Here is a 72,089-nt window from a genome sequence, read left to right as displayed (position 1 = left end):
GTCCACACCCCAGGCACTTCACTCCAGCAAGGCATGACCAGAAAGTGAATTCTGGAAAATGGCTCCAAAGGTAGGAAAGAAATGCAATCAAGCACAGTGAGGATAGACACAGACTGCCAATAACACATTTAATGCTTATAATTCATATTTGCTTATTTTATCTCAGCATCATCATTTAGGTGTCTCTTCTGCAAAACAGCAGAAAGAACAAAGAAAACCTTGCCTCGGGTGGCATTATTTCTCATAGCCAGAGGTAGGCACAAGCCATTTTCACAACCAAACAGTAATTTCACTGGGGGAAAAAAAAAAAAAAACAACTGATGAAAAGATTAAGAGGTTTTGAAGTTAAAAGCTCTGAAATGAAATATTCTGTGTCACCATTTCAATAAACATAAACTTCCAGCAACTAGTCAGGCTTCATACCTGCAGTACAGTGTGATATTACACTATCTTGCACATCTTTTCACTTTGATGAAAATTAGTGTTTATAAAAGAAGCAAACAAAATATTTCTTTGGTCAGACTTGTGTTCCAGCAGGGTGGTGTGCTGGAAACACTAGCAAAAGGTGATGCTGTTTATTAAACAAGAGAAACAAAACTCCAACCACAGATTTAGATAAATTACAGTTCCTTGGTTTAAGATTAATTGTTTCCAGGAAGAAAAACAGAGTTTTTCCCAGGCTTGTTTTTACTACTGACACTGCATTCTTTCACACTATCTTTGGAGAAATTTCTCCCTTTCACTCTTTGGGATGCATGGGAGTTATACCAAGCACCATCTTCTGCTGAGTAGCTGGATCTCACTTACAATGCGGTCCTGTTCCTTTCCTGAAGGAAAATCTGCTCTCCTACAGCCCCACACCAAGCCTCAGAGATGTGAAAACAGATCTCTGCTCACCCAGCTGTAGCAAACATCCCCCACACACTGAAAGGAAGCAGCTCTCTAGTAGAAATAGAGGAGCAGAGGCAACAAATGTCATATAGCCTCATCTAGCTAGCTGGAATAGAAATCTCCCTGCGTAGCAGAGAAGCAACATTTCTGCCATGAGCACCTTACTATACTGAAAACAGAATTTTAACTGCAGCATTCTTTAATTCTCTGTCCTGCACAAACAGCAGTCCCATATCAAGTTAGCTATGCAGACAAGGCTTGCTATGAAATCCCAAGGGCCATCAAGCAGGGTATCTCTTACCAAGGTAAGGGTGGAAAGCTGGTTTCTAAGCTGAAGAATTCTTGCAGAGAACAGACATACAGACTCCCTCTTTAGCCTAGAGTATTTGTTGCTGTTGAAAAACGCTAGTAAACTCTTCTAATAGAGGTATAGCAATACAGACTACCTGTAAGAAGAACAGGGATAACCATCAAGAAACCTCAAGTACATAATCACCCTCTGAATCCCTCCCATTTCACCCTCCTATTATGAAACCTATGACAATGTCCTCTCTTTTATAAGTGAGCACAATTAGCTCCGTAAATAGTTCAGCTGGCACAGCTCAGCTGTGTTGTAGTGGAGAGCTGCTGATTTACCCCAGCTGAAAAAAGCTGGTACCCAGAGTTACTAGTTCTGCAGCTGATTAAGTTGTATTTCAGGGAGTAGATGTGGGGTAGGATTTTTTTTCCTCCCCCCTCCCCCCCCCCTTTTTTTTTCCTAGTAGGGTTGGGAAATTCATTTTTAGAACAAACGAATCATTCTGCTTTCATTAGAAGTCAATTGCTCTGCAGAAATTTTTATGACTCTCTTTATCTTTTGCTAGGTGGAGAGCAGAAGCACTACTATCTATTTTTATTCCTTACAAATAATCTTGTGTAAAGGAATTTTTATCTATAAGGAAACAATTAAAGGATCAGGAATGCTCAGTTCTTTACATTTTCAGCATGAACTTGCATCTCATTGGTATTTTTTTTTTGGTCTCCTCTGGAATGCTGTGAAGCTGTGTAAGAAAAGTCTGGATGAAGTGAATGTTGTAAGGAAGAGAAGAATTCTTTTACAGCCGGATCCTGCTTCCTCTGTGCTAATTGATGCAGAATAGAAACAAATGTGGATGCTAAAATACAAGAAAAAATAGCTGACCTCACATCCAGACAATACCATGCTAATTATTTCACATAAATCAGAGCATAAGAAAGTTTGGCGTGCTCTGTTCAGTCTATAGGAATAATTTGTTACAGTATAGGAGAGAAAAATTAGCCAAATTGGAACACTAGTTCATACAGAAGTGAACTCATTGCCTAAATGCAATTGTGTCTATGCATGAACTGAATTGGACCACATTGTTCATAATTCCGTGGTCATCACTGCTAAAACAAAGTGCATCCTTCAACACGCAGTCTGTGGGATGCTTTGCTAAGCAGTTGTGCCTCTTGCAAAATTAAAACCTTCGCTCAAGCATAGGCTCGAGACTTGGTGGCATCAGGGTCTCCTCAAATGGGTCCAGCATTTTGTGGCTCTGCTCACCAAGGGAATACTGAGTAAATTGTCTTCTTGGGCACTCTGACTCGTCAGCACTGAGACACCCACAAAGTGCTTAGCAAAGCATGTCATGTAAAATGGCCACCCAAGGTGTAGGATCCCACAGGATGGTACAAGCAGAGAAGAGATCAATTGTGGACCAAGGATCTGTAATATGTTCTTGTTTCCCTCTCCTTTACCTTAAAAGGAGAAGCATATAAATCTTGTGTTAGTGAAGTTTGGTCCACAAAGATGCCACTTCTCTTTGTTCTGTTCCTTGCAGGTACTTGTTGCTTTTGCAGAATGGGGGGAAATGGAAGCAAGAGGCTACAGCAGGGTTTCACAGTTCAAAATCTGGTGTTTGCTTTTTGTGAAAGGAACAAATATTTGCAACCATCAGCATTTTAACCTCAAATGATTTCATTTCAGAATCCAAAATTGCAGAGGGAACATTTCACTCTGGCTTTGCTGATGCACTCCAGTTTGTGTAACTCTTCCCCCGGCTGTGGATTGCTGTTGCTGGTAGCTTTCATCTTCCCCAGTTGATCTTTTTTTCCCAGTGTCATGTTGATTTATTTGTCTTCATTGGGATTCTGATAACATTTCACCAATAAATTAGTTTTAAATTAAACTCTCTGTTGTGACTTTTATGTTGGGTCCAGTGCATGTGCTGGAAAGGAAATTTCATTTCAGAGATACTTTATTCTTGTTTTTATTGCCCTCTTCAGCTACAGACTCACCAGCTGTTACATTTATTTTACTTTGGGTGAAAGTTGTAAAAGCACTCTGTAAATTATGAATAAAAATTGCCACTAGTGAAAATGAGCAATTGAAAAATAAAGACCAACAAAAAAGCCACAAAACAACTATTTCAACTTGTCTCAAAACATAAGCAGTTGTACATAAAACTGAGGATTCAGCTTAGTATGGGAATACGAACCTGTGACTTGTTTATGAGGTAACTACCAAGGGAATAAAGCCATACAGTGCCTGTCCCTCCAGCTCTCCCTATCTCCCTGCTGCTAGACCTGTACAAATGCCAGAAAGCAGCACCAGAGCAGCCTGGGGCAGGCCTTGAACCACACTCTTTTTCCATTTATTGAGGTATGTCACCGTCACCCTGCAGCTCCAGGGTGATGCCAGCAGGGCTGTGCCCCTTGCCCAAAAGCCATGGTCCTGACAGCCTGCCCAGCAAGGACTCCTTGCCCGCAGCCCCATCCCTGCTTCTCCTCCACTTCCATGGCAGCCTCAATGGTTACACTGAGAGTGGTTTTCCACCTGCTGGGGAATCCTGTGGGCAGACATGCAGCAACACAAGAAAAACTGTTTTCCTTCATAGAAGGAGGCCTATGACCCACTTCTGCTCTGTCTGTGCCAGGCGAAGCTGTGTTCCCTTCCCAGCAGCACCGCACTGGCCACCTCTGTGCTTTTGAGCAAGGCAGGAAATTGTTTCTTGTGTGGGTGGCAGAAGGATTCACATGGCCCCATGCACTGTGCGCGTGGCCGCCTAAGCTGGCCTCAGGTCTCTCAGTTTTGGCAGCACTCTCAGGTGCTGAGAGGAGGTGAAAAATGCATGTTTGGTTTAAGTGAATTCCAAAATGCTGGATTTTACGGTATGGAATATAAAAGCGGCAAACACTGCTTCTGCTGTAGTTTATTTTTGTAGCAGATGCCATTCATTCTCCTCTTGCCTCATCTTTTCAGTGTGTTGTGGGTAGTGGTGATGTATAGTCTTCTTGATGAAGCACTTATCTGGGACTTGTTACCGTAATGACAAAGCCCTCCATACTCTTTCAAGGTTTTATTATCAGAACCACTGCTTTGCTGCAAGCTGATATTCATAAATCATCGTTTTCTCATGAAACCAAAGGGAAAAAAAAAAAAAAGATCTGAAAACCTGCCACCTACTTTACTGTGTGATTCCTCACATGGTCCATCTGCCTGACCCAAAGGCAGTCATGTCAGCTGTGCCTGATTTGTATTCCATTAATTCCATTATATTTATATATATAGTGGAATATATTTGGAATATATTTTATACTCCAGGAGATATAAAAGAATCTCCTGGGTTTGAAGGGCGAGCCCAGGTTTCAGGCTGAAGGCTGAAACCTGGCAGTGTTGTGGCTGTTGAGGGAGTTTTATGCAAAGCCAGTGTCGAAAAAAAAAAGGATGGAAATTCAGTCAGAAAGAAATCATGAAGTCTTGTGCTGAGAATAAAGTCTCAAGCTCTCTGGTGGTATCTTCAGAATAGATATTGTTTGATGACCTGTACAATGTCTTGCTCCATAATGACTCTGAGTTCTGTGCTGCCAGAGCCTTGTGCGCAGGGGCTGCCTGCCCGAATCGCACCTTCAGCCTTCAGCTGCAGTTTCCTATTCCCAAGGGACCACCTGAGGAACACCTGCCTTGGCCACCCTGTCCTGCAGAGCAGGAAGGTCAGCCAGGAGGTGTCTGGCCGTGCCCCTTCCCGTCAAGGTGCTGGAGGAAGCCCCAGGAGGAGACGCACCTTGGTGCCTCTTGTGTCAGTCCCTGGCCTCAGAGGAGACAGCTTTCATGTATTTTCCTCTGTAGCCTCTTGCTATTTTTGGAGAGGAAATCCAGAGGAACTCTTAATAGCAGCATGGATGAAAAACAAATCTCTTTGCCTTAGTCCCCAGGATAAACATTTCCAGCACCAGATGAAAATGAGGGCCCCTGAGGTTCCCGTCCCATGTCTGTGTCCCAGCACCCACAAACAGGACATCCTCTCCAGCTCTGCCAGTGGCATTTCCCAGAGCAGATTCCCCCCTTGTGTCCAAACCGCTTCTCACCTTGCCTGCACAAAGCACCTCTCTGCCATCTGGGACTTCTCAAACCCGCATCTTTCTACTCATTGCCCCAGCCCTTGGGCCCCCTGCTGCACTGAAGGGTCACATCCCCCTGGAGCAGGCGGGCCTGGTGTCACCTCCCTGCCACTAACCCCATGCCACAGAGCAGCCTCTGCTGTGCCGCTGTGCCCACCTCCCCCTGCTGTGGGGCAGCAGCTCCCTCCCACATCTTCCGCTGGGCAGTGTTTTCCCAACAGATCATGCAAAGAAATCAGCCCGCATCCCCCGCTGGCTTTGGCCGGCCAGGAGAGTGGCTCTGGGATTTCTCTCTCTGTCATGGGAGTTGTGCAACTCTGCGTTTCCCTCATATTTTATGGCTCCTGGTCTCCTCTCCCAGCTGGCAATCTTAGTGAAGCCTCAACGCTGTGCAGCTCTTTGCTGGTGGGGCTCAATTGGGGTGTCTCTGCTGCAGGATCTGCAGGGATCCCACTTGTTTCAGGGATGCTCTCCTTCCCAGACTAACATTAGGTCAGTCTTATTAGATCTTTGTTAAATCTTTGGATGTAGTTCACTTCCAAGTGACTGTGTTTGGTCTGATATTTTTGGATGTTAGTTATTTTAAGATTTAGGGAGGTTTTTTCTTTTTTTTTTCTTTTTTTTTTCTTTTTTTTTTTTTTTTTCCTTTGGCAAATGAACTTATCCCACTGTACAAACAAGGAGGAATCAGAGCTATTTATGAATTTGGGATAAACACAGAGAACTGTTTTCCTGAAAAAAAGAAACGAGTCTGTTTAAATGTTAAACAATATTTCTTTTCAACTTTTTCTAAACAGAAACATTCTTTTGCATCTGAACTACATTTTCATTTATGAATTGACATCAGTTGTAGAAAATTTTTTCAAAAGCTTGCATAAAACAACCCAAATGAGCCATTTCTAGTTCCAGTCAGAGTCTTTGTCATTTTTACTTTTGGTTCCCTACCAGAACCCAAGACAGCCCTTGGTGCTTGGGTTTGCAAACCACTGTGGTCTGAAGAGTTGTTCCCACTCTTTGCCACAACAGCTTTCCTGGCACTGGCACCCACTGTTTTGTTGACTCTTCCTTGGCAGATGGCAGAGGGACAATATCCATGGCTGCATTGACCAAGAAGGGTCCTCCCCAGGACACCTCTGTCCTCCACTGAGGCTGTTGCTAGCTACAGTGTTCCTGGAAGAGTAATTCATTGATTTTTCATCTCCTGGGCCAGTGCTGCTGTTTTGTTGTGGTTTTGTTGTTGTTGTTGTTGTTTGTTGTGTTTTTGTTTTTCCCTGACATGCCTCTTGAATCTCTATTTTTTTCAACCTCCTTTTTTATTCCTGTAATTTTTGTCTGTCTCTGTGCCAGGATTTCATAGGCAGAGTTACACCAAACAGATGAAGACTACTCCCAAATCAAACCTGATACTGGTTTATTTCATTTTGCTTTTCAATATGTGGACCACTACAAAATTTCTAAATGAACTATATCCCTGCATAGCAGATTTGGGCCTCTTCCAACAGGTTAGTTCTTACTATGTTTCTTGGAGCCCTTGCAAATTGCACTTTTTAAACCTCTCAGGGATTCCTAGTCCCCAGATAGAAACCAATGGTTAGTTTAGTGCATTGATGATGAATTAACTGAGGGTGATATTTGATTGAAGAAGTACAAGGGAAGAAAAAGGGGAGGAGAAAGATTGAACTACCCTGCTGCTCCAGCACCACTAACAGCTCTGCTGCCTCAGGTTCTTCAGCAATGCCTCTTAAATACATGCTGGATCAGATCAAAACACAAAAAAATTAAAGGAACTGGCCAAGTAATTTCTTCTTGATCCATTCAGCCCTCTTCAGATCAATGGGATTAATGACCGCAAATCTTTACAGCCAATGGAATTAACATGTGTGCATTCACTCTAGGGGAAATCTGGTGATTGGATGAGCTTTCCTTGATGTCACACTATTCCCTGTTTGCAATTAGGTAGGAAGATTTTTAACAGCAAACTAATTTATTCAGCTATTGTCTGTGCACAAAGTTTCAATGACTTTTGACTAAATGGAACATTTTAATGGTCTGCATTATTTCATTGTTGAGATGTTTCAAACAAAGGAACTATTGGAACAGATTTCTTAAAGGACCTAGTTTCTAATTAATTGCAAATCACAAACTAACAAATTACCAGACCATTCATCTCATACCCAGAGGGATAAGTGCTGCCAATTTGAGGAGGAGACTATATTTTTCAAACATAACAAAGAGGCTGAATTCCTGTTTTCAGTGCAAAACGGAACTGTGCCTTAACTGTGAGATCCAAACTCGTGCCTGCATTAGAACAGTCCTAATTTAACTATAAAATTGAATTATCCACTGATGATACTTTTCAATCTGATTCCCTTGCAGAGATTTCCATCATTTCCCTAATACTATCTTTGGCCATCACCTGGCTGCATATGTTCTGATGATTGCTGCCATTTCTCCTCTTCATTAGTTTCCTGACGCCCTTAGTTTTTGGCACTGATTTACAGCATTCAAGACAGGAAAACAGTCTGAGTACCTTAACTCAGTGTCACTTGCAGACCAGTGCAGTGATAGGACAAAACACATCATAGCCTCACAGGAAATAGCAGGGCCCCCACAAAACTTTGCTTGTTCGCCAGATGTGCTAGACCCAAGCAGTTAAGAAAACAAAAGGTGGCACTGAAATAAATTAGCAGCAAAATTCCAGCTCTGAAATTTAACAAGAAAAAAAAAAAAAAAGCAAACATGTTAAGTTATAAATTTTAGAGAGATACATGGAGGCATATCAAAAAAAAGGGGGGGGGGGGGGGAGACAGCTTCAATTTATTGATTAAATTTAGCCTGTGGTTTTTGAACATTCCTCTTATGACATGAGAAATAACAAGTGCTAAATAAATTATAATAAATTATGCATGACTGTGTGGAGTAATTGTGGATTGTTGAAGGTGGATGATTTGGGCAGGGTTTTAATTGTCTTTCTTTTTACCACCCCTGGAAGGTGGTATTCATTTCTGGACCCTCCTGTGTGGAATCGGGTGTGAAAGGCACCATCTTGTGAAGTACAGAGGATGGCAGGGAAGTGACAGGGAAGTCGAAGCAGTGAAAGCTGAGCAATTCAGCCCACTAGGAGGGTTAGGATCTCAGGGAATCCCAGCTCCTCTCACAGGACCAAAGGAATAATGGCAACGTGAGATGCTGCAGCAGGGCAAGGGTCTGTCCTGGACCCAACTGTGACCATGGACACACTGCTCCCTGCCACGTGCTGTTTCTCTCCCTGTTCTTGTCCAGACAAGCTCCTCAGAATAAGAATTTGTTTGGCTGGGTTCACCTGTGCTGACCTCCTGGTACTTCACCTGAGTCCCTCAGTGGTCCCAGCAGGGCAGGCTGGTGGCCTGGCAGAGCATGGCAGCAGTCCTGGCCAGTCACAGCACCATCCCTCTTGTTGCAGCTAGGAAAAATAGAGACTGAAACATATCCGGGCTTTCCCCTAGTATGGATTTGGCATGCTGAGTGAACCTAGGTCCATGAAAGTGGACATATACTCTGTGCTTACACAGTAACAAACACTGTTTTTATTGCTTCTAAAACCTCCCTGTGCTAATGGAAGAAAATCAGCAGTTATTCATTTTTCTCATTATAGTTGTCTTACCTCCCCAGCAGTAGAAATCTGATAGCTAGGAATATTGGACAGGGGGAGCAGGGCTGTTTAGGCTGATCATTGTTACGTATAAAATCATCACTATTAGAGCACTAACCAAGTTACTGCTTTATAGTATCACAGATCACACACCCACACCCTCAGCTACTGAACCTCAAGACTGCAGGAACATCAGGCAGGGAAGGATCTCCAAAGAATGAGGTCTCTTTGGGCCAAAACTAGTGTATTTTGCCCCTTCCTAGAATGTGATTGCCTAACCTGAGCCTGAGCCTCTTCAGTGAAGGACAGTTTTCTGCTCTGCTGCACTGATGGATGGAAAGCTTTCCCTAGGTTCCAGCCAAAACAAGTTTTTGATGCAGATTAAGCTGATCTCTTCTTGTCCTTACTTTCATCCAGAACAATTGCTTGTTGTTATGTTTATTAGAGTTTTGTGTGCATTTAGGAACCATTCTTGTCTCCCCTTCGTCTTCTCTAGACTAAACATATGCAATTCTTTCTACCTCACTGGCTATAGTTTCCATATTTCTGATCATCCTTGTGATCTCCTCCAGATTGTTTCCAGTTTATCTACCTCTTTATCAATGTATGGTGCCCAAAACCTTCCAGCTGAGACCTGCACACCAAAGTGCAGAGCAAAATAATTGCCTTCTTAAACAAGATGACTCCACAGATACAACTCAGAGAGGTATATATATTTTTTTTCCAGGGCATTGCACTGTCAACACAAATCCAGCCTGCCATTTGCTGTGCCCCTCAGACCTTCTTCTGCCATCCCACCGCTCACACATTTCTTCCAGCTTTATAGTTGTGAATTTGATTTCTCCCTACTGAAAGTAGCAGTTGTCCTAACACTTACTTAACCAGGTTGGCTGCAGACTGTCTTTCCAGTTTATCCAGATCGTTTCTGCACTTTGATCCTCTGACTGTGATTCTCTTGTAGCCTCTCCAAGTGTAAGGGTAACTGCGGATTTCATCATCTGCATCATTAGTGAAAAGAATGGAAACAGGCCCAGAAATGATCCCAGAGGAATCCCACTTGAACAACTTCCTATTTGATAGGAACAATTGATAAGTATGTTTTTGGAGTGAAGTTCATCCAGTTGTACACCCGTCCTGTTGTGATTACATTTCAGCTCATACCTAAAGCGACCATGTCAGGAGGTTAGGATAAATCACATCCACTTGCTCTTCTTTATTCACTATACCAGTTACTCTGTTAAAAAGGGAAATTAGGCTGGTTTGACATGATCTGTTCTTGACAAACTCAAGTGGACTGCTTTTTATCACCATCCCATCTTCTAGCTATTTAAATACTGATTGTTTAATAATTCATTCCAGACTTTTTGGAAATCAGGGTGAGTGGTTTATAGCTTCCTGGGGTCTCATTACTCCCTTTTAAAGATCAGTACTGTATTCACCTTTCTCCTGTGCTCTAGGGCTAATCCCATTCCATGTGACTCCTTTACAATAACTGATTTACAATAATTGTTAGCAATTCACAGATTACTTCATTTTATTCCTTGAATAAGTTCAGGTGAACTTTATGAGCCCCTGCTGACTTGTGCAAAGTTGGCTCATCCAACTATTATTTAACTTGGTCTTTTCCTGTTTTGGTCTGCAGTCCTACCTCGTTTTAAAAATAAATTTGGTAGTTAGATAATTAGTTGGTCAAAAACAGCTTTTTTTTTTTTTTTTTTTTTAATGAGGGCTGGATCAAGAGATGTGCCAGGCTTCTCTACATCATTTGTTATTTGCTCTCTTTTCCTGTTTAGTACTGGATCAAGACTTTCCTTTTTCTTCCTCTAATTAAAATGTATTTATAGAACTTTTCCTTGTTCCCGTTTATGTCCTTTCCTAGTTGAAGCTCCTTTTGTGCTGTAGCTGCTCTGATTCTATCTCCAATTTTTTCTCTTATTGCCTTGTACTTACCTATGTGCTTGTAGTCTCCTTTTTGTAACATCCACTTTATTAATGTCCCAGAAAATTACTGATGCAACTGTAATTGTTTTTCTGTGTACCTGGTGGTCTTCTGCATAGGGGTAGCTTGCTCTAATGTCTTTGACATGGCCATCTTTTAGGATCTGCTAGCTCTTTTCTTCCTGCTGAAAACCTTGATTATCTAGATTATCTACTTGAAAGACCCTAGCTATCAGGCCCTAACAGCCTTATTTGCAGGGCTTTACTTTACTGGAATAGCAGATAGTGGTTAACTGGCATTTCACAGGCACTGTCCTCCAAATTGCCGTATCGTTAGAATTTAAATACCCTTTTTTTTTTTTTTCTTCCCCCAATCAGACCAAACCAAGAATAGTTCATCTGTCATCCTCCTCTGCTTTTTCAAACAGAAAGTTATGCCAATACACTTCAGGAGCTCTCTGGTTGGTGTCCTTCCCCATTGCTTTTCCTGCCCAGTTTTGAGTATACTAAAATCTTCTGTTGCCACCATAGCTCACTGTTTGGCTATCTTGTACAAGTGCTCAAAAAAGCTTCTTCTTCTTCCTATTACTGATTAGATGGCCTGTAGCAGATTTCTGTCCTGAGCCTCCCCGAGGTCAGTTGTGTCATGGCAGATGAACAAAGGCTTCCAGTTCTTGCTGTTCCCCCGGCTCCCTGTGTTTGCCTACAGTGGTCAGCACATTGCTCCCATATTTACATTTTTGTCTGCTTTATAACTGATGTTTCTGATTCTCAGGCTGCAGCTAAAGACAACACATTTTTCAGTTAGCTGAAGGCTTCTGCAACGTGACCTCTCTGAGTCTGCTTAAGAGGCCATGGTCAGATTGTTTAATGGTTTAGAATAATTCTACCCCAATTTGGTATGATCTGTCAGGCATTCCTCCATAACTTGGTAGGGCTGGTTTGGACCAATGTGCAATTCAGCCTGAATGAACTGATCACAGTTTGACCCAATGACTTCTTGAAACTGTAACAAGAGGTGCAAACTCCAGGAGTGGGATGTAACATGGATGTTGGCAAAATCAAAGAGCAATTCACCAACCCACCCCAACATGTAGCAGTTCCACCATGAAGAAAAATGCCCTGGGACATCATGATAGATGAAGACTAGATACCCTTCATTATATGCTGTCTCACAGTGCTCTGTTGGGACATTAGCTCTTTTTAATCTCAGAGAACTCCATGACTCACTCACCTCGTTCTCAGTCATTTTGGAAAACCACCCCCATCAGCAAGTCATCACCAAGCTCATGGGGACACTGAATTCTCTGTTGGCAGGACTTCAGCGTGACTTCAAAGGTGTGTTTATGCTCCTTGTATTTCAGACTTGGCTGTGCGAAATGGTTCAGTTGTAAATTCTTCTAGGGCTTGAATTTGTTCTTATTGCACTTGGGGACAGAGTGACACAATCAGTGAAGGATCAGGCCAGGGGCAGTAGGGTTAAGCACAAGCAGAAGCCCTTGAAGACCTGGAGCTGAGACTATAGTTCTTGTTTGGCCTGGTGCATTGTTTGTGACCCATCCCATTGTTCTGAGCTTAATGCTTATTCATTTCCTCTTTGCTTCTGTTTTCAAATATTATTTTTTGCTCTAATTGTGCCTTTTTATTTTAAAGAAACAATAAAAATAAACTCCCTTGGGCCAAAGAATATGGATCAACACAATCAAGTCACTGGACTCATTTCAATTTGGGCACTGACACAAACACAAATTTCAAGGTGAAGGATTTGCCTAGAAGCTTTGCAATTTGCCTAGAAGCTTTAGTCCTGTTGTAACTTCTGGGAATGCAAATGCTCCCAATAGGAATTCAGCAAAACCATTTTTAGAGGGAAGAAAGATACTTTTGAGAGGAGACCTAAGATATCCACAGGTCTTCCTCTTTGTGAGGTTAACATTGCACATATCCAAATACCTGTAAATAATTAATTTTACTTCACACTATGAAACTACACCGAATCTCTCAGAAATTGAAGCTCACATGGAAACTGGGGCTCTTCTGTTCTGCCTTATGTCACATCTCGGTAGTGGAAATGAAGTTTATGCTGGGAAGGAACTGGATGTGGTGGAGGAAGAAGGAAAGACTTTTGCTTTCATAATTAAGAGAGAAGCACAGTAATATAAGAAAATTTTGTCAAATTCCTCTTTCCCTCTGAAAGAGGGAACTTAAGGGAAGTGTTATAATGGAACAGACAAGGTGGCTCTGCCAAATGAAACTGTGGTCCAGACATGTGCTCTTCTCCCTTAAGAGGCTGAAATACAGTCTCTTTGTAAAGCAGCTGCAGTTACTTAACAGTAAAGCTGAAAATTAGCAGAATTAATAGGTATTTAAACAATGCCAGGGCACTTTGGTTAAACATTAAAGACTGGAAGGGCCATGCAAATTATGCTTCAGTTATTGCAATTCCATGGAGAGTGTAAAACAATGTGATGTGATCTCCCACTGGGCAGAGGCAAAACATATCTGAATGCTTCTGTTTTGAATTATGATGCCACGTTTATGGAAAACAGACAATGTTGATACCACAAAAATGTGATGGGTACCATTAACATTGAGCATCACACAGCAAACCATAAACTCTTAGTGCCTTCAAAATGTAAAAAAAATCAAGTCAGTGGATTTGTTTATGGAAGGAATTAAAAGCACGTAAAAAAATAATTGTGTTCTTTTACCCCTTATGCAGTGTGCCAAGAGCTCTTTAAATAGAAGCTGAAAAGGCTATTTATGCTTTTCACAATGAATAAAACATATGCCCTTCTGTACCAAATATAATGATAGTAAAATTATACTACAAATAGAGACAGGAGATGCTGTCATAAGACTTTCCTTTAAGTTATTTCCGTAGACATATTAAACAAAGTGGTGCTTGTCCTAACTTTTGAATAAAGTCATATGGAGTCACCTTGATCCTTCAGCCACAGAGTCCTAGGCCAGGCAGGTAAGTAGTAGCTGACTCCATTACTGATGTGGGCAAGCAAAACTTCCATATGCAGAGGCCTAAAAAAGCTGGATCAGTTTATACTCAAGAGATTAAGAGACATGATAAACGTATGAAGAGAGTGGGTGGGACAGATAAGGGAAAGAAGAATTAATATTCTCATTGTCTGTAAAACAAGAGCGCAAAGAGATTTGGAGAAACTCAGCAGCTGAAAATGTAATAGTGATAAGGGGAAGCACTTTTTCATACAATATGGCAACTAGACAAGGGAGTCCCTAGTTACAGGATGTTTTCAAGGTTAGGAGTTTATCGGGATTTATGTAGAGAGCTTGAACATGCCAAGTCATCACTGTGAATGCTAAAGAGAGCCAGGAGCCAGAGCAGCTTCCTGCAGTAGATCAGGAGCATTGTGCCTCCCAGAGGTGGTCCATCGCCCACCTCCTCCTGTCTGCTGCAGGACCTCTGCCCAGAGGCCCTGTGGTGGGACTAGCTTTGGCAGCTCCTCTCTTCTACTTCATCGAGTCTGGTGGTGTCGGACTGGGCCTTGCTGGGTTCCAGCTGCAAAGTGGCTAGTGCTGAAGTGAGCCCCTGACAGGGTCAGGGACTGTGTGGGCCATGGGGAGCACAGTCTCCTTCATTTCCCTAGGAAATTGTAACTTTCTGAAATGAGAAACAAAATGTGGTTCCACTCCTTTCCTAAATGTCGCTGATGCAGGTGCTGATGAAGATCCCTCCAATCTGTACCCTTGACTATCCATACTGACCATAGCCACAGAAGTGGGGCTGCCAGGGGAGCTGTACAGAGCAAGACAGATTCCCCTGCTCCAGGGAAGACACACAAGGATTTTGAATTCTGGGAATCCATGACCCATTTCCATGACATTGCCCTGGAGTTTGGGGTTGGGAAGCAATCCTTCACTCTGAAATCCCTTATCTTGAGGGAGAATGTAATATTTATGAGATTTTCCCTGTTTACTGGACATGCCGATAAGCAGCTCTGGGACCAAGGAGCTGTCAGAGTGTCTCCTTTTTTCTTCCTAAGGGATAACTAATTAAAAAATAAATAAATCATTAGTTGAACTCTCAGTAACTGTTCTGAAAAAATCATGCAGTGTTGGAAAGGTCAATGTCCACAGTAGTTTGGGTTTCAGATCCCAGCGGGTCTGATGGCTGCCCTGTTCCTCCAGGGAAATGCTAAGTGGGACACCTGAGGGGAGGAGGCACTGGCCATTAATCCAGGAGACTGCAGCTGGCCAAGTCTGATGATCTTCAGTAGAAACAAAACACGTGGCATAGCGTGTGGTTCTTTAAAACCCAGGTTTTCTGCCTGGCCTGCCAGCCTGAAGAATTGCTTGCTTTTGCAGGGGGAAGTTTTAATAATAAAATGGATGTTAAGGTCAGGGAATAGGTTGATGCTTTAGCCATCCAGCTGGGAGACCTAAGGATGCCTCACAGGAATTAGCGGGAAAGGAGGATTTTGATGGATTTTGTGTGAAACTGATTAAAAGGAATTGCTTTTGGAGAAAGGTCACATGAAAAACAAATGCAGGCAGTCATCTTCATTACTGATGTGTCTTTTCTGTGTAGAAACATAGGTAGGGAAGGAAAGAGCTCTGATTTTGAGTAATGATCAGTTAGAAGAACTCCATGATGGGGCAACATGTGTTCCTGAACCTAGTGCAACTGCTGTAGGTGAACGTTTACTTTCATTTGATGAAAGAAATGTTGTCACAGTATAAATCGACAACCTCATCCTCCTCTCCTGATTCTCCGTTCATTTCATTTGAATTGCTACTGTTTGTTTCAGAAAAAGCAAGCTAAGTACATCAGAAGAAGAAAAATGTATCATGTACTGGAATTAGATCATTTTATTTATATATATAGTAACATATATATAATTATAATTTAATCCATAATTTAATCATTGGCTGTAACAGCAGTCTGTGGATATGTTCTCCGCCCAGCAAGAATGGAGGGAGTGAGCTTAGTCATCTTTCTTTGGAGCAAAGGTAATTTCAGTTGCTTTGTATTTGCTGTGGGGTTTGAGGTCCTCAACAGTGCTGCACAGGGCACCCCATCTGTACAGGACATGCTGTTCTCCACCAGCCATTGGGGACACCCTGCAGCTCAGGGTTTTCTGTCTCCAAGTGCCAGGCATTCAGCACAACCCACCTGCTCTGCAGCAGACAAGTAGGCACTTATTAAAACAAGTTATTTCCTGACCATGCAAACCGATGCAGCCTGTTGTTCTATGGGATTTCTGTGTTTCATCTGTACAAGGACAACCTACATAACAGTTTCCCATGATCTCATGTTTCCATGCATTGCCTGAAATACCTCACAGACCCTCGTCTCTTCTCCAGCAGTCTCTGAACTGCTGGGGAGCCAAAAGCAGCACATGCCATGGCCCATTTTGAGCCATGTGGTGCTGACTGGCTCTCTGGGAGATGTCTCTGCTTGGCCAGCTGGCAGATCAAACAAGACAGTTAATTACTGCTCTCACCCTGAAGCCCTTCCCTCAGTCAGGACAATAACTGGGGTTTCCTTCCTCTACCCAGGCTCTGATTTTCACTGTTTTATAGGGATGCTTTATTTTTGATGTCTCTCCCACTTTGTCAAATGTGACTGAAAGCGACCAGTGGATTCAGAAAATGTAGGGAAGGGGAAATTGCAGAGAGAGCTGAAAACATATGCAGCATGACTGGCTGCAAAAATTCATGTTCTCAGAAAACTACTACCCAAACACATTGGCTTTGTGCACACAACCTTCCCCAGGGAGAGGATGCAAGGGAAGAAACCCTACGCTGGGTAAATGAGCCACATAGATTCATGGGCAACTGGAAGACTTTCAGGTTTCCTCATGATGAAGACAAGGAGAATGTGTGCTGAACTTTGGGCTTGTCAGTATGATGCTTGTCATCAGCCCTAAATTAAATTCAATGCAAGCACACACATTCAAGAAATGAACCAGATATAACTGTTGTACCTGGCATTTAAGTGAAACATTTTATTTCCTTTTGGAGCTGTTAATGGGCAGATGACTTAGACCTGAAATACTGTTAATTGGTGATTGACAGACACAAAAGGGTAAATGACTACTATTACCATCTGTAAGACAACATGAACAGGAGATGGATAAGGCTTGGATACTGATCAAACCTGTGAGAAAAGACCTAGGGCTCTACGGGAGAACTGTATTTAAAAATAATAATAATTAAAAAAAATAATTAAAAATCTGCTTGCTCTCTTGTTTCTGATTCCTGTTGACTGTGGGCTTCTGGCCATCTCTCACTGAGCAATGAGTATCACAGCCTGGCTCGTGGTATTTCTATGTGAGGGTGACAGAGACATGGCGTTACCACCATAATACCTTCTTGCATTTATGTACAATTCATCTGAGTCATAGGAATTTGCTACAGAAATTCTACAGACAAGAAGAAAGGCTTATTCCAAGGACTTTGGAAGAGAAACACTTATTCTTTCTATATAGAAAAACCTGTGGTATTCAAACCACATGCTCATGAGCATAATACAAATTCCTGGAGGAGTCAATATTGTCCTTCTTCTGCTGGTAAAAGAACTGCTATTTTCTATTTATACATTTTTGTTCAGCACATCCCTTTAAGAACAGCCTTACATGGCTGACTCTTGAAATAATTAGAATTAACAAATGATAGCATTTCTTCTTTTATTTCCATAACTTCTAGGATCCAGGTTCATACAAAAGCCCATTGTGGCTATCTCTTTTCATTAGTCAGGCAGAACGTGGCCAAGTTCTGCTTTCAGTTACAGCCACATAAATCTGAAGTACCTACATATTCCCTGCCAGTAGTGCTTGTGGCGTACACTGGAGTGACCGTTTGATAGTATTAGTTTCCCAGAAAAAGCAAAGCGATAATTCATCCATGTGACTTAGGAGGGCAGGTTCCAAATATGTTGCAAGCACAGCTAAAAAAAAAAGGAACATGAAATTAGTAGGAAAAACAGAAGGAAATATATTTAAAAAATATATAATTTTAAGATTTCCAGTCTTGAACGTAACTATGTGTTTCATGTACACATACTGAAAAGATCTGTTTGCAATCAACTCCTCTGTCACTTACTGCTCAAGTGCCAGATCCAAAGAGTCTGCTGCTCAGAGATGATATGTGGGGAGCAATGCAGAATGAGGAAGTGGATCCGAAAGCATCCAAAACCTAGGAGCCCTGGGGAGAAGACTTGTCAGACAGCTGTTTGGCCTGGGAGGTGCTCGGACACTTTGGTGGGGGAAGCCTGAGAGGGACAGAGAAAGAGAGAGGGAGACAGCAAGAGATAGGGCTAATTTCTCATCTGTTTGGGGTGTTAGGCTGCACCCAAGTGCAGGCAGAGCAGTTGTGGCCTCGGCAATGGGCACACGTTGATGTTGTGTATGGGAGGTGACAGGGGGTTGGGAGCCGGTGTACAGTGGGCCGGTGCCTGCAGGCCTCGAGGCTGCGCCACCTGCCAGCACTGAGGCGGTGGTGGGGCAGGGGACAGGAGGCAGCGCTCGCTCCCACTTCACAGCCACTACCTAAGTGCCAGCACACAGCCCTGAGGTCTTTTGACAAAGCGCAGGTGCTGTGAGGCTGTCCAGGAGCCTGTCCAGGAGCCAGTCCAGGAGTTGTTTTAGATGGAAGCGATCCCTGCAACCCGCAGGGACACCCGCAGGGAAGTCTCCAGGCCCCGTCTGAGCCAGGAGGACACGCGCCAATTTGGCATTTAACACATATAAATACATGTGCGACCCGTGTTTATATTAATTACAAATATTAGAGGGTTGAAAATATGTGGCTTGATACCAAAATGGAGGGTAGCTAAAGCAGCAGCTTTGGAACTATCTGCACACAGAAATGTAAACCAGCCAGCAAGAAAAACTATAGCCGACCAAGAGAGATGTATGAGAAGGAAAGTTTCCCATGGATTTGCAAGAGTTACAGCTGGAAAGACATGATGTTCCCTCTCGTTGCCAATACTTAGCGGTTCTGCAGAGTGTTACACGCCTACAGCACGTGCGCTGTGCTGCGCAGGGGAGCGCAGGCCAGCCTGTCATTTTGTTTGGTAGCGTCAGGTGCATTGCCACCAAGCATGGGAGGCTGGAGGTGACAGCTCAGAGTCTGAAGCTTGGCATCAGTTACAAGTGTGATCGTTTTCTTCTCTGTCCCTTTGTTTGCTGTTTCTGATTTGATCCTGCTTTCTGCTGACACACTGCTCATTCCTTATGGAACTCAGCTGCACTAACTCATAAAGTCTTCCTTGACTGCTCTGAATGGTGGTGTCTGAGTCACATACTGCTCTTCCCATCTTGATTGGAAGGTTGAAACGTTTACAGCTGAAGTATACCAGCCCTCCAGAGGACTATCGATTCCTTTCTGAAAGTGTGAAGGGGAAAAGTCCGTTATATGCAGTCAATGTGTTTGAGAAGGCCACCTGCAACATCTCCTTCAAAAAATATCTAAAAGAAAGCAACAGTAAAAAAAAAAAAAAAAAAAAAAAAAAAAAAAAAAAAAAAAAAAAGCGGGTACTTTGGGTTATATTCTAATGCTTTTGCTCCCCTGGCTCAGACCAGGAATGCATGGGAGCAGGGAGGGGAATGAAGTGATATGTATTGAGCTCATTTTTCCCGTTGTATTCTCCAAGAGGATATATTTTTTTTCCCTGTCTACTGCTGAAAAAAATAACCCAAAGAGGGCCCTCACTCCTGTTGCCCCCTGTAGACTGAGTGGGATAAGTACAGACCCAGCACACAGATCCTGATGGAGGGAAGCCACTTGCGAAGCAGAGGCCAGCACAGGACTTCAGCTCTCTAAAATAGGCTGCTAGGAAAGTGGATAGAGAAGACAGCAGTTTCTTCTGGAAAAGGGATTTTAGGGAAGCTCAACTGGGTGGGAAAGTGTATTAATGTGGCTTAGTGCTTAGTCCTTGCATTGCTGTGGTGCCTGGGGCTGCTAAACAGCTGTACAAGCAGAGAACAAAAGAGTGATTTTTGCTCCACAGAAGCTGGCATCAGAAATGCCAATGCTGTGTACAGGGTGAAGATAAGGAAGGTTGTGCAGTTTCTCCACGCGGAGGACACCAGCAGACCACAAAATCTCACTGTTTTCTTTCAAGTCTTCCAGTGGTGATTGATTACGAAGACCTCCCAAAAAGAAACAATTCAGTCTGATCCACCAGAGAAAGGGAAAGGGGCCAGAAAGCCTGCCTGGTTGGCCCGACATGAGTCAGAGCGTGGCAGGGAAGCCAGGGAGCCGTCATGGAGAAGTCTGGCTCCCCTTCTCCCTCCATAGGGTGGCATCCACATATGCTTTGTGCAGGCAAAACCTCTCAGACGAGACTGTGATACGATGGGAGTCCCTGCTCAGTATAAGAGAAATTAAGTGTTTCAGCAACTTCTGGTTTGCCAGTGTAGGCAAGGACTTCCTGAGAGCACCAAAAGGTGCTTCCTAGTGGCAAGCGGTCAGCCCATTTTCAAGACTTTGCCTCCAAGCAGAAAGATGCTAGCTGACAAAGTGGGCTTCTGATAAGTCATTAGTTTTTAAGTCATAAGTTTTTAAGTCATAAGTTTTTAAGTCATACATTTATTTCCCTGTCCTCATATTTTGTGAACTGGGTGAAAAATTTCAGATCAAAGCCCCCCTTCTTTCTTTTCAGAATAGAAATGCCATCCTTAACTAAAATTTAGCTTCACAACATGGAAAATACCAGCATGGCTGGTTGAAGCACAGGAAAATCATTTCAGTCATATCATGGTCACGTCAAAGAATGCCTCAGGCTTCAGAGCTACGTATAGCATTGTTTGCGTGGTGTACACTACAGGGACTCAGACATATGGAGATGAAGGCTCAATATAGAATAGACCATTAGCATCCTTGGGTGGAGGCCTGTGATTTGTAGCCAAGACTTGTAAAACAAATCTCTGGAGCGGAGGTGTTGGGAAACATACTTGGAAATATATTTTGAAGACTCCCTTGACTATAACAAAAGCAACAGTGGCAAGGATTATATGTTGGTTTATTTTATTCCAAGGTTTGTCGTTTTCACAGCTTGACTGGGGGTCACTGAATTTCTCAAACAGCATTAACACTCATTCGTCATACATGTTTATAGCAAGTGACACAGCAAGGCTGGAGACAAGGAGCAGCTTTTTGATGACCAGGGCATTCCAGTTCCATATGGAAGGAACGTGTGGAAATCTCACACCAGACATATGAGAGTCAGGAGGGAGGGATGACACAAACATGAGGAGATAAAAAGAAGAATCCTTTGCTTTTCCCTCATTTTACACATTCCCTACTCTTTTTCTACCACAGTAGTCTCAGCTCAGAAAAGTGGTAAATAAATAGGTAGATAGTAGGCAGAGATAGGTAAATAAATAAATGTAGATAAATAAATATGGGAGGAGACATGAAAATGGGCATTTTTCTTCCATTTCTCTCCTCTCCATTTCCTTTACCTATGGGAAAAATGAGAGGTATATGAGCTTTTGTCCTTCACCCTCCCTCTCAGAAAGATCAGAGAAGTTTAAAAACAAAGTGAAAATCAAAACCTGGGACTGAAAGTCAACAGAACTATTTGGATTATTTTCCTTCACATATTTTTTGGCAGAAAATTGTATTACTTGGCAGGAGAAAACTTTGCCTTGTTTCATTTATTGGTCAGCGCTATTCATTAGCAACGTGTTAGGAGTTAGGCACTGCTTGTGTAGACCAGATTATGTCCATGTTGGCTAATTAGTCCCATCCCACTAAACCTCTTGGGAATTTTCAGATTTTAACCTAAAACAATGGGTTTTACTATTCAAAGAAGGGAGAAAGAGGAAATGAAAGATCTGGCGCTGCTCTGTGCAGCTCTGCCCAAAGCGCCTCCTCCTGCTCTCTATTCCTCACTGCAGCAAGGGCAGCCCGTGGCCCTGGGTACAGCCAGAGCTGACAAACAGCCAACGTGTTTTCTCAGTGAACACGGGTTTATACCTGTCACATAGCAGGTGACAGACACAACCTCTGGGAAACCTCTTCCTTCAGGAGTCAGCCTCCACACGAGACTCTGGCTTGGGCACCATCATTGCTGGGCACAGGGCAGCCCAGAATTCATGTACCAGAATCTCACGGCAACGTGGGCATTTCCCTCATATGCTGCTCACACAATAAGGGAGAGAATTTGCAGATCCCTGAGGAAGAACTCAAACTGGCTATCCTCACTGCAGCACACCTCTTTTTAAGCAGAAGTACCCAGGTACGTAGGGGAAAGATACCCCGTGCTACTTCATCTTCTGCTGATCCCTCCTGCCCAAGGGCTCCCAGATAAGGAAGATGCCAGTGTGAAGGGAAACTGATGTTCAGAGAAGAGGAGAGATCACATTAAGTCCCATCACTTCTTTACTGCAGATTTCCAGGCCCCAGTGGGGTGTGCCATACCCATGGGACCATATCACCTCTGCTTTGCAACATTCATTGTAGCATCACATCACTCTATGGCCCTGAGCAGCTCACTGAACCTCCCTTTTTCAATTTCTTCCACTGTGAAAGGGTGACAAGGAGGATTGCCAGCCCCATGACTGGCGCAGGATTAAACGTGTGCACAATTTGATGAAAAGATTATGTGTGAATGCTGACTGTTGTCAGCAAATGGAATGGGGGCCAGGTAAAATGCCACCTACAACTTCTGCATTTACTGCAGTAGGGGACAGGGAGCTGGGCTGTTGGTTCATTCTTTTCACTGGCATGCCATAAAGGACTAGAGTCATTTTGAAACACATCAGAGATATAATGCTGGTAGTGATGGACAAAACAAATAGCAAAGTTAATAACTTACTGTTGAGCTAGTAATGTCAAATTCCACCCTGCTTCAGCTAGCTTTCCGGTAAAATAGGTTTCTGGTTTTAAAGATGAGGATTAGCAGCAGCAGATTTAGGGCTTAAAATAAAGTATGTATTTTAGATTTATTTAAGGGCCTTTGACTTCTAAACACTTTGCTTTAATATATCGCTTTCTGGGCTGACATGGCTTTCATTTTTCATCACTACTTTACATTCCAGTGTTCAAATGGTTTACGCAGGGGAAACCTGAGGTTTTAAAAAGCTGAAATTCTTCTGCCACTGCTGTTCAAGCAAAGCTTTCTTTTCTTCTCTGCCTGTAGCAGGTTCTTAGCAGAGAGAACATTAATTCAGAACAATTCAGTTTTCCATCATTTAAGAAGCAAGACACAGTAATGGCTTAATCCTGATTATACACAGCCATTTGTGAGGACTGACTTCCAGATGTTCACGTTCTTTTTTTTTTTTTTTTTTTTTTTTTTTTTTTTGGGGTTGTTTGTTTCCTTTTAAAATGTGAATGTTACTCATTTCTTTGGACTTGGTGCTAGGAAAGAAAAAAAATATCTCTGAAATCCCCAGGATAATAGCACTGATCAACTTCAGTTCAGCTGAAGTCAGAAAGCCACCCCGAAGTCCTAAGTATTTGCTGGACACATCCAATTCAGGCTGTAGCAATGGAAAATTTTTTGTCCTAAATCCTGCCCTGGAGGGAATTCCTATTTGGAGAAGAGCATGTTCAATCTTTACTTTTCCTTGGACTCTCTTTAGAAGTTGCTAGGTATGGTGTGGTCAGAGCTCTTGGATCTGGTTTACATCCAGCTGACTTTGACCCCTCTGAAGGCAGTGGCTATAACACCAGCCAAGGTTTTGTGGTTAAAGGTCAGTTAAGATTACTCCTTAAGTTCCAAAAAAAATTGAGGGGAAAAATGGGGAAGAAGACAATGACAGCATTTAAAAGCCAAATATGAATTTGGTAGCAAATGTTCTTTAAATACCAGATTTTAGACCCCCATATCTTCCAGTCAACTGTCCAAGTCACGCAATCCCCACAACAGTCCTTTTCTGTAAAACACTGCTTTCTGGCCCAGTGATGCAAGTTGGCTTTTGAGATGTGAGTTGCTCTCCTTAGTCTGTTTCCAACAAAAAGTGTCATTTTAATTGAATTTTGGTGCTATCTTTGCACATATTATTCTAATCAGCCTGCTGAGAGGGTTCTCTATGTGGAGCAACCAGGAGGTTCACACTGAGGCTGTGCTATATGGATCCAAAGGATAAATTGGAGTTCATGCAGCTGACTTGCAAGCAAGCTCACTAATAAAATTTAACTCTTAAAGAAGACAGCTTGATCCTGACAACTCTGATTGCCTTGGCACAATGTTGTGGAAATGCAATTATAAGATTGAACTGCTCTCAATTTGTTCCAGATAGACAGAGAAAGAAAAAAGTTGTTTTTTTTTTTTTTAATTAAAAATAAATAAGTGAGCCTGATTTTGAGAGCTTATTGCCAGATTATTGTTTAACTCAGCGTTATCTTTTCATCTGCATCATGTTGTACCCAGATAAACAGTTCAAGAGATTTCCTCCCCTTCAGCAGGTGAAGATGTCCTGTTGTCTGCAGTCATGGGCTGGCCAGACAGGTCCCAGTGAGTGCTGCTTATGAGGATGTCCCACCAACAAAGCTGCCAAAGCCTTCCGAGGGCTGTACAGTTATGCTTGCAGTCACAGTTTTCCACAGTGAAGTTCATCAGAGCGGTATAAGACCTCACTGTTATACAGTAAAAAATACAGGGCTTGTGATTGTAGTGTACATGAAGGTCTCTGCCTGCCCATTTTCACCTGCTGGGCAGCTCTTTGAGCTGCTGGGATAGTATGAAGGGCTGGTGTGCTTCTGGTACACCAAAACACTGTGCAAGGGAGCACCAATGGCAGCATCATATGCCTGAATCCCATCTCTGCTCCAAAGGTCTGCGTAACATCTACATCTCATCTCAGCTCCTGCCAGCAACACTCTCTCGCAGGCTATGTCAAGTATTAATTACTGCTCCTATGCTGCCTGCAAAGATCACTTACCACACTGGGAAAAAAATGCCAAATATTATTACAGCCTCAGTATGGGTGTCTGGGCCGAGCTCCCCAGCAAAGCGGTGACTGCAGGCAGAGTTTGGAATTGTGGTGAGCAAAGCAAAGCAAAGCAAAATAGGAGGTGCTTTCAAGCAGCTGAATAAAGACGCACCACAAACCCACATGACAAAAGCACTGTTGAAGTAATGCAACCTGAGCCCTGTGCTAGCTACAGCAATGCATCATATTCATCACCCAGGAGAAAGGGGCCGGCAGGGAGCCCGGGGGGACGGCATGGGCAGTGTGGATAATCATGGAGGCCTGCTGGTAGATGGAAAACATCTGTTTTGTGTTTGAGTTAAGAAGGGATATTTAACTCTATTACCCAGATTTGTATCTGTCCTTTACTTATTTAGATTTATTAGCATAGGCTCGCAACACCAAGGTTATACAAGGCTGAGGCATCTCAGTGTGTTGGGAGCCACGGACGGTTGCTATTAAAGGCAGCAAAATTGCAACAAACACCTGCGGGTCTCTCAGTGTTATGAGCACTATATGTGCACTCGTGAGTCTGAAGGCCAGTATGTACTGGTGCCCACTGGTGTAAACCCAGGTGATGTGTGCACAGTGTGTGTGCCTGTGTGGGGTGTCCCCATGGAGGCATGAACGTGTTTGTGCCCAGCGGTGGAGGTAGGCAAGGGGATGTGTCCAGGTGAGGCTCACATGTCTGCCTGACAGTAACTGTGGACTATCCTGTCTCTGCCTGCTTGAAAATACTTGGTCTGGGAGTAGGGATACTTCCAGGTTTCTTAGGTGATCATGTGCTCTGTAGAAATAGCGAAGAGTGAAAGCAAATAGGTCACAAACCAACCCTAGGCTGAAAATATTACCCAGCACTGTCCGAGGAATCCCCATGAGGACTGAAGACACAAAACAATGGTGCCACTGATTTGTGAGAAGCTCCTCACTCTGGTTAATCAGCAGTAGTTTCAAAGATTGTCAGTCAGCCAGCTCCTGGCAGGTGTAAGCCTATGTTTAACATTGCTCAACCCTAATTGTTTTTTTAAATGAAGATAGGGACCCTTTTTCCTTTCAATTGCATTTAATTCCTCCAAGATATTACCTATAATTCATCATGTTTATAACTTCTGAAATTAACTTCCCTCCCATAGAGTTCAATAAATAACACTTTTCCTGAATAGCTCATTCACAGTGTAAAAACACCTTCTTCCTTGTATTTTTCACTTCATAGAACAAAACCATATGAGGTGGTTAAGATTTACATGGTCAGCTCTGGCAAACTTTTTATATTTATTTGGGTTGCAAGATATAAATCAGGGCTGGGCCTTTCTCCAAGAACGAGTTATTTGTTATCTTGTGACATGTGTATTTCTGGTCAAAATTTGATAAGGTGTTTTTAGCATTATTGCATCGGGTAGGTAAGGTTTACATTGCTCTGTGCCAGCTTTCATGTTTGACTGCAGAATACTTACATACCTTATACCGCATTTTATCACAACCAATCATTGGAAAATTGAAAATTCTCCCAACTCAGAAATAACACGTGTAACTGTGGATCACATAGTTTTCTTCCAGAACAGTCCCCTTCAACTAAATATGCCATAAATTAAGTGTGATTGGGATTAGATATTTTACTAGGACATTGAACTAGAGCTGACATTTAGTTTTTTCCTTAGTTTCACATTTGTGGACTGGGTGACATGGAAGTCCTCGATCCCCCTTTTCCATCACTTCTGCTCACCTATGAGATCTTCGTAAAATAATCAAATCCAAACTCTGGAAAGTCATATTGACTTTCATAGAGACATAAGTTTGGCCCTTGATCTTGTACCTATTTATATCTATATGAACCTCCTCAGCTAAGTTTTATTCCTCAGATATGTCTCTCATGGGAACGTCATGAAAAATATTCATAGCTCACAGAGGCTTTTTGCTTAGTCCATGACTTGCATCAGAACAATGATAGGGTAACTTGTGCAAAATAACCAGATGTCCTTATTCATTACATGCAGAGCTCTTCAAAATCTTCATTAAAATAACAACAACAACAACAACAACAATAACAATAATAATAATCTAACTTAAACAAGGTCTTGTTCTGGATTTTCCCAGAAGGAATTAATGGCAAAATATTTATTCTAATGTCAATATGATAAATGATGACACATCAAAGCAAAAATGAGCTATATTTTGATCAAAACCTGACATTTATAACCCCACTTTCTCAGAGTTTTTCATTCCAAATCTGACATTTTTACTCTTCATGTTGTCATCAACATATCAGCTTGTTTTGTGGCACATAACTTCTCCACCACATGAAATACCAGAATAATTTCCTGTCAGAAGTTCTTGTCTGAGCTCAAGATCTAGTCTGAGCTCAAGGTCTGCATCTGAAGTGAAGGGAAGCCAAACTCCAGGATAACTTGGGCTTGGTCCTTCAGCTGTGTAAGGGTTTTGTTATCTGATCCTTTTTTCACATAACAAAGAACTTTCCCTCCCTAGCAGAAATATTCTCAGTCCTCTTTCTCACTTTCTTCACCTTCAGTTTCACTTTCTATTAGTTCGGTGATTATCTCTGGGAGAAAACCCTTGAAGTTGTCCTTGTGCTTAAGTATCTTTGATATGCCAATGTCTCCCTTTCTATCCCATATTCCTACTCCTGCTCTGGGCAGCTTAGTTTTTTTGACTCCCTGATAGCAGCCATGAGGGCATATGTCAGTGATCAAAAGTGGTGAGAGGAAAAGAATGCAAATAAAGAAAGAAGAAAAATTCCTAGAAGGAGTTTGGTTTGGCAAACTATTCAAAGGCTTGTATCTGATCAGTCATAACCTCCCCTCTATCACTAACATGTTTCACTACAATTTACATTCAAGTGCTGTTAAACGAAGTCTTTTATCTTGGCTGCCTCCCCACCCCCCCAAGAACATCCTTCCCTGCCACTTTCACCTCATGCTACTTGTACAAAAACACAAGGCGAGATCAAAACCCCAACACTTGATGGCTGTGTTTTACCTCAATGTATAAAAACCCCTCATTTGTAGGCACCATTGTTAAATGATGGGCTGTGTGGGCAAAGCTGACAGGCACAATAAGGGGAAAAATATTACTACAAGGAAAACACAGGTCACTGCAAAGGATTATGCTTTATGGTCCAGAGGCTGAAGCTGTGAAACATTTGTTATACTTTATGGAGAAGAGGCTAGAGTTGAGAGGTATTTATTAACATGTAGTTACAAAAAGCTAGCCCTAACAATAATTCAGAGATTGCCTGATGGGATGTGGGTTTGGGTAGGAAAGGGATTCCTAGGGCCTCATCCTGCTGAGAACCGAGAAGGTCATCATCTCTCCCCTGTACATTAGCCCACTCCTGTGGGTAATTCCTGTGTAAGCCAACAGATTGATGCTGCTGATCCCAGTGGGACCTGAATCAGGCCCTTGCACTGTACAGAAGTCCTACACATTTGACACAGCACCAGAAATCCATCAGCATGTGGTAATTAATGATGTGTACTAATGATGTAAACAAACCAGAATGGGTGGGTGTTTCTAGGAGGGGGGAGGTGTTAATGTGTAAATTAAGTCCTAGCTATTTATGTGTTTTTTCATTGCTTTCACTGGCCCCCAGACCTATGAAGAACTGAACTTTTGTATCTGCTTAAGCTAAGCGGCTCCCCAGGAGACCAAATATAGGAAATTTGGTAAAGTCCTTGTTCTCTGTTGGAGATTTTTCCTTCTTTTGCAATGTTTAGTAATTTCTCAGATCTTAGGAAATGTGATCCCTGTGCGGTACGATCAGACACACTTAGTTATCAGTTGTTTTTTGCTTCTATAGTATTCACCAACTCCGGGTTTTGCAGGATACACAGGAATTTCATTGAAAGGGACCTCTGGGTTCTATGGGTTTGTAGTCCTCTGGTCTTTGTTCCCATGTTGTGATAACAAAATACCCCAGACCAGCAAATATTTAGATGACTGCACTGCTTGGAGGTAGGGGGAAACATTATCCACCCTACACAGATGGGGAATTGAAGCACACGCTAGATGAAGTGATTTAGCCAAAGGAAGGAAGTCTGTGACTGCTCAGTGAGGAATTGAACACAGGTTTTCCTAGTCCCCGTGCGGTGTCCTCTGCCCCAGACAATCCTTCTCATGCCAAGTGCTGCGGCGCTAGCTCTGTCATTAGGCAGCAAGACCCTCAACACTAGTGACTCTTTACTAACCATGTCATAAGGATGGCACAGTGCTACGCTCCTGAATAAAAGCCTGCAAAGACCTCAGGAGAGGAGAAAGGCAAGAGGAAAAAGTAGAGCTGGACTTAACACACATTGATTTCAGCATGAATCAGGCCAGGATCCAGCTCTAGAAATTATCATACAGAATTATTTTGAGCAAAGGTTGTTAATGAGACCACATGTGAGTTGGGGAGGACAGAGCATGTGCACCATAAAGCATACCTAGGGTTGTATAGATATAACATGCTTTTCAGATTATTCTCCATTAGCCAGAGAATTACTATTCTCCTCACTACCCAAATGGAGCACTGAAGTATGAAATAAAAGCCACTATCCGCCCAATCAGTGTCTGGGTCACAACAGTGTTTTGGTGTGGTGGGTAGCTGTGAAATATTTCTAGGTTTTATTGCCAAGAAGAGTTTAAAACCTCACCGGATGCCAAAAATTGCAGTAAGGATAAATGAAACAAAGAAGGGGGTCAAAAGATCCCCAAATGAAAACTGTTAACAGCAGAATGTCAATAACTTAAATGAGAGAGGAGGTAGTGTCCAGCAACACTTTAAAGTTTCCCAGCACTTTTGAGTGGGCTTTGCAGATCAGCCCATTGGCTTGTAGCAATAAATCTGGGATGAGGTTGGACATGTAGGAGGTGGAGGCAAATCTGGATATCATATAGGAGTGCTTGTAAAAGCCAGGTGCAGGGACAAGCATGCTGCTTTCCGAGGACACAGAGATCATGCGATGTGTTGACAGCTCTCTCTGGCAGTGACTTTCCTCTTGTACATCAACTGCAGCACCCGAGCCTGGGAGCCATGCTGGTTGAATGACATACAAATATTAAGCAATAAATCAAAATGCTCATGCCTTTAGTGCAACAAATGATGTTCCAGCTTAAAAATAACAACAATAACAAAAACCTACAGACAATGTATAGGTAATGAACAATTATTATTATTTTTTTTTTTTCTGAAACACTTGTGGTAGACTAAGGTGCTGTAGTGGCTATACTTTGAGGGCTGTAGCAGCTGTTCTAATGTAAGAAGTGTCAGCTTGGAAATACCATATTTCTTTTGCAATGTCCATTTAAGTCTTAGAGGCTATTTAGCTTTCTCACTGGTATCACTCATAAACCTCACAATGGAAAAGTTTTTGGTTAGTTTCTGCCTGAAACAAAATATATATTCTCAGTAGTACCAATATTTCAAGAAAATGTTCACAGAATTGGTCACTCAGAAAAGTCACTCCTAATAAGCCCCATGATTTTTGGTGTTTTCAAAACAAACAAAAAATACTATGAAAGGGTTTTTCATCTTTGAGAAGCTCAATTTCATTAAAAAATACCAAAAGTATACCTTAAAATATCTTGTAATATATATTTTTTCAATTTGTCAAAAAATTTGACACCATTTGATGAAAAATCAAGCCAAACCTGACTTTGCACAACCACCAGGAAATCTAAAGCATGCAAACTTCTAAAACCTCAATTTTCTCCCATGGCTGCTGAAGGCAGCTTGGCAATCATTTACCAGGTGTCCACAGGCAAAATCTCCCTGTTTCCTCTCTGCTGGTTTGGTGGCTGCCTCCTTTCAGCCCAGGGTTGCACTCCTGGTGATGAATTTTTTACATGTTGTGGAAGACAAGTCATTGAGTACTACTGGGGAGCATGAAAGGGTGCTGGATATATATATATATATATATATATATTTATATACATATATATAACCTCTCCAGCATTCCCTTCACCCAACAAAGCAGAATTTTCTTCACTGTTTCTTAGCAGAAAAGCCCTATGACTTAAATGGTCACAAGGAGTCCTGCAAAAGCAGCTGTTACTTCAGTCCTGGGGGACGCAGGAGCTGTCTTTTATACCTTATATGTTCTTGCTGAGGGTTTCACACCTGTGTATTAGATAACCAGCTTAGACATTGTCATTCAAAAGAAAGCCCCTACTTGAAACAAAAGATGTGAAGTCCCCAGAAGGTTTGTCAGGCAGCTCAACCCACCGATGTATTCCCCTGGCTTTCTTTCTCCTTTCCTGTTCTTTGTGTGTATTTATCTGCTTTTCTCCGGCGCCCATGTGGCTGTGCAGCTCTGCACATCTCTGTGGGTGAAATGAAAGGCGGTCCAGCAGGAGGAGCGAGAACTGGAGGTGACCCCCGAGAATACAGACAGCCTCCCTGCTTCTGCAGCAGAGCCACGTGGGATGATCTAATGTAGCTCCAACATGTGTAATATGCATTGTCTGTATTTTTAAGTGTGCTTTATTTAGGTCCAGGCAGCCAGAGAAGGGAAATGAGTTTTGACAAACAATAGGAAAACACAGACATCTAAAAACAGATTATTTCCCACTCCTGGGCTGTACTGTGCCACTCCATGCTCCAGCCAAAGCTGAGGATTTTAATGTGAAGGCAAAATGATGGATGTGGCATCACCACTGCTTATGACCCACCTACTTTTCCTTTGACACATCTGTGATATGAAGGCCCTTCACTCTTCAGAAATGAACTCCAACTTTTTTCCTAACACAGCACTTGATTTTGTGGGGTATCTTTTGTGCAGATTGAATCCCCAGTTGTTCTCAGCACTGCTACAAAATTAAATTCCACCCGTAACAGATGAAAATAATGAGGTGTGGGCAGGACTGGAGTTGGAAGAAGAGAGGAAGAGAATGGGTTAGGGGACAGACTTTCACATGGGATGAGCGAACAGATGGAGGTTCAGAGACTTGGGTAGAAAGGATGGCTGTCTGGGAGATGAAGGAATGTAAATGGGATCAGTTGTTGATCTCAGCTTTCTTGGGTAAAGTGAGGAGAGGACACCAGGAGAAGGTACAGAGAGTAAATAAGTACTAGAGAAACAGGTCAGCAGAGAGCGTGGGGACAGTGCCTATATGAGGCCTACTAGGCTGGTGTATGACAGTTCTGAAATGATTTTTTTTTTTTTCAGTCAAATGATCACCACCCATCCATCCATAACTCACTTTTAAAGATATTTCATATGGCCCGCCAACCACAGGTGACAGAGGGGTCAGTGGAGCAGATGATCCATGATCCCATACCACACACCAAACAGAAGTGTGGTCTGGCCCTATGTCAGACCTATGCCCATGAAGGAGAGGAGCAGCATGAAGAATTCTGGCTGCCAATCCCATAAAGCTTCATGTTAACTTGTCAGACCAACAGTGTTTTAACTTTTGGCCAAACTTATCAACCATTTATCATTAATAAAAAAATTTCCCATGGAATGTCTCTTTTTATTTATTTATTTATTTGGTTGATTTTTTTTTTCTATGAGAAAAACACAGGAATAGTGCGTAAATCAGCACCTCCACCATTAATCTTTGGTCCTTCCTTAACTGCAAACCTCAGTGTGAGTTGAATTCATGGAATTTCCAGAACTGAGATGCTCCCATGGCTTCATAAGAAAATAATTTTTTTTTAGCCTTGAGAACAAAGATCCCCTGCTGAGAACCTAGTCAGCACCCTGCAAAGATGGGCTTGGCAGGGGGAGAGCATGAGTGTGGGGAGAAAGGAGCACAGGGTGTGGTAGATGTTTGGCCAAGCAGCTTTGTATTTGGCAGACTCGGGTGGCTTAAATGAGACCTTTAACCTGGGTCTCTAACTCTTTCCCTGTGTGAAGGGGGAGCTGGACCTGGAATGCTGCACTTGGCTGGCTTCTCTCATCTTCTCCTATCAGCCCTTTGAGAACTTTTATTAAGGAGATTTAGGAAACCTGAGGTTTTATAACAACACAACAAAAGGGAAGCAGTGCAGTTCTAGAGTGCAAGTCCATCTGGATAAGTCAATCCACGACTTTGTAACACAAAGAACATGAAAGGCATCTGAGAACTGGGCCTTGCCGTAATAAAGATTTCTTTAGGAAATGTTTTGGCATGGCGTTTATCTGTTTGCTGCACTACACCATTTTGATCTGAAAGAAGTGCAGTAATTGCATTTAGTCTGCTTTTCTCTGTGGGTAATGAAGCCTCCTGCTTATTTCCAGTGCCTGAAAGTGGCCAAACAAATACGTGGGCATTTGTGTTGCAAAACAGTTCTGTGCTGTTACTAATCTCACCAAAAAGGCACAGGGAGATTTACAGAGAAATATTTCTTGGCTGGTGCAGGCCTGCTTGTGCCTGCTTCTCATTTCTGAGTAAGTCAAAGGAGCGATCACTCACTTGCCTTTTACTCATGCCAGAGTCTACTGGAATCCAACAATCCTGTGTCCCACAGGGAGCCAAGGGCGCAGTTGCCAGGCCTGCGTGGCTAATAGAGGAAAAGCCATGTGGAAAGCCCTGCTGGGGACCCAGGGAGGGGGCTGCTGAGGGAAGGGGTGTCAGGGCCTGCCCTTGGGCTGGCTCTCTGTTACCTTCCTACTTGGTGAGGTCAGTGGCTCTCCTGGGTTCCTGCTCAGTAGCTCTGACACTGACTGCCTGTGTATTCAGTAGGGCTGAAATTAGAGCTATCACATGTGCTCAACAGACCTGTGTACGAGCATTAAAAGTTTCTGGAGAAGGCTGGGGCTTTTTAATCCAAGAATACAGCAAACTTGGAACATCCATATCTTGAGTTTATAGTTGGGAGTCAGAATAGCTCCCTGCCCTCTACAAAAGAAGGTTCACATGGCTCTCTATGCCTTGTCCAGACACAGGACATACCTTCACAGGTGCCATCCATGAACTCCTGGTTCATCTGGACTGGGCTAGGTCTGCCAGGCACAAGGCTGCGGTATTTGGTTATTTGTTGCTATTGTTTGTCAGGTTTCTGGCCTGAAACATAAGCAGTGCAGCCTGAAATTCTGTATGTGGAAAAGCTGTTCTCATACAGTAGGCAAGTACTGCCATTTTGTGTTCCTATTGCTGAGTGTGCAGTTGGGAATCTCTCTCAGTGCTGAGTAGATAGCCCTTCGTCAGCAGAGAAGCAGTGCAGAGTGGGCTCTTTGGAACTGCAGCTGTAGATCCTTGAGCAACTGCTAATTGCCACCAACAGCAAAAGGTTTAAGCCCCGGAGTAGGGACACTGCAGAAAGCTGAGACAGACCCTGTGTACCACAGGGCTGCAGGACAGTGCTGCCTGCAAAGACGAGTGATGGACCATGGCAGAGGGCAGCTGCCCCTTGGACTTTTGTACTAGTGACTGAGTCCTGGGCTCTGATCAGCGCTACTGCAAGGAGAAGGGCTCACTGCTTTTTTCCTACAAGCAATGTATGCTTCTGACCCTTCAACCCCTATCAAAGCTCAGTGCTTGTGAACAGGCAAGTGCTGTCTATTAAAGGCACCCGGAGTAGCTGTGTAATGAACACAAAATGCAGCAGCGGGGGCCCATCTCTGGTGGTTATTAGCTTTAAGAGGGACCTTACCCCTTCTCCCTCTTGTGTTCAATCCCATTCCTTGCTGCCAACAACTCCACACATATAACAAGAGCCTTGTGCTTGCCAAAGAGAGCCCACGCCCAGGGGGAGGAGGAAAACGTGTGGAGAAGGAGTAGCGAAGAGCATTATCATCATTTATACAGCAATGGGAGACTGGCAGCCAAGCGCTGTTGGCAGTAAAGCTTTCAGCTGCTCCAGGAAGATTGAGAGTGTTCTCGTAATGATTCCCAGACATCTGCTTCACAGCAATTTCTCAGACTTGTTCCCCCTTTGCATTGCTTTCGGCCTCTGTTTCATGCCCTCCTGCAGAGCAGGGACTAGCAGAGCAGGCAGAAGGGTGGACTCCCCAAACAAGAACTCGGGGGGGACACGCCATGACCCATGTACGCAGTCTCTGGGGAAACAAGGGCAGGTGTTCACCCCTCGGCCTACCTCCACCCCTGGAGCTGGGACCTTGGGTGATCAATCTGTCCTCCCTGCCCGATGGTCACTCACCTTCCCTGTCCTGGAGGGCTGCCTGTCTGTCTGTCTCTTCATTTCCCATGCAGCACGGGCAGGACAAACAGCAGAGAGGCTGCCCTGCGTTTGCAGCCCTGGGAGGGGTGGAGGAGAGCGGCTGCCTTGCATGTGAGCTGCCCCTTGGTGATGGAAGCGTTGCAGCAGTGATGCCACAGCTACCCATGTGTGTGTGACACAGCAACCCATCACCACGGAGAGCCAGGATGGGGCCCAGTGGGAGCACAAGACTGTGCAGAGTGGGTGAGGAGGAGGTGGCCAAGATAGGTATCACCAGGCCTGCAGCCACAGCCACCCTTCAGTGCTAGCCTTCTGTTTTTAAGGAACTGGGGCAAAGTTGAGAGGACTCACCCCCTCCTCCTGCACTGGGAAACAAACACAGGCATCCCTGTCCAAAAATCTGCAGCTCAGGCTCATCTCTAGCCGAGACAGGAGTGACGTGAGATTCCCTGAGCTGCGGCAGGCTGGACGCAGCAGATGGACTCCAGTTAACGAAGGCGAGGAGGAGGGGGAGGTGTAGGGCCTCCAAAACACAATGGGAAGGGCTCTGGAGAAAACTTTGTGGCTAGGACTCTGAGAGCAGATTTTTATTTTTTATTTTTGGGGGGTTATTTAAATATAATTGTTTAAATGCAGCTTGTATAACAAGCGGATAACAAGCTGAGCTGGATGAGAGAATTTTGCTTTTCATGAGCCACCTGGAAAATGACATTAATTCTCTTGTCTCTTGTTTTTCTGGGTGGGGATGCAAAGCCAGAAACTTCTCTGTGTCAAGGACACAAACACAGGCGTGCAAACCACCTTCCTGGTCACACACAAATGGACTGCAGTGACTTCAGTGTAGTTGTCCTGCATTTTCACCAACACCACTAAGGGCAGACTTCAGCCCAGTCTCGCCTTTGCACTACAAAGTACTAAGTGGCTGACAATGCCTTGGCAAGGACAAGGGCCCTGGGGACCACCTGGCATGTGGCACTATGCAACATGGGCAGTGGGATTCAGGTCCTGCCAACATGCATGGAGAGGATCCCAGAGCATCCTGGAGGGGAGGCTGCCTTGTGGGTGGCTCTGTGCCTTACTCAGCCCCTGACTTGCATCCAGCCAGCACCAGGTGGGAGGACAGTCCTGGGAATCATCCTGAGGCCACCAGGCAATTCAGTAGACAATGGCAGCCCCCCTGTTAGGGGTAGGGAGAGGGCAGCCAGGATCAGGGGTCAGAGGGCTCTTCTGCTGTCTGATCCTACGGCCAGATGTTCTTGACTAGAGATGGCAGCAGGGTGACTGCCAAAAGCCTTCATGGGGGAGGGAATATCATTTGGGAAATAGTCTTCCTTCCAGCTGAGATGTTTGGGCTGGCAGTCAAGAATGTCAGTTGTCCCTAGGGCTCTTTTTAGCAGCTACTGTGGCCAAGAGAGGTGTGAAGACAGAGATGTGTAGTCCTAATAGATCAGAGATCCAGTCAGCTCCAATTAGACCAACCAGATGACATCAGAGATAATGTAAAATAATGTAAGGCCTGTCATCCCAATAGCTCTGTGAGAGGGGATGTGCAGCATTGGCAAGGAGAATAGGCTGGAACATCCTTCAGGTGATTCTGGTCACAAATTTTTATGGGCCAAAGCCCATGGAAACAAATTAGTGTTTCCTTTACGTTCTCTGATGTTTGGGCAATGTTATGCAAAAAATGAAATCCCCCTTCAGCCAGCCATGTCCTAATCTTAAATTGGTCCTGTTACAGTTTCTCTGCCTATATATAGACCATCTGTGAGCTTTTTAGGGAGTCTTCTGCTGCACAATAACGTATGTATATGGACATCTTGATTTATCTAGTGCAGAATCACAACCCTGTAAGCAAAGGTTTTGATTTCCTTTTCAATGAGATATGGGATATTTTTGTTATCTACAGATTTACCCATTCCTTTTTCAATACTGCCAAATATTTTATCTCAATGTCTGCTTGCATTTAGGGAGTAGGAGTACAAACAAGACAGCACTGTAAAAGAAAGTCCATGCAATGTGGCTCCTCCTTTTCTGACAATAGCTAGCAGGCACGAGTGTTTTTGGCAAATATACCCTCCAAAGCAGGAGATAAGTAAAGTGTCTGTACATATTTTATTAAAGGTTAGTCTCAGTCCTGAAACCAGAGGTTTTAATGACCCTTTAAAATAATAGTGCCAGGCATTATTTACAATTGTGGATATGCTTGTTATCTATAAATAAATTTATTCCTTTTATGATCTTGCTAATTTTATTTATTTATCCATTTATTTATTGTTTAACAGTATTATGGGAAATTTGTTTTGTAGCTTGTTCACACATTTGATGGAAAAGTGTTTCCTTTGATCCGTTTTGAATTTGTCCCCTTTTCATTTGTTTACTTTTGTCTTGTGGGTTATCTTCTTATTCAAAAGCCCTTCACAAGCAGCATTTGCTCACCCCCAGGGACCTGCAGGATAAGCTGTCAGGTTCTAGTGAAATCCATCTTCTTCTGCACTATGAAAGTTATCAACTGAAGGACCAGATTGGACCTGAGTTCTACAATCCTAACAGTGCCTGCTGGCATGGAAACAAGCTGTTCAATTGCCCTGGAAAGCTGGACATTTGGGTTAACCTGAAAGGAAATAAAAGCAGTGAGTGAAAGAACTCAGAGTAGCGATAACATCCCATGGGAGGGCAGGTAGCTACTTTTTTTGTTTTGTTTCCTAAAACATTGTACAGCTTAAATAACACCAACATAACCTAAAACACTAGTATGAAATTAATCTAGATTTGTAATATAATCAAAAAGCTGATATGAATCAGAACAAAGGAGCTAAAAAGAAACTCTGACACTACTGAAAACAAGTTTCTGTTTAAATTGACATGTTTTCACAACCTCTCTGTCACTCTCTCCCTGCCTCCATCTCTATCTCCTTCCCAAAAAGTCCTTTCTTTGAACAAACCAGAAATTCATCTGCTTAAAGGTTTTCAGCCAGTTCAAGATACTCTCTAGAGAAGGAAAACCTTCTTATCATGGCTATCTTCATTTACAAACAAGAGCTGGGTGGCCTGTCTGCATGTATATCTATCTACTTTTCCCAGCTCCTGAAATGGGGCAAAATTCACTGATTTGAGTTCAGGGGTCATTTCTGTCCTGGGCAAAACTGAGAGCATGGGTGTGATTACTGAGGTATGAAATAACTTTGAGATCATGACACAAGGTCATTCAGGCAGTTGAAAGTTTGCCCTGAGTAGGTTTGACAACCCCTCCGTCCCTGTCGGCATGAGACAAAGGTGTTCCCCACTCTCAAAATCTTTGTATTGGTTTTAATTTCTGCCACATGCACTCCCATTCCACTGCCACCACAGATTGTACAGATTAACATCCTGTAGGTGTTAATCACAGTCCAAACAAATTAGTCAAGGCTTGGTCTCTATCATACTCTTTGGGTGGTGTTGAAAAGTGTTGTTGAACATTATGATCCTCCCCTCCCTGTTCCTCCCATTGCCATCTTGGACAAGGTGCTGCATTGGAATCTGCTGCTAAAAAGCTGCCAGTAATTCATCAGGAGAGAGGGGATCATCACCAGTGGAACAGACTTCTTCTCTATTCCTCTCTATTCAAGAGGGGTCTGGGCTACATTGCCCAAACTAAAGATACCTCACTTGTGTGACGATCATAGGAAGCCCAAAAAAACATCTTAACAGATTACATGAGGCTGCTCCACCAGCACCACCCATTTCTTTTCCCTACAGGACAGCCAGGTGGAAAGCAGGCAGGCCCAAACTCACAGGGAACTGAGATCAGCTCCTTGGTTCCCACCCTGGTGGGCAATGCAAAACTTCAGAGCTGCAACTGGCCTGCAAAGAGGTGGCTTGGAGATGCACTGCCCCAAAATGAAAATGGGCTGCCATAAAGGAAGCTGGCAGTACCTTCACTTGGTCCATCTTCCCACCCCTAGGCAGAGCAAGGTAATCATCAGTATAGTCATTTTTGACAAATGTCCCTCTAATCTCTTGAATCCATTTGGCAAAGGAGATCCTGCAATGACCCCAGACAAATCTTTTCTGTTGTGTCAAAAACCATGGCCTAGAAAGATTTTCCTGATACTTCCTCTAACAGCCCTATGCTGCATGCTAAGCACATTACTAGCCAACAATTTCCAGCTGCCAATGGGTTCTCAATGACCCAAGAGGTGCTGACAGAGGGGCACAAAGAGGCCAGACAAGGGACCAGCATCAGAAATGCTCGTTACTGACGCCACTGCAAGCGGGTTTGCTCACTGTTGTTTCTGGCACAGAACAGCAGGGCAGACGGGGGCCATGTAATGCCCCTGAGCATTGGGAGATTTCTTGCCGATACCAGTGGGAGAGGTATGGGGATCAGGAGTCAGACACAAGCCTTTGTCTCTTACCTGCCCCAGCGGGTCAAGTTTCCTTCCACTTTATAAGTATTTATTGTTTCGGATGAAGGATGGTAGGGAGTCACAGGGGAGGGGGAACAGTGAGATAATAAAGGATAATATTGCTTCCAAAAGCGTGTCTGCTTTTTTCCGACAGTATTAGCTACTCTAATAAAAGATGTTATCTCTCCCTACAAACCTTGACTGGCCTATATCCTTTCATCACAGCCTCAACAATGTTACTACTGCAGTAAAAATATTTGCAGGCTGTATGTACAGACAAATGAGCCTCGGGTTCTTTAGTGATGGGTTGCATCAACGACTAGAAGGGAAACCTTCATGGGCAACTGCTCCTCCACAGTGCTTTTCGGCAGCCCTGTTCCTGAGGAAAACACAGCCAGTCTGCCACGCTCTGGATTAAGAAAGCAATAATGATTTGATGATTTTTTTGTTTGTTGTTGCAACTCTTGCATTGGTGTAAGAAAGGAAGAAGGAGCTGAGAGGCAGAGGGGAGCTGGTCTGTTGCTTTTGATATTATCCCCAGCTTCCACCAGCATGGTCTACTCACGGAGCCAGAGCCAAGCAAATATCTAAGCACGTGAGCTGACAGGGGAGGAATGAATCAGGTTTGCAAAGTGTACAGGAATCCCTTGGGAAAGGGAGGTGATCAGCAGGATTGCTCTTCCCCTTATTCAGAAGTGGCAATGAAAAGTTTACAGCGATAGCAGATGAAGGTGGGTTTCTTCCTACAGACTTTGTAGCAGTACAGCCATGGAGCTTGAGAGACCTCTGAGTAGCCTTGGTACATTAGCCATGGTGGGGATTGTATTGCATGGGTTAAGGGGCAAACAGGAAATTCAGACCTGAGATTAGAGCTATTCAAACACCTCTTGAGTTTGATGGAAAACAGCTCCTCTGTGCTTTCTACTGACACCAGATCTCTTTCTCCCCTAAGTAGCTTGAAGTCTGAGGAGGGCTTTGGCTAGAATTTGCCCATCTATCAGCCATGTTTGTATTCATATTTCCTCAGAAAAAAAGGAAGCAATGAGGAAGTAAGAGCAGCACAAGCTTAATCTGAAGTAGATGCTGAATGGATCAAAGGTTCAGATCTAACCAGCTGCAGTCATGATTTCCTGAAAAATGTTCTGCTAGGTCAAGCACTGCCAGTGGCAGTACTACAGAGTTTTGGCTAAAAAAAATGAACTGAGAAGGTTTCAAAATGTTTGGCTTTTGTTTTTCAAGGGAATAAGTTTCATTCCCCATTCTAAAGCAAACTTGGGACAGCAGAGACTGGTGTTTCATTTCTTTAAAGAGAGAAAAGTGCCAAATAATTAAATGAATCATTTCTTCTGGGCAGAGAAAGTGCAACTTGACTGGGGGTCAGCAAATTTCTGAAAATATACATATTTTTCATTTTGAGATGACCACAGCTCTTTTTTTTTTTTTTTTTTTTTTTTTGGAAGCCATAGCATAAAGTCAGTTGTTCACAAAGTTCCTTTGCCTTCAGTTCCGAGCACTATTCCAATAGGAAGAGCAAATCTCACTCCAAGAAAAGACAAGAAACAGTTAATATTCTCTCACCATCCTGGGTGCTTGGAGGCAAAGATACATCAGGTCTGAACAGGGAGTGTGAGACCCAGATACCGACTCTGGAGGACAGAATCTTTTCCCACAAGACCATGGCAAGAAGAGTTAAAGCCTTTATGCAGCTGCTACTGCTCTGACTTAATAGATCTCCTTACACAGACCACTTGACTCAAGATTTGTTTCCCGGCAGGGATGTTTCACCCCTTGGATATAAGGCCATTGACCAATCTTTCCCAGTCAGGAAGCTCCAGTCATCTGTTTGCAGCTATCTAATGATAAAAAGGAAGGGCACATCTTAATTAGAACATTTGAACTTGAGTTGAACTCCACAAGGACTGGTGAGGTTTAAGACACCAGCTCAGGTGCTGCTCAGTTCAGACAGCAAATGCCAAAAGGAAGTGAGAGAAAGGGAAAAGGAGAGAAAGATCCTAATAAGGACTGTGTAGACAGAAGTTTGACTCCACTTAAGGCACCCTAGTGGGCCATCACAGTTTTGGGTGACTTATCTCTTCCTGACACATGCTGGAAGCTGTTCATATGCTAGGTTTTATTTTTAAAATTTATATCCTTACAAATTACATAGATTTAAGTGATTGGTGGGGGCCTGCAAGAGGGGTGGAAGATGGGAAACAATTTATGAATGCGTTTGTGCACTAGGTTGCTCCAAAAGTCAGAACAGAATGTTCCTGCAGATCCTTCCCAAAGCATAGTTGCAGAATTACACTCTCATCGCAAAGGCCTGCCGGAGTCCCTTAGCTCTGCCAGTAGCTTTCTGAAACCCTTTGCTGCTGTCAGGCTTTGAAGCAGGAGAATTGATCACAGCAAGCCAGAGCGTAATGACAGAAATGGACTTCAGATTTAGCTAATCAGACTGCTCTCCCAGCACTATGCTGATTTACACCCAGCAGACAATTACAAAGTTCCTTCCTAATAGCAGTCAGGAGACTGACTGGTGTTCAGTCTTAAACGTTGGTTTGCTTAAAGGCTTGGTGGAAGTGAATGGAGCAACTGCAGAGCAAAAGCAGTGTCAGTGCAAAGAAACTAAAGCCCAGAGTTATGCATTAGCCCTCATTTTGAGAAGTACCGTTGGGACTGAGTCATTGCCCTCCACAGTACTGCAGCTTGAACAGAAAAACCCACCTACTTTCACAGGTCTGTCTGTAACAGCCTATTAAGCTATTTCATTTGGACCCAGAAGGCGAACCTGTTCCACATGCTTGACAGTGGATCACAGTATGGTTTTCCACATAAGGAATGTATTATTTCAGAGATGCAATTAACCAAATAAAGGGCTTCCTAATGAAGTGTCCCTTCTCTGTACCATATTGCACTGGAATCTCGATGCAATATTTAAAAGGGAATTTAAGTAGGGACCTCCCTTCTCCTCTATTCTACAGAAACAGTCTATGGTTTCCATAGAATCTATCCCAATTTATATTGCCTGAAATTGGAAGGGAATCAGGCCCACAGAGCTCATTTTAAAGGCGTCTTTATCAGCATCAGCATGTAAGATAACCTGTGCACAGGTCCCTGTCTCATTCCCACTAGTCTGGAAGAGCACGTCTGGGCTCCCCTGGTGGCAATGGAAATTCATTCTGATTAATGAGTGGAAACCCCATGAAAACCATCTCTGTAATTTTACTCAACAAATGAAACTAGCTCAACAAGGAAACCAGCTTGAGATTTCTGTATGTGTCTGGACTACTGACTGCCAAAGCTGCATCATTTTACTGAACCGCATCTGCTGCATGCAAGGCCTGCCTTCCTGATGGTGTGACTACAAAACCTAAGGCTCCATCTTCCAATGTAAAAGGTTCTGAGCCTTGCCTGTGGCTAGGCTTTCTCAGGATTGCTTAGGTAGGGCCACCTCACAGCCTTGATCAGTGAAATGACCCGTGTTCCTGAACCAAACCAATCATTAGTGGAGCAGACCTGCTGGAGACCTGCTGGAGCCAGGAGGTCTCTCTCTCTCTTTTTTTTTTTTTTTTTTTTTTTTTTTTTTTTTTTTTTTTTTTTTTTTTTTTTTTTTTTTCCCATCAGAGAAAATATACTATGACCTACAGCCAGAAGTCTGAAGAGCTGCAGCGATAACTTATGGTGACATGGTGACAATCCCTTGCAGCCACATCTGCCCTCCCTATGTGAGCAGGCTCACCTGCTCCTTTCCTCCAACTCTGGGCTTCAGGTTGATGTTGAAGACAAAACACTGCCTTCTGCCTAACTCCACAGTTCTTCAGAACATGCAGTAGCCTTTGGCCATGTAGGCTTTTGTTGTTGTTGTTTAAAAAGGTTTATCAAGAACAGCTAGTTTGAAACTAAGTGCTGCTGAAGTCCATGATTAAACTGCAAGTGACTTAACAGGGACAAGGTTGAAGCCTGCAGGCCTCATCTGCAGTACCAGTAATGAATACCAGGCACTGACTTTGATGTCACTTTGTGTGCTGATGATACAGAATCACAAAAAGAGCAGTCACTACTAAGACAAAACCCTCAAATACCTGGGTGAAGTTGTGATCATTAATCAAAGGCTTTTTTACATCCACAACAGAATGGAGATATACTGGATCCATGAACTAATCTGATATTTGAAGTTAATTAATTACATCTCCCTATAAATTTCAGTGGATCCAGGACTTGTGACAATATCCTGGGGAATGAGGGAATATGACTGCATTGCTTTCTTCCCCTTTTGTTGAAAGAAAACAACAGATTTTTAAATTAGATGTCACATATTTATTAGATGTATTGTGTAGTTTCCTTTTCTCCCTCTCCCTCCTATTAACTACTTCTCCCAGAAGTTTAAAATTTCATCCAAGACACAAATATCCTGAAAGCAATAAGTAAGTTATAATGAAGAAATTAAATACCTGAGAGCTGTGGGACAAATTACACTTTTGTTATGCTGGGGCAATCCCAGCAAGGCAGGGGGCAGAACTTGCCCATCTATCTGAAATCAAGTAGTTGAATCTACGGTATTAGAAGTTGGCTCAGCATGAACATGTTTCTTAAAGCAATTATAGATATGCCAAAGGAAATGTCCAAGGCTAGCCAAGATAATCAGCAAAGTTCCCTGAGCCAACATCCCATATTCTTCTAAGATAAACTTAAACAACATTTCTATTTATTGTTTCCCGAGTCTCTTGATAGACCCTATCAAAAGGCAAGAAGAATTAGAGGAAAGGACTACAAAACAGCTATGTAACAGTTGCAAAGGCAGCATTTTGAAACTGGATTCTCCAGTACAGTCTGTACCAGCCTGAAGAAGAAATATGTTGAAATAAATCAGAGAAACCACATTTACCAGGAGGTATCAACTGGCTTTGGGTACTGGGACAGAACTTTTTGAAGATTTCTTCCATGAAACTGCAAAGGCCAAGTGAAGAGTGGGAACAGTCACTTTTTCAGTGCCATTGTGAGCACAGTTGAGCACAACAGATGCTTCTGCTGAACAGCAATTAATGATTCTGTCTCCATTGGAGCTGCATGGCAGATACATGAGAAGTGCAGAGAAGGACTTCTCTGATAATTTTAAGGCGAGAGATAGGGATAAGTTTAAGGAGAGAGATAGGGATGTGTCCTGCAGAAGTGCACTTTTTTTTTTTTTTTTTTTTTTTTTTTTTTTTTTTTTTTTTTTTTCTGCACACCTGTGTTGGTCCCCTGCTGTAAATGAAGAATATTTCAAACTGGAGACACAGTACATTTCAACCAGGAAACACAGAATGACAGATCTGCCAAAATGTGTGACTATGCTAGTATTAAAAAAAAAAAAAAAAAAAAAAAAGATTCCCCCCTGAGTTTTAAAAGAAAGCTGCCTCACTAGAAAATTGTAGGCAATGATGTTTGTGGCATGAACCCAGCTGTACCAGTGCTGCTGTTTTCCAGGTGGGCCATTAAATCACCCACAGTTATTAAAATACCATGGCAACTTCTGCAAGTGCAGAAATGCTCAGCATAGCACTGTGGCTGAACTCCAGCTCAAGATGCTTCATCTTCCCTGCTCCTTCACTCTCCCAAATTCAACAGCACTACACTTTTCTTGCAGCACTGCTGGGGCACCAGCAGTGCCCAGGCCTGCAAAGCCGAGCTTTGAGCACCAGTGTATACTGCATCCCAACAGTTTCACTGTATATTAGATTTGGCTATATTATATTATTAATGGTGTAGCTATAATACGAATAACTGGTATCTGGGCTAACACTTTGATGCCATGCCCTGTAGGAGCATCTATAAGTATTTGTACAGAACATCTATAAATGTTTGAATTTCCTCATTTAAGAGTCAAACCTTGCTCTTCAGCCCTGGCAACAACCCAGCTTGCTTATAAATGCTGAATTCCCATACCCAGCCTTTCTGCCAGATACGGATTGGTGCCTCTGGCTGGTGCTGCCAATGGTAGATGCAAGGGAAGGGACCAGCTGAAGCTGTCTGCTAGAGAGCACCAGCACTGCCTCAAGCTCTCCTGGGGATACTGCAATCCTGCAGGAGTTCCAAGAACATGATGGATGTTTCCTTTGTCTCCCTAATTCTTCATTCCCAGTTCTTTCAGTCCCCACAATGCTGTTCACAGTAGTGCTATGGTGCAATAATGAAACATTACCACAAAACCTCCAAATGCATTTTTATATCCATAAAAATATCCATAGAGGAATTTGGAGTTGTAGTACCAGAAGCAAAATGTTGATTCACTAACAACCCAGTTAATGGCCAAGCAGCAACAAAAACAGGACTTATGTCCTCTGCACATTGGCTTCAGCCAAAGGAAATGTTATCATCCTTAGACTCAGTTTCCTCATCAGTCCTGTGACCCATTACTCCCTGAGCATATGCCAAACCACTACCTTGGAGATGAACAACCAGAATTTTCACTTTTTATGGCTAAAGGTAGCCTTTGACCACCACAAAGGATGGATGCTCTGCACAGATCCACAGTACTGCAGCAACCCCGTTAATCCTAAACAAGATGTGAATATTATCAACCATCTGCTTCCTTATCAAGCACCGCTTGTTGATTAAACATGTGATGTAGGAAACCCAAACTAAGATGTTCCATAGAGTATTTAGTAAAAAATGAGAATAAAGGCCATGCACAGCCCCTAGGGTCCCTTGCAGCAGCCATAGCTTAGGTGCTTCTCACAGACATCAACCTCTCCTTGTTGCTGGAGTGGAAACATTTTACTTCCATGGCCTGCACATTCCAGTCTCCAAATGATACTGCTACAAGCTAATTGGGGCCTCTAAAGCATTTTATTTCTTTATTGAGTAGTGAATTATAAAATAAAATAAACTGGCCCACAATACATTTTCCTCTCTCCAAATTAAATAACTCAGAAAATAGCACTCCTTGATTAGACCACACACACAAAACACTTAGCATTTTGGTTTTGTCTTTCATGTTAAGTGTGTTTGTCCAATATGGGTACTGGAAGCCTAACAGCAGCTTCTTGGTCATACTGCAGCAGGTTTATAACAGGCATGGCTCTGCCCATGCTGCAGCTTGTCATTCTTGAACAGCTACAACTTTCCATGGCAATATTAGTGATGTTTTTTCCTCATTAAAGTCTATATGCTGCTTTTGATTATGAACCCTCTGTCCAAAGGAATAAAAGGAATAATGACACAGAAATGCCCCACATATTTCTATATAACAGTGAGATGTGGTAGCAAGATTTCTTCAGGAAAGCCAGGAAAGTTTTGAGGATGAAGTGTTTCGAGAGGGATTTTTGCTTGTGAGGACATTGTTGGTGTGGCAGCGAGGAAAGAAGGACATGAGCTTTCAGGCTGGCTCTTGGGCCCTCATCTAGGTGGGTGTGCTGCAAGGCCACAGCCACAGCCGTGCAGCCAGGCCGAGGCTGGCCCAGGCACAGGCCTCAGGTGGCCTCCATTTTGCCCTGCTCCTTCTCATTGCAGACTGCAGGGGAAGGACCAGGCCAGGGGTCCATGTGCTCCCCTAGGAGAGGTCTTTGAGCAGGCTCCTCTTGGTAACAACAACTGGCACAGTACCATCTGGGCCTGGCATATGCACCAGTGCCCATCATTTACAGATTTCACAAAGGGAACTCAAATTAAACAGGAAAGCCAAACCCCCTGGGTGTCTGGGCCATGCTGGGCCTTGCGGGCCTCGCCCAGCAAATAAGTCCAGAGAGGTCCTGCAAGATATCAGTGGAAGAAATCCCACCTTTCACTGCAGCCCTCTGGCCAAAATAGACCATGCTGGACCCAAGGGCAGGCAATAAAATACACGGGTTTATTTTTTTAAAACAGCACCAGAATGAACTTTTACTTTAAATAAAACAAACAATTGCTAATGGTCCTTTCCCACCTTCAATCCCTTTGGCCTTTTTTCTCCCCTTTCCTCCTTGGTCATAGACATTTTACAAACACTTGTAAATAACCATACCCAGGCCAAACAGAGAGTCATTCTTCATCCTAAACAGGACATCACGGATAGAGAAAAAACAATGTTTGTGGCTGGAATGCATTGTATGAAGGTAGAGGGAATATAGGACTGTTTCTGTGTCTGGAAACAGATGACGAGTGTTTGTTTTTAACACAGCATGTTAGAGAACAGATTAGATGATAAAATCCTAAACAGAAGACCTTATGCTCCACCAAATCTGAAATAAACTTGGATGAGATGTCTCAGTGAACTCCATCTTCTTTTGGACTCTCACAGTATTATGAGGTCAGAGCTGTGGGGATGGATCATTTCACATCATTTGCTCAGTCAGTCACCAGGCAAGGATAAACAACCCCTGGACTGTGTGGCCTGATATGATCAGTAGTATATTTGGTACTCAGGTCTTTCAGGAGGAGTTAATATGCCATTGCTGCAGCTGTGCCTGCTCTGATCAGCCATTCATTTCTAATAGGGTACATGCAATCATCAGCCTGCCTTGCAGGAAATACATGCAGAAAGGCAAGATTTTTTGAGTTATAAGAGATTTAGGAATCTTATTTCCAGGTGTGACTTAAGATCTTTTGTTCCAGTGAAAGCAGACTCTTATTAAAAGTTGATAAGCTCTGTTTTCTTAGGTAAATTACACATTGTATTAAATGGTAATCATTAGAGCTGCATTAACATTTGTGCATTTTTCAGAAAAGCAAGACACACTGAAAAAATTAACATGGATCAACCTGGAACATCATGATCACCTTGAAGCATTTAAAAAGTTATGCTGAATTCTTCCAATGTAGGTCATTTAATTAACTGACAACACACAGTTTTGAAAGAAAGCAATGAAAAAATCAAGGCAGTCCAGCAGTATAGCTCATTGTTTTCAAAGTTGTTTGCTTGTTAGTTTTGGATGAAAAAAGTAAAAGAAAGATAATCTTTATTCCTCATTCATTAGTGGGGTTAGGTCCTGAAATTCTATTTAATAACAAATATAGTAAATCCATTGTTTTTAGACTGAGATAGATGAATTGATCTTCCGCTAAGTAGAGTTAGTTGAAATATTTTGAGCAGAGCATCCCTCCACCCCCACACTTTCTGTTATCAAAAATGGGTCTGTTTCAACATTATAAACATCCATTTCCATTGAAATGGATCATTTCCAGTGGAATTTTCCACAGAAGACACAAAACAAAGTGCAGAAGGCTCACATTTTGTTAGGACTTGACATTATGGCTAGTGTCTGCAATGTACTGTAGGAGCTTTGCAGGGATATGCTGCGCAACTCTGCCTAGCAGCGTCTCACGTGGCCCAGATAGTTTTTCAGGGCAAGGGGTGGCAAGAGGCATCCACAAGACACCATGAGCCACGGGGTACTGCAGGCACTTGTGGGAAAAGGATATGCCAAGAATAAGGTCAAACCTAAAACTAAGGCAGCTTTTCAACATTTCTAAACCCATGATTTTCTTTAAAAAATAAACTCGTTTAAGTTTTATTTAATCCGTTTGTCCCAGTTTGTTTGTTTGTCCTTAGTGCTGAAATTACATTTTTCTCATGAGAAGGACATTGTATTTTTCTGTCCCTTTAATGTCAATCATTCCACTGCCCCCAGATTTCATTGAAATATTATAGGCATAATCCTAAACAGTTTTCAAGGCTGCTCTTCATAAAAATCTTTGTTTCTTTTCTAGCTTCCTTATGTTTTCTATGCATCTGACTAATTCCTACCTACATCACAGTACTGTGTAGCAAATAAAAGTGATTCAGTTTGGTAAAGAAAATCTGAAGTCACCACCTAAAACAAACAAACAAACAAACAAACAAACAAACAAAATGTGAGGAGTAGGAGAAAGTTTAGACATCAAATAATGGCTCGTTTCTGATTTTCAAACCTTTCTGTAAGAGCTTTGCACCAGAAAATCTCTAGTCACTTTGACAATCTTAGCTTAAGCTGTTTAGATTCACATGCTTAGATTCACATGGCCCATGTTCCATCAAACTCCCTGGGTTTTATTGCTTTTCCTACAAGTTTTCTCGTATTAAAACCTTGCAGTTATCTTTTATTCAGCAAATAATTGCTATTTCCTGCTGAATCTTTCAGTTATTTTGTTGAAGCTTACTGTTGATATTGACTATAAAAGCTCTAATCTAGTTTTTGCCTACTACTGTTTCTGGAAAGGGGTGATGAGTTGATGGAAGTCGTAGTTCTCAATGACCCAGAAATTGTGTACCACTGACCATGGGGAGGAGAGAGCTAGTGGCCTGTGACAGCAACTGAAGCTAAACAAAGAGTGGCGTATGTGGCTATACTGTTCATGGAATCAGCCTTTTCTACAGTGAAACACATTAGACTGCCTCGATGCAGTGCATATAATTCACCTCCACTGATATCTTTGTATTGAGTCAAAGGTGGAAAGGGAAGGAGCAGAGGTTAGGTAGGGCCCTTGACTTAGCATCTTGAATTCCTGAATGGAAATGAAGGGGGTAGGGCATAAGGATTTCCAAAGAGGAACAGAATTCTGTTATTTTTGGCCTTCTCAGAAGTTTCCACAAAGTGAACAACTTTCAGCTGAGTAAGCGTCAGGAGCTCGGATAGGAGGCCCAGCTCCACATCAGACTTCTCAGAACGTTCACTTCTCAGGTTATTAAGTTTGGTCTTTGCCCTCTTGAGACCCGTGAAATGAATCAATGTCTCCTGCTAACCACCAAGGGATTTGCTGTCTTCATGCCTCATTGAGACATCAAAAACTAACCAGTGAGGTGAGAGTTTCTCAGTCATGGATTGCACAATATTCCAAACACTATTGCTCTATGTACAGAAATAATATCCTGAAGGCAGATCTCTTCACACTGTTGTTGATACATTTTCTAGCTGCTATTGCTCTTTAATACCCCAGTTTATACCTAAAGGGCAACATATGTAAATGCTGTCTTGCCTGCAAAATGTTGTACGGAGGTAAGCAGCTGCATTTTGGCAGGAACTATGTGAAAATGTCAAACTCCTTGGCTGGTACAGATAGTGTACAGACTGAGTCATCTGAAAAATGCCAGCATTGTACACAACAATAGATTATTGCCATTGGTGTAACTGCGGGAGAATGTGGTTGAAAATAAAGCCCCAGATCAGCCCCTAGGTATATTTTTTTCCTTAGGTGAAATGTTTCTTAGTCCTCATAGCATTAGAACTGTGCTGAAAAAGTCTAGTTAGTGTTGATATCTCCTTTGCAACCTACTGATGATGAAGCTCTGTCAGCAATTTCTCTTTGTGCCACTTGTATATCTGAAATATATTGGCAACACCATTCATCTCTGAAAAAAAAAAAAAAAAAAAAAAAAAAAAAACCACAAACAAACAAACTAAAAAAAAAAATACACAGGCTGCATAAACCAACATTACCTTCTAATATTCATACCAACTTGCTATAAGAAGCTATGAAGAAGTAACTAAATCTGCAAATTAATGACAGAATTATGAATACTGGTGTCTGGAAACAGACCAAAGGTTAACTGGGAATTTCCTCCTCCACATTAAGAGTTTCAAGTTTAGGAACAGTAACCCATTTGGTTTACTCCTTTTCATAAGCTTAGCAGAGCTGGGTGACCTTTCAGAGTGGGGTGATGGACTATGCACAATTAAACCACAGGACTATTTCCTTTAACTTTAAAAACTATCGGAAAGCACTCCATATGGATTGGTTTTCCATGGCAATTCTGCAGTGCTCCCTCATCGGTGTGTGTTGAACAGATATATTTTCTTCAGGAAACTTGTTGGCATGAGTATCTGGCCCATGATAACTCCACAAGCTATATCTAGAAGCCTTTGAGGGTTGTTAGCAGCCCATAATTTCAGTCTCCTATCTCATCCTTATCACTTATTACTTCCTTCAGAACAGAAGCTTGATTTTGGACTTGGACTTATTTCAGGACAGCCCTGTTCCCACAGTGCAGGAAGTATCTCACAACACCACCAGAATCTCAGGGCACACGCCACTGAGCTAACCTCCTAATTAATGGCCCTCTGCCACTTTGATCAGTGGCTCCACCATGAGTTTAATGCAGATATCCATCATCACATTTCTGCAGCTACACAAACGGCTCCATCTATTCCATGAAGGTGCTTGCCACATGGTTCACAGTGAGTTCAGATGGAGAGGCTCCAAACACTTGTCTGGCTTGTTTCAGGTATGCTTGCATGTCCAGTTGAAATGAGGCAAATAAGTGCATGTGTTGACATTTTAATTCATGAGCATCTGAACTCAAACGAAGTTACATATATACATACAATATATAAATGCATACAGTCTATAAATACAGCATTACTCTGGAACAGTAAGTATTACAGGTTTCTGTCTTAAGTGTCAGCAAGTGGACATTAGTAATGAAGATATGGACTTCACGCTACTTTATCTTTCATTACTTTCACCTATCAGCTACAAAGAAGCTGAGGAAAGGAAGGGGGAGGTTAAGCTGCTTTTTGCTTACATTGTCATGGCAAATCTAAATTTTTTCTGTTCATTTCCAGAAAATTATCTACACTTGTCCTGTCATTTCCCTTTCTACACTACAGTGTCTGAAAAACTCAAGCACTGGATCAGACTTGATCCAGCTGATTCTCAGTGGGATTCACCAGCTTAATAGATTGCATGGCAGCAATTATTCTGCAATTTATGACAGTGCCTAATCTAAATCTATGGGCAAGACAGCAGGAGAAATTCCCAACCACAATCAAGGCTGAAAAATCATGTTCATCTGCCAGTGACCAAGGAACAAAAAAGCTTTAGTCAATGCTGATCTTTTGCTAGAAATGTGTGGTGAACTATACAGTGTGTGATGGAGTCACAGCTTTATCTGAGTAAGCCTACATGTAGGACAGGCTTATGTCACTAAAACTTCTGCAGAAGTGGAAAAAGATATATTTTAAAAAACAAACAAACAAACAGAAAAAAGCAACAACACACACACAAACAAAACAAACAAACTATTCAAAAGTATTTTGTTTGTTTGGTAAACAAAAGACAAAAAAGAGAGAGGACGTGGAAAGAGAGAGGACCCTTCCTGAGCTTCTGATGCAGACAGAAAAATGACTGCAGACCTCAAACAGGCTGTGTGAAATGTCCCACTTCCCTCTTGGTGAGTAAAGGACTGACTTAGCTTCCAGTCCCAGAGAGGAACAGGGATTGAAGACCCAGCTTTCCCATCAACATTTAACAAGAGCAGACAAGATCTGCTCACCTAGCTGCTCCTCTACACAGTGAAGTGCTGAGCCCTCCTGTGCAGTGAACAGGCAGTGCTCACACTGAACCCGGGCTGGCAGCTCCATTAGTAGCATACAAATACCATAATGCTGTTATGATACGAGACATTTTGTGGCTGGATGCCAAAGTCTACTGGCTTACCCTTTACTGTAGTGAGGATAAGAAAAAGCTAATATTTCACTCAACCATCAAAACCAAGAATTGACCTTGATAAGTAGAGGAGTGGAATTTTTCAGATTTGAGGTAGTAATAGGCACTGACTCCATGATCACTGGTGGCATTGGGAGGTTTAAATAATCAATCTTCATAAGGCTCCTAATCTTTGCCTGACAAGCATTATATACAGTGTGTGGAATATTAATATCGCATTCAGTTCTGGACAGCTCAGTAACAGTAGTGAGAACAAATTGGAAGGAACTCCATGCAGCACAGCAAAATGATGGAGTAGCTAGAGAGACTGATTTATGTAGGGATATATCAAAAGAATTATGTGTTCTGTTTTGGCCAAAATGTGAGAGAGAAAGGATGATCTGCAGAGTGGCAGGACTGGCATCTCCATGTGTCTGAAGGGGAGGAGCTGCAGGAGGAAAAGAAACTAGTTGGAGTTTTCTCAGCATGTCCATTTAGATTCAGTGGGAAGAATTAAGCAACTGACAGTTAAAACAGAATACCAATAAAGTTAATTTTCTCTGTTGTATCCTAGATCAGTCAGCAGAAATGTCCCAGGATCTTGTGAATGTCTTGTTGAGGACTTAACATCATATTAAGAAGAGAAGAGAATATAAAGAACCAGTAAGGAGGCACTGGAAGACCAAAAAAAAAAAAAAAAAAAAAAAAAGCAATACAGAAAAAAACAAACAGCAACAACAACAAAAAAACTACGGGTCATTTCCCAGACACTGACACAGAGAGAGACAGCAAAGCTTGGCCAGGGCTGGGATGCATACTCCTTGGGTGTCATGACTCCAGGTCAAACCATGCTATCATACAAGCCTGAACCAAAGACCCAGTCTCTAGAGGACAGCAAAAACCCAAATCTTAGGCATCCAGTTCTGGGTTATGTCTAGTTTAAGGTGACTGTTTTGTATATTTTAAGGGTAAGAGAAGTGGTATGTCTGAGATAGGGACTTCTGTGTTCTGTTGATCCCTCCTTCCTGTAAATGACAGAAACATGCAGTACAGCTGTCAAAACCCCCAGTTTACCACATAGGAGTAATAGGGAGGGAGTATGCATTTCTCTTTGGCAAACTTGCTATCTGAAAACACGTGTGCAGAGGAACACTCACCAAGGGTCTGTGCTGTGTGCCAGGAGGGAGGGCTCTCTTCATCAGGACAGCAAGTTCCTCTGGAAGGGGAAGAGTGGAAATAATGTAGAAACAAGAGATCAAACAGGCCCCTTGCCCAGAAGGTGAAATTTCAGTCACTCTACTCCTGAAGGAGGATTGGGATACCCATGACCTCTGCACAGCCACCATTTGCAAGGAAACTGCATTTTCTGAGGCGGCTGTCTGAGCCAGAACATTGCTTCCCAGGTGTGGGTTGTGGTGCACCTTGCTGCTGCTGTCTGTATGCAGCTCTCTTAACAGGTACAGCCAGGTATGCAGTGAAGCCACACTGTGCAGAAAGATGCAGTCTAATCTTTTCAAATGGTTCTTTCTCATTTCAGAGGAAATTTTAAACCAAGAAAAAAGTCTTTTAAGAGTGAGCATGTTAAAAAAAATAATAATCTGCCACAGACTTTTCTGTTTCATGTTCTCAAGTATTGAGGTTAACTCTGGATTTGCTTTCATCGTACCATCAACATTAGAGAGAGGAATTGTATTTTAACCTCTGAGATGATGCATCCTGAATCCTGGTAGGTGAAGACATTGCCATGCCAGAGTGGTGCTCTCACAGAGAGCCCTCCTCTCTGTGGCATAGAGAGCTCAGCATAGTAGGAGGAAGAGGACTGAAACTTTTCACGCCTCCCTCTCTGAGACACTGACTACTGTATTGCTCTTGCCTTATCAAAATCTGCTTGTTCTTTTCCTAAAGGAGGCTGGTAGTAACTCAGTTTCCTCCCCTGCCCTTTCACACAGCAGAGCATGCCGTTCTGGACAGTTACCTCCCAAATGCTCCTTGACATATCCCCAAAAGCAGTGCTGTGATCTCCTGCCACTGTAAGCATCACAGTGATCAGCAAATATTGCTGATGAAAACAGTCCATGGCCCACACACATTCCTCTTCAGTGACAGTCAGCTCAGCTGAACCAGGCACGTACTGTACTGAGGAGGCTTGAAATTGATCCTGACACAATCATGTTCTTTTCCCACTCACAACACCAAAACATAGAAAAAGAAGCACTTTGAACCCTGGTAGAAAGAAACCTGTTGTATGGATATTTCACCCAGAGAAACTCTTCTTATTCACATAGCTAATTAAGTTAGCCAGTGTAAAGCTTGAGAAGTCCTCACTGGATTTATTTAATCAATTTACATCAACATACAGAAAAATTGTATTTAAGTGCCATACCACCATGCCCTTGCCAGTGACATGGTTAATATCACATTCTCATTAGCTCATGGAGCTGAATCCAAGGAGCTAATGCTGGACTTCGGAAAGATATCATCAACATGTTCATGGGACCGCTTATGATTAAGACCACAAAAGCCGGAATCTGTAGTGAGGAGTCTCTTGCTGTTGGGTGCAACACAATAGCAGTTAAATAAACTCAGCCATCAAGTATTTTTTTCCCCTTGCACACTCAAAGAGAAACAATAAAAGGAAAGAGAGATTGTCATGTAATTTCTTCCTCCTAGAAGCAAACCAGAAGAGGAAGCTGACCTGGATACAGACAGTCATTTAGTTAAATGAGTAGTACAGCAAAGATATTGATCTCTGTAACATTTTCTACAGTAACACTCCTACATTACTTTGCTTGCGTTACCAGCCCACAGCTTTTTGACAATTCAACCCAGGGGCTCTCTTCCTGCAGGCAGCAGCTGTAGACTCTGCAGCAGTGTTTCCCACCACCTCACTACAGAGCAGACCCTGAACCTGGACACATAGAGCCAAGTGGTACTGATTATCCACTGCAGTTGAAGTAGGATCAAAGCATCTGTGATCAAAATACAGTAGGAGTTTGCCCATAACACCATCTGTGTTGGCTGGAACATATAACCAGTCACCAACCATATATCACTTGATTTCTTGACCCGGCAATGTATCAAAGGGACATTCCTGCTAGATGAGTAGTCTCACTGATTTTAATAGGACTACTTATACATATAATATTAAGAACTGAGCCGGAGTATTTGTCAGGAGCAAACCTGAGACCTTTAGTTCATCAGCAAAGTTGGCTCATTTTGGTATGGTGATAGTGCTTAAATGGATTGATGCTGATTTGCATTAACTAGCGGATTAAAACTCAATTTACATCTTTCTTTTACTAAGAAAGAGATTAGATTTGAGACTAGTATTTGCTGTAGGCTTGAGGGTTTGACTTGTAGCTGATGTTAATTCACTTCCCCTCCTGATACACACAGCCATACTGCCTGTCTCCAGTCCCCCAGGCAGCCAGGCTTTGTGAGCTGGCAGGCTGACACTAACTGCTTCTGTCCCTGGGCTGCTAGCATTCATGCCTCAAGTGTGACCAATTTGCCTTGTGGCAATAGCAACTCTTCAGTAAGAATTACTTGTGCCAGGAGACCCATTTTGTGCCTTACGGTAGCCAGCATGAACGTTCATATATCTTGATCAAATGATCTTGGCTCCCATGTATCTTAAAACGTAGGTTAATGATATAAATACTGCAACTACCAAGGCCTTGTATGTTCTTCTTCCAGACAGATCAGAAGCACTGACTTGTGCACAAATGGTCCTGACCTTGGGGAAAGTCTCATCTGGCTCAGAACTCTTGCACTCACTAATCTTTTTATTAGCTGACTTAATTACCAGAAATCACCAGCACATCCAAGCTGCAAATATACCCCAGCTTCATCTGACCACCACTGACTGCAGTATAGGCAGTACAGATCTTTAAATCCACTGCACCGTGTAACATGTTACATTTGGCGTCCCATATTAAGGCCTTTTAAACTCTGCAGCAAGCTTTAAAACAATCACATTTCCTCGGGGCTGCCAGAAGCAAACGTAAATACAGGAGTTCAAAAGAAGAATCCAGTTTTCACAGCTGCATCTTAGCTAAATTAAAAAAAAAAAAAAAATGAAGAAGAAGAAAAGGAAGAAAGACAAACTGACCTAAAAGCTTTTGGAAAAACAGACCAGGGCAGACAAAAGTAATTGTTCTAAAGCTGTTCTGGGTGTTTTAGGAACTCTATCATTTCCAGATTTGAAAGACTTTTTTTTTTTTTTTTTTTTTTTTTTTTTTTCTCTAAGAAAGCATCATTTTGAAGTCACACAGGAGTTAAAAACATCTTGGTTAAAACTAGTATCAGAGCTTCAATATGCAATAAAAATATAGCACAGTTAGAAAAACATGCCATTTTGGCTATAGCGTATGACTAATTGATTTTTGAGCATTGCCTAATTGTGTGACACTGGTTAACCAAACAACAACGCATTTTTTCACAGGATCCAATATTAGCTCAGACCATTCTGTGACCTCCCCCTGTTGAGAGACACATCGTATTTTTGACCATAAATCTAATGGGGTAAGGGCTGGAGGAGAGATTCCTGCTTTGTTTTTACATTTTAACTGAGGTTAAAAAATTCTAACTGATGTCGTTTATATAGGGAGTAATATATTTTAGTGAGAGCTGTGGCTTGGAGAAGCACGGATACCAAAACTCTACTGCTGAGCTTTCTGTTTATTTAGACACAGCAATGGTTTAGATTTGTGAGTAGAGTTGTGCTTAAGTCATGGTTAAATTCATTTTTGATGGCTTCACTGAACTGGAGGACCTAGGAAAAACATACAAACAAACAAAAAAACCAACTATTAGAGAAACTTTGTATTAAAAAGGATTTTGAATGCCTTCAGAATACACTTCAGGTGCTCAAAATACTTCTCTGCTTCCCCTCTATTATGGATGCTGAGCAAAGCATATCATCTTATGCGAAACAACTTCTGCTGAAAAATGTATATTTATGCTAACTAAAACCTGTATAAATTTATATTAACTAAATTTTGGAAAAGAAAATCTTAAGATTAATATTTTGCTTTTTTTCAGTAAAAATATAAAATACAGGTTTTTACTTTTAAAAACTGCTACTGGTCCCTTTAAATATGAATTTCTTTTTAAAGAAAAAAATCAAGAGAACAAATTAAAAGAAAACATTTTTCAACAGGAATAATTTTTACACATTTTAGTGGGAAAATTAAAAATAATCATAAACACTTCAACATAATTTGAAAACATATTTTTTTCTGTTTGGTCAGCCAGCTAAGAAGTGGATGTTCCTATTTCCATGAGTGAGATGCTGATAGGATTTAAAGTGTCTTTTTCTTGTGTGTGCGTGCCAGGGAACTAACCTGCCAAATTTCAAAACAGTTTTATGCTCTACTCCATAGCTCTGTGTTGACATTCCGCTGAGGAGAGATGGGCAAGTTAGTGCTTGCAATCTGAGTATGGAATGGGATTTTGGTCTATTTTTGGCAGCTACTTTCTAACAAAATAGGTATTTTATAGCACATTTGCCATATCAACTTGAAGCACGTTCTTTGGTTTATTTGAGGCTGAGCATTTGCAGCAAGCAGCTAGTTACCTGAGCACTACTGCAGAGCTACTGACAGGGGAATATCTTTGGTGGAAGAAAAGGGTTTTCTGTTTAGGGAAATACCACTGTTCTTGTTCATAAGTGTCTGTGCAAAAATAACATTTGCACATGTAGTGGTTCTGTCACTGTGCTTAACTTCTTTTATTTATTTTATTTATTGCTGATAAGAAGTCTGAAAAAGTGGCAGAAGTAATTGATGCACTGTAATGCAAATTCCTATCTCACAAGCTGGTGGGTAAATAAAAAATCATCCTCATGACTAGCAGAAAAACAATCAGAAACAAAAATCTGAAAGAAAACAAAACAAAAAAAAAAGAAAAAGAAAGAGAGAAGGAAGGAAGAAAAAAAATGTCATCAGGGACCACTATGTTGGTCACGGATTGACTATGGCCATGACAGTAAGTAACACGACTGTATGCATTTAACCAAATAAATTCTCTGAGGAGAATAGTCCAAAACATTGGAACAAAATGAAATTCAAGACTGTCCATATTTCATATTTGATTGCTTTGCCATGTGTTCCTCTGCTTTGTTCTCTGTGAGGGTGTGTGTGCATGTGGATCCTCACTACTCATGATGAAACTGGACTGTGAAGATGAAGGGTGCGTTCCTGAAATGGTTTGTGGGAAACTGGCTCCCCATCACGTTACTGAAAGCTACCTGGCCACATCCCAGGTCCTGACTTGGAAACATGCCTTAAGGAGTCTTCTTGGCTTCTTCCCAATTATTTCCCTCAGTGGTAATGAAGAAGAAAAAAGAATAGCGATGTGCTGAACATAAGGTGCACTCTGCCCATCAGCATTGGCTGCAGCACTCACGGCACGAACTTCAGCAGAATGCAATGTAATGGTCTGATCCAACTGGGAACAGACAATAAAACTCCACTGCAAACACTTGTACAAATAGAACTTTTTCTGATGAAATTGAAACCATATTTTGACTTGCCATTAGAAAAACAAATCTGAAGAGATAGTTATATATTGAATAACCTGAGAGCTTTTCAGAGCCAAGAAATCAGCTGCTGGCTTGAAGAATTAGATGGCAATGTGAAACATGCTGACCCGTGCTGATTCTCTGAGCTCTCTGTGCTCAGCAGCATGTTCGTTTTGCAATATTCATCACAACCATTAAGGCCTTCCTGGGACCAACAGGTAAAAAACTAATCCTTTTGCCTCAAAAGCATGTTTTTTATCAAACAGAAGAATTTCCAGGAACTATCAGCAATATAGGACAAATTACATGAAGATATGCCTTCTGATGTTGCCAGGAGACCATGGTGACACAGTGTCAGCAGACAAGTGCCTTGTACTGTACACAGTTCACACAAATCAGGAGCACGCTTCACTGGTGTTAGCTACGTGCTTCTCTCCAGGGATGTCATTTTTGCCTGCAGTTTACTGGATGGCAAAAAGTACCTCTGACCACAATGCAAGTGATGTGCAGGAGAAGAGTGGTATGCTGGAGCAGCTGTCTCTCACCAGACCATGTCTGGTTTTACCCTTTATGTCTACAGATAGCAACTTCCAGGGTCTGGAGTTGATGCTGCCCCGAAGAACCTTTTCTTAGTCAAGAAGAAGTTATGAAATGCAGAAGTGACCTTCTGAGCATCTCAGAGACTTCTGCTAGCAAAGAGGGCACCCAGGTCTCAATCCTGCTTGCTGTGATTTGCACATAATGCATCTCCTGTGAATGACAGTGCAAGCACCTTTGCCAAGAGCCATAAAGTATGAGAACAGTACATTAACATCTCATTAAATACATATACTGGGTATCTTAAACACCCTGCTCAAAAGGAAGTGTGTAAGATGTGTCACATTATTCAAACATTATCCAAATCTCTTTGATGAGGTGTGACTGCCTGCAAATGGAGCAAGAACAAAGCCTCCAAGGAGTTCCAATATTGCTGTGTTTTTGTATTGCAGTAGCACCTAAAGGCCCTGAATGCAATCCAGTCCTTGCTGGAAAAGCTCACTTACCATCACAGAGAAGACAAAGGTACAGGGGGAACTGAGAAATTGAGAAGTGAAATGACATCACAAAGATTACAGCATATGTACAAGTAGAGGCAAAAAGAGAATCCAGACCTCAGGATTCCCATCCCAGGGTGCTGGTGACTGGCTGAGATTAGCACATTGCTTAGCCAGGTCTGCTGGTCTTTGTTTTTGTCGCTGCTCTACGCCCATTATAATCAGAGCTATGTACTTTCATAATAGCTTATCATGAGCGGAGTCCAAGAACTCCAAGGCAGTGAGAAATGCTCAGCAACAGATTGCTAGTCTGTAACAGCCAGCCAGGGCATCAGATATCCCTTGTGATCATGATTTCAGATATACATCCATACTTTCTGCAGGTTGCTTCCACTGAGATCTAAAGATTTTATCTAAGTCGGGTCCTTACATGAAGTAACATAGAAACTTACTGACCCTGACCATAGCCCAGGAGTTATATTAATTGTTAATGAGATGCCATGACAGCTCATGCAAGTCTTTCCATTGCGTTTCATTACAAAGATAAATGCATGCACCAGGTCACTTTGCATTGTAAAGGATTAGGAGAACGTAAGATCGTGAATACTCATGGTCTGAGCCTGATCACCTTCCAGAAAGCCTGACAACCTTCTCCTCAGCTGATCCTTCCCTTGTTGCCTAGATGTAAGTTTGTGCCAATCCTCCCAGGAACCTGACTTGCTAGAAGGAGGGTGGTGTTTACAGACACCCTTGAAATACAGTCTAGTACAGTGTCAGTGGAGCCCATTGCTGGCAGTAGTGATATTCCCTGTGCACAGTTCTTTTTCAGCATTTGTCCACAGGTGGAACAGTTGCCAAAAGGGGATTTCCACTGATGACTCTCCTGTCTCCTATTTGTGTCCAATACGATTATTTATCCCTCTCCAGTGAGTATGTGTGGTTGGCTTAAGAGCTTGGAAAGAGTCTTCCAGTGGGCGATGGCCAAAATCATTGACAAGAAACAAACACTACCAGCAGGCCTGAATTTTAATAACTTGCACTGACCACCAGGAACCCCAGGGTAGTGCATTTCTGAAACACTTGTTGCTCCCATTCACATCAGATGTGCTCTGCCTCTCCTGAGCAGGCTCACACGATTGTCGTTCCTGCAAACCTAGGAAAACAGGTCTGTAGCCTGGGGACTGTCAGATAAGCTGGAAAACATGCAGGCCAACTTAGCATCACTTCCCCACCTCCTTAAAAAAATGCTGAGGCTTGAGTAGCTACCATGGGAAGATCACAGCCAGAGCCAGTCCTCCACACTCCATGTGCCGCAGCACAGCCCATCCCATGAGAAGAGGGGCAGTAGTGCACATTCAAAGACAACAGCTCTAGATGAGAGGACATATCTCTTGCCACATGTTTATTAATGCCGTTTTTAAAAAATTGACCTACCTGTGTATTAGGTTTGGCCCACAAGTTTTGCCTAAGAAAAGGTGGGTGTGAAGACAAGTGGATTGCAGGCCCTGGTGTCTGGTCCTGCACCTGCCCCAGACAGCGTTCCCCTCTGTGTCAGGTTGGATGATTGCATGGTGGAAGGACAAAGGAATACAACACATGTGCAGGATATGTATAACACATGTGCATACCTATTCTCCCTCCTGACTGCTTTGCAGCACCAATGTTTCTCTCCAGCTCTGGGCACCCAGAAATCCCTGCTGTGAGCAGCAGCCAGACATGATTTTACCAATGTCAGAGAGAAGAAAAACTAATTGATTAGCGATAGGACATAAAGCTGGTGTACCAGATTCTTAGCCTGTCTGTGCTGCACCTTCAGGATCTCCCCTAACCCAGCTGAATCAGACTCACTGGCTCTGCAGTGGGTAAAATGGGAAACGTGGCTCCAAGTACATTCCTAAGGTGCTCGTTGCAATCTGCAGTTCATGCCCTCCATGCAGCTTGGAGTGGTAAAATTCCCTGTATCTGCTTCTGTCAGCCAAAAGTAAGAGCAGTAACAGCCATCAAATGCTGTTAATAGACTGCAAAATGTCAATACACTTGAACAAAGAAGGCAACTTTGGCCTTAGTCCACCTTATGTCTGGATGCCAGCAGTTCTCTGTGTTTCCTGATGGGAAGCCTGAGTTAGCTTAAACATATCATAAACAACTGACTGGTGTTATTAAAAGAGCTTGGCAAACATCTCAGCTATCATTCAGCAATCACTAGTGCCAACATCTCTGACAGAGGACTGCATCCTTTGAAGCACGAGCTTTGAGTGATCAGCTTTACATGAAACAAGCTACAGAGCAGAGCAACTGATTCAGCTGGCTTGCAGAGGCACTTGCAGAGGCCCAGTGCCCCATCCTGGCCAAACAGATGTGCGAGGCCAACCTGCATCCATATGGTTCTATGGCTCCTTCCTGGGAGCTTCCAAAATGCAGGAGGCCAGTACACTTCTTACAGATGTCCTGTATATTCCTGCTTTGCCATTCACTTTACAAGCTGAAGCTGGAGCAAAATGCATCACAGAGTGAGTGGATCATTGCAGAGGGACCTCAGGTATCAGGTCTACCCACTAGCTTCTCTGCACCACTTAAAGTTGTGGATATCGTTGCAGCCTAGCAATGTAGTTTGACTTTCATGAGTCAAATAGTCTGAGTTCTTCTGTGGGATTCTTCCGGCTATAAACCAAACAGGTTTTAAAGGCCTTCATGATGCTGGAAGATGTTCTTCCTTCCTATGTCTTGATCTAACAGGGTCTAAAAATGGTGGTGTCCAGACCTTGATGAAAACAAACAAGCAAAAAAAAAACCAAAACAAACAACAACAACAACAACCACCACAAAACACAAGAACAAAACAAAACAAAAAAGCAACCTTTGGCAAAAAGGTTTTGGAGAACTCAGAGCTGTGATTCATCCAAAGATGACCATTCGTGGCTTCCTGGTTGAGTTCTTTTTTGGTCTATTTCTTAAGTAAAAATGGGTCTTGAGTCTTCTGGGATGTTTTTGATGTACAACTTCTCTTCATTGTTCTGTTTATTATTTAAATAAAAATCAAATCATTAATCAATCAAAATTGCCTGTCCAGTCACAAGAGTTGATCCGGAAATCTTCATCTCTCCATGTGGCCTCTTAAACCACAGCAAGCTACCAGAGTTTAAAGCTGACTGCTTCCAGTACCACAGCAATCAATCCCTCCTGCATTTAACCGTGGTTATTTTGTAACAAACCATGACATGAGCACATTCCATCCTTATAAAATAATTGACTTCTCCATATCTCAGATGAGGTTTCGTCTTCCCAGCCTGACCCCATCTGACAAATACAGCGGTTCTACTTAAAACAGCAGGTCCAGGGTAGCTAATGCAAAGCACTGCAATTAAGTGGGAGCAGCCTGATTAAAATGTTGTCCTTAATTATGTGCGATGACAAGAAAAAAACATTTTTATAGATTCTCTTTGTGACAGGGCCCAGACTGCCTTGCCAAAGCCCTAATGCTAGACAGCAGGAAACTTGGCCCAGAACCAAAAATTCAGCAGACACTTCCTTTAGACAGCACTTGGTGCAGAAAGCAATCTGTCCTTCCCCATGTATATTTTAGGCAGACAGGCCGAAAGTCAACACAATCTTGAACAAATCCGGGGACTGGTGTAGAAACTCATGTTATCTTCAGACAAGCCTAACCCCCAGGTCAGCAGGAGTCTAGAGTACAGGGTCAGAGTGGGACTAATGCTTGTAAATATGGACCCCATTAAACTTACAGCATTGTTTACATCAATCTGCTTCATTCATGAAATGATGATGCTGCCAAACTTCCCTTGCTTTTTTTTTTTTTTTTTTTTTTTTTTTGAGAGATGGGCAAGGCATCTTGGGCAATAGGCCAAAGGCCCCTGAGGCACAAATTAGTTTTGATAGATTAGAAACAAGATGAATCTCCATGGGATGGTATTAAAGAATCTTTTATAATGTGCAAAGCGGCCTTTTAACTTCCCAGGAGACATCCCTATCTCTCCATGCTAGTCCAAGCAAAAAGCTTTCAGCATTAATAACACCTGGAGATCTCCACTGATCTGACAGCTCAAGCAGAACAGCTTGGCAAGGGTTTTCTGAACTCCTCAAGTACCCCATTTGGGTCAGATGCTGAGGTGCTCTGGACAAAATTACCTCTGTCCAAAACTAGCAGGCACTCTCAGTGCTGGGCACTTCACAACTTTATGGCCTTGGTTTCCAAGATGCATTTGCCAAAACACTAGCTGCTTTATCTGAAATATCCATCACACCAAGATCTTTCAGTATTTCTTAACAAGTTAATAACATTTAATTACTGCAAGGTTGGCTGTTTCAATACCAATGTATTTGTTTATCTTGCTGAGATGTGAAATAGCAGAGTCAATTAACTAGATGAAAACTGGCAAAGCAACATTTTCCTGGGTTTAAAAGAGCCTTGTGCTTACTGCCCAGGTGCTGCCAGGACAGCTTTCCTCCAGCTGGTCCTCACAGGCTGAAGAGAAACCTCAGATCCATGACACAGACCTGAGATTAGGGTCTTCTTAGAGCCCTTCGCTGCCATCTTCTTGCACCACAGTTCCTCAGGGAGGTGCTTGTGCTGGGAGACGTTGCCCCTCACTGGCAAACAGCAGGGCAGGAGGTGCAACCTCCAAGACTGAGGGACCAAAGTAGCACACAGCTGTCTTCACCACCTGCAAGCCCTTGGCCTGTGACTCACTTCAAACAGTAAAGACCAGTGACAAACACTTGTGGCATCTCAGAATGAAATTTCCTTGAGACTCACACATGCAGAAGCATGCAGCCAACAGTCAGACTGACCCAACATCCTAAGCATGCTTCAGCAGAGGAGTAATTCTCTGGGGTGCTGGAAGCGTGATCAGTTTTTCTTGCTAAGATGACACACCCTTCAGAATTACAATAGATGGAAAGGCAGGAATATGTAGCTAAGATCAAAAGGCAAGCAATACACGAGTCTGTACAAGGGATAGAATAGAAAATAAGGTCTATAATGTGTTGTTATAGAAAATCAACAGTACTACCTTTCCTGGATACTGTAGTGTGGGCAGAGGGGAGAGACATAAGTGTTCATACTGAGCATTTTTTCCATACTCAGGCAAATAATTTGAATGCATAACTTTTATCCTGAAAGAATTGTTTACAAAGGTCTTCCCATAGGTTCCCTAAGAACTACTCTTTGGTCATCTGGAATTTTTTTTTTTTTTATTGCAGGCATAAATATAATGTATTCACTATATGAAATAAGCATCATTTTGAACCCATAAAACTGGACACATTCATTTTTAAATGATAAAATGTAGCTCTATTGATTCTTTTTTCAGTTGTTCTAGATTAAAAAAATGGAATGTGTCTTTCACCATAAGTTGTTGTAGCCCGAATCATTTTCATCATTCTGATGAAAACAGTGCAAATTTCCAGCCAGTTCTAATGAGCATTCCTGCTTACTTGTCTCAAAAAAAGTCTTCCATGCCCAGACTTTGTATAATTCTAATGAAAATAATGAAGGAACTAGAAGTGAAGTCTGTGAGAAGAGACTGTTAAACTTTTTTTTTTTTTCCCCAGGAAGAGGAGAAATAGAAAATAGATGATAAAACTGTATGAGCAATGAAAGTGTCAGGGAAGGCAGACTGGGAAATGTGGATCCCCTTGGTCACATTATTAAAAAAAAAAAAAAAAGAGGCAATTCAGTAAAAACAAATTCAAAGCCAGTAAAAGGATATGCTTTCCCTTTGAATTTTATTTTTGCATAGTGGAATTTGTTTCCAGACAATATCAGAGGGAGAGAACTGAGAAAGAGAGCAGACATTTATGGAGATAACAGTAGTACCTAAACTAGCAGTGGGTATTGACAACATACATTTTGAAAGGAACGCTCAGTCCTAAAGAAAGAAGGTTAAAGATGAGCCTTAATGACTAAAGGAGAACTAGGTGCTGGCTATTACGGGTGAAAGAAAAACTCAAGGAGAACAGCCTTGGTCTACTTCAGCCTGGGAGCCACAACAATCCTTTGAATCCATACACAGGACAGCAGTCATCAAGGGCCAACAAAACATTGCATTTCCATGGCACTTCTATAGATAGGTACAGTTATTAGTTTTCTCATCATTTCCAAATTTGAAAATCTTTGAAAATCTTTTTTCACTTAGAATAGAGTGGGGAAAAAAAAAAAAAAAAAAAAAAAAAAAAAAAAAAAAAAAAAAAAACGACAATGCTTTTTTCAGTGAGCTATGCATTCAGGGAAAAAAAAAAAAAAAGAAAAATCCCCTTTTAAGGAAAAAATTGAATGTTCTCCTATATATTTATTCTTATGTTACTTTTATTATTTTTACATCATTTCTTGAGACACAGCCATTCTAGTCTTCACTGGGAATCATTTTAAAATATTTTAAACAATAGCTGCTCACGCAGTTTATGAGCACTTTTTGTTCCAAATGCTAAAATATACTAACACTGGTAGAAGACATAAACCAGAGAAGACAGGAAGTTTCAATCATTGCCGAGTAACAGCTGCCCTTATTTGTTTAAGAATAAAATAAAATTTAAAAATAAAAATATATTTTTCCCACAGCTATTATAGCAGGTATTATAACATAACTATCACATTCTATGCTGTCCATTATGTCATGTATCATCTCACTTGGTGAAGGGACTGTGTGCTTGTGTCCACTTTCCCATTTGCTTCATCTCCCCACACACATCCTTCATTTTCATCCCAGAACGTATCAACTGCCCCAACACTTCTACAATAGGTTATGACATGCCAGTTAGAAGATTGAATAACACAGGAATGTCAGCAAATAACTCAGACAGGAAAGATTATTGATTTTTTTTTTCTTTTCCTGTGGAAAAAGAAGTGTTAGAAATATTGGTGAGAAAAGTCACCATCACTACTGATAGTGAAAAAAAAAGAAAAGGACTCAAAATGACATCTTTTGAGGGAAAATTCACTTCAGCTAAAATATCCTGAGCAGCTCCAGTCAATGCTGATTAAGAGTAAGGTCTGTTGCAAGACTCAGCTATGTATAAAAGCCAAGAGTGACTTAATGGAAAGGATAGACTAGAGGCATTCATCTGAGTTCATAAATACAGTGCAAATCACTGAACGATTCAGAAGCAGATCATGGCTTTTATTTGGGAAAGTCTGCAAGCACTCCAACAGCCAGTAGATGTTTGGGCAGTCAGTCCAGTTAATTGCAGTGTATTTTCATACAGAACAACAAACTTAAAGAACCCAGGAGACAACTGGGGAAAGCTCACCACTGATTTGGCTTTTAGGCATGCCCAAAGATTTCTGCTTGTCTTGGAGAATGCCTGGTCCTTCCTGACCAGGAAATCCTGGATTCATCTGTTTTGCAGCAGCAAGAGGGAGTGCAGCTTTTTCTCCTCCAGGAATGATGCATGGATCAGACTAGTCCTTGTGGAGAAGTCAAGAGACTTCTACCACATCAGTGCTGCGTGGCCCCCTCAGATCTAATATACTGCAGATTACAGGAGATCCAGCCCCTTGTTTCTTATAATTCAGCTTGTATTTGGCATGTTTTCTCTACGTATATTGGATCCTTGCCAGTCTCCAGTTTAAAACCTCAGTGAAGCAATTTGTTAGGAAAGCATTTTGCTCTCCATGCCCTCAGGCAGGCCCAGCATTACAGAATAGCAGGCGCTTGTGCGGCTTCACAGCACTTCAGCTTCATACCTGCTCTGCAGCTCAGCCATCAGGACTGAGCCCTGGCCAGCTGGCCACGTTTGAGGGGCTGCACAGTCCCACCTCACAGCTGGGATCCTTCCACACCCTCCTGTCTCTAGAGGTGGGCTCCACATCACAGCACAGGAAAGAGGAGATCTGCATCTGCACCTGTGTCTGTGCCCTGTCCCTGGGAGTGCACACGTGATGTTCTGGTTGTGAAAGTTGCTTCCCTTCAGTTCACTCCCTTGGTCAGCTTTTTCATAATTTTCAGCATGGTGACAAAGAGGAAAATTCCTGGGGGCAGCTCAGAGCAGCAAATAACAGCTCAGCCTGGCTGCTCTTCTCCATGCTGAATCATCCCCTCTGTTAATACCCAAGAAACTTCATCAGTCACTTGCCTTCACATTTCTTTCTTTTTCCATGGACATTAACTATGTTTTATAGGTCCTGTATCTTCTTCCTCCTCAGCCTAGGTTCCTGTGGTTGTTCAATATTCTCTTCCAACAAATGTGGGAAATTCAGCCAGGCTTTAAATGTCTACTTCCCCTGTTTGGTTCTTTTCAAAAATCTCTGTTTATTCCCAGTTTATATCTTGCTTTTGGTCCTCTGTGAGCTTTGGACAATACTTCAACCCTTGAAAAAAAATAAATAAAAATGAGGTATTTACTTCCTGCATGATAGTCAACAATTCCAATTATGAGGAGAGAAAGGTTTCCAAGTTTTTGTACCTAAGTTCCTCTCTTTGCAATTATGACCCCACTGCTGCTCCTACTTCTCACAACATCTAGGTTAGAAAATACAGAGAAAAGGAAATGGCAGAAAAAAAAAAAAAAAAAAAAAAAAAGAGAAAGTTCATTGATTCACAGACTTTCAGAAAAGAGAGGCTTGAGACCTTGTAGTCTCAGCCTCTCCAAGGAATGATAGAGTTTCTAGTCATTCCTGGTGTGGCTTACAAGTTATATTTGGCTGGAGTGTATCTTTCAGGAAAGCATCCAGTTTGTATTTGAAGATATCAAGGGATAGAAAATTTCTTTTTTGGGGGTCTTTTTTTTTTGTCCTTTTTTTTTTTTTCTTTTCCTGGTGGTTCATCACTGTCTGTCAAAAGCTAGCAGATTAGAAAGAGAATCCAAGTCCTGATGTGGTAACCTGCAGGATAAGAGGAAGCTATCATGTTGCTTGTGCATCAGCTGTGGCTGTGTGAGTTCAGTGCTACAGCTCTGCCCTCACAGATTGCATTTCAAGGTTACTTACTCTCAGCTCATACTTCAGCTTGGATGTTAACTCTCCCCCATCAATCACTCAGAGATATATGGGCTTTTTGTTTTCCATGAGATTAGATAAGTGTAACTGACTATGCTGTGGCAGACAAAGCTCTCCAGAAAAAAAGGTTTGAAAAGCCTCATACTGTGCTATCCAAATTATCCTAATTACCTAATTATCCTTATCACCACAGCTAATTAGGCCAGCTATAAAGCTAAACCCATAAACAGACCACAGGCTATAAAAGCCTGCAGGCAGGAGAGCCCTTGCAGAGGTACTAAGAAGAACAAGTGGGTGTGGGAACGCTTTTATTTGAAGAGCTGGCAGAAGACAAGAGCCTGCAGCAAATAACCCTAACATCTCAGCCTGCTGAGAGCACTGACAGACTACAAAAGCCATGGGAGTGTCAGCAAGTCTATATCTACAATAGTCAATTTTTAACAGCTTGCAAGGACTAAGACATGAAAATTCAAATCTATTTTTCCCACCATGGTCCCTTAAATCTCAGTCTTCCTCCTGAAAGCCTTCTCTTCCCAGAAAGGAGAAGTGAAGGCTGAGCATGGTATGAAAGCACCTTTGCTCCTGAAGGCTCATCCTTTGACAGAGTGAGGATGCAAATTAATGGTCTTTAGACTAGGTCCCCCTGTGCATCAACACCTCTCTTGAAGGCCACTTCAGTTCCCACATCCTAATGCAAAAGGTTTTTTTTTTTTTTTTTTTTTCCCAAGGTGTGAAGTGTGTCAGAAAAGGTTTCCTGCCTGCTAAGATGAAAGCTTTTACAGCAAGGTGAAAGTCAGTGGTGTTATTTATTGCTCACTTCTGGCTCTCAGCAACAGCAGGTTTGGCTGTCGGGGAGGCCATATGTAAACATTTTGACAGGGTGCAACGTCTGTCCCTTTTAGCAGCCATTTGGGAAGGGAAAGGGGGTCTGTCACTGCCTCTGGCACTCACCCTCACTTGGAAGAATTAGTTCCTTGTAAATAAAAGCCTGTGCTTTTTCCTGCTGAGGTAGGTCCCCATTGTCTGATATTTGATTTCCTGTAAATGGACTTCCACTGCTCTTGGAACACTTAAATAAAACCAGAAATAGTTCTGAGCAGGGCTGTGTACACACAGTTGAATGGCAACCCAACTGAGTCATCTTTTTTTTCATGAAGCTACCAGAGCTTGCCTTCCCTCTTTCAGAGGCCCTGTTTGACTGATTACAGCCATCACCTCATGTACATTTCCTGCCAGGGATAAATCATAGCATATAACCAAAACCAGGCAGAAGCGGCAGGCAGCTTCTCAGAGCACAAGCACATCACCAGCCTTGCAGCTGATGGAGAGGGGCACGCTCCTTGCCAAGTGACAGCCCCCATCTCCTGCACTGACGTTAGAGTGGGTGTTTCTGCTGCAAACACATATCTTGGTTAAGGTACCTTGCTTGTTCTTCGCAGAAATTATGTCGCTTTATTCCTTAGCTAGTATTTGTCCACATGTGTAGCTTTCCCAGCTGGCACGCACATTTCAAATACCCATTATGCAGTAGCCTTTTGATAGTAGTAGTTACAGGCTAAGAACTGACGTACCTCTCCTCTCGTAACCTTAATAGCCACATATCAAGTAATAGCTCCAGAATTGCTAAGAACCAGAAAAAAAAAAAAGTCTGTTTGGAAGTAATAAAATGCACATTGCCATGGGCCTCCCAGTTCATGCACCTGCTGGCACAGACACGGTCAGTAAAGGGAAGCTTGTAATAACACAAAAGCTTGGAATTCAGGGGACTTAAAGCCGAACAAATCATTGGAGAGGGAGGTTTGCATTGCAAAGAAATAAGCTTAAAAGGCCCAGAAAGCCACAAATGCTGATTGTTCCTAGATTCTGCTCCATTTTACTAACTTAACGTGAATTAGCTGAGGTTACAAGGTTAATCTCCACAATGTTTACCACTTTCCTAACTAAATAGAGGGGGGCACAAGCAGAATGAGTTAGGTTTCAGAGCTGCAGCACCCTTTCTGTGCCTCTTCTTGGGAGGTACTGGAAGTTGAAAATCACCTGTGGGAGAGCAGGGAACTCAGCACCCTCCAGGCAGCACCCAGCACAGGTCTGGATTGCTCCTGGCAGATTCTGGCTGCACGAGGCTTGTAGTTTTTCTTGCAGCCACGTATGTAGCTGGATGGCTATAGTTTCCACATCTCCTGTCAACTAAATCTCTTGCACCTGCTACAGATGAAGTATATTTGATCAGCACCTTTCCTGACCAGAGAGACGGAAAAACCTTAGCACAGATCAAACTCTTCAATTTTTATTTATTTATTTTTAACCAAAATCAACAGGGTTGAAGGCTGAGAGGAGGATGCTGGGAGGAGGCAGAATATTGGCTGCATGTAGCTGAGGCAGCAGTTGAGCAAAGCATAGCTCTCTTATTATCCTAACCCTAATTCTTCAGTCTCTGCTGGACTCTGGCTGTGTGATCAATGACTGCTGGAGGTTTTCTGCTGGGCTGCTTTCCCTGGATAACTTCCAGAGCAGGGAAAGGGTAAAGATGCTCAGTCATGCCTAGGCACTCAATGAAGATAAGTAGCCACATGAGTTATCTGTCTCTGGGCTGGTCAGGAAGAGAAGCTGTTCACATAGTGGCTGCAGATTGTTCCTGCAAACCTAGCTTGTTTCCCAGCATAATTACTTTAGAAGCAATCTACTTGAGCCAGATTTTATGTAGTTTGAACATGAAGCCCCAGTTTGTTTGAGGGATTGCTCTGTCTCTGCAGACCCTTAATCACATTATCCCTAGTTTCCATTCCCAGTTTTGCCCCAGGCCCTACCAAATTTGAAGACAATTTCCCCAGCCACATGCCTTGAGAGAAGTCTGAGTATTAAAATCTGCTCCTGGCTAAAAGAGGGGGCAGAGGAGCCTTCTGGCCAAATGACCCCAGGAAGCAGAGCTAAGGATGTCATTGGAGCTACAGTGGAACAAGAGCATTGTGAGGAA

This window comes from Aythya marila (genome assembly GCF_965140915.1).
Source record: "Aythya marila genome assembly, chromosome: 7".
NCBI classification, from domain to species: domain Eukaryota; kingdom Metazoa; phylum Chordata; class Aves; order Anseriformes; family Anatidae; genus Aythya; species Aythya marila.
The sequence above is the reverse complement of the archived record's forward strand: the minus strand, read 5'-3'. Positions refer to the sequence as shown.